The following is a 62,866-nucleotide window of genomic DNA, read 5'->3' on the forward strand; positions in this document are numbered from 1 at the left end:
CGCTTACCGCTTTCCGGAGACAGAGGCCTTCGGATCCTAGGCCTCACGGCCGAACTTGGAAGTCGCCTGTGGTCCGGCGATCGGACGAGTCGAGCCGGCCGCGTTGTGCTGACCCCGGCTGACCACGCCTGGTTCAACTATGAGAGGCGCCGTCGAGTTGAGAGCCAGAGACGCAGTAGAAAAGAAAAGTAAAACATCTGTCCCGTAAAACGTAGAACGAGCCAGCGACGAAAACCGCTACGTCGCCATCTCCGTGACGAACGGAAGCGTGGAAGCCGGGAACTTAGAAAGGCCGCGGCAGCGGAAGCCACCGGGCGGAAGCTTTACGTTTCGGTTTCGCTTTTCTCCGACGCCGGTATCGGTTGAGGAATCGTGGAGGAATCGTGGGGTTTCAGCTGGTTGCGACGAGAGGAACCACGAAAAGACAGCGAGTTGGCCGAGTACGAGTCACGGCCCACGATACGAACAACGGGCCCTTAGCCGCTGTCGACAGGCGATGCGGTATCCGCGGCTTTGTGTCACGATCGGTTTGTTGCCGTGCATGTTGACTCAAAGCTCGAAGTTATGCAGTTCCGTTCCGGCACCAGCCGCAGCGCGTTTTCCGGTGCATCGCACGTGGAGGCCTTTCGACGCATTCAGTGAACGATAAAGATCGTGCCCGCTGTCTTCGGTGCTGTGGAAGAAGTTGCAGGACGGAAGAAGCATCAAAACCAAGGCGCTTAGGACTCCAGGCCGGGCCGCCGGTTCACTCTGAACGAGAGGCGACGTGTGTACGCACGCTTTGAGGAAGCCTCCGCGTTTTGCCGCGCCAGACGTCGCTGATCGAGACCGGACCAACCGGACCCCGAGTCCGAGACGCTCTTGCGCAGCCAGGAATGGCACCGAGTTAGGAGCTGCTCATTCTGCGCTACCATGCAGTGCTCTACAGTGCTCGGAGCTCTCGGTGTCGTTCGTGCTTGCACCGAAGCCTTTGTGACCCCTTCGGACGCGCAAGTCGTACTTCGCAAAGGTTTGGACGGGCCGCCCTCACCGAGCAGCTCCGCTATATTCCGCTTACTTATGATCTCAATAAAAGCTTGCATTTGTTCTCGGGGAAAAGATTGTGGGACCGCTCACCGCGCCTCCGACGAGGTTGGCCGTTGCCATGTTCTCAGCTGTTCACTCGCTCCCGCAGCGAGCGCCTTCCGATAATCCTCCCCTTCCAAAATGCAATGCGTCCTCCGTTTACATGGGTGGAATGAATGCGCACTCGCCATCTCGATCCACCTCTGTCCAGCGACTTCAATGCGATGCGCTTTCTTTGCGCATTATGCCGTTTACATGACCGTATATTGAATGCGGCAACTGGATTCAGTGCGACTAAGTCGCATTCATGTAAACGCGGCTTATGTTCTATTCGACATGTATGGTGTATGTAACGATACCGGTGGTAAATGATGGACGTTTTTGTTGGAAGATGTCGGTCGTCTTTCTGCATATATGATTTGGTTATACCGGTGGTCCTGCGGTATAAGCGTTTTTGGTGGAAAGATGTCGATCGCCTACGCCATCGGACGCAAAATCATACCAGCCACAACGAATCATATCGGCAGGCAACCTGGCTGCCAGTATAGACAGACATGGAGCCATAGCGGTGCCGGTATCTCCAGTTATGCAGCACGCCAAACCAAACTAGCTGCATCCATAATAACAAGAAATTATGTTGGTGCCATACCAGGACTGTACAAGCACCAGATTTGTTTCTTGTACGTTTTTCCAATAGGGTGAAGTTTCAGCAGGGTGCCTACCTGCAGAGTGCTCCATACTCTCTCTCTCCGTCAATCTGAATGGACTTCCCATCGCTGGAAGTTCGCGAAAGCAGTCTTGGCCGATTCTTGTTTCAGTCAAGGAAAGCGGTGGACAGACCCCTTCTCTTGCTGCTCTCTACGAAGGAGACTCCAAACCTGACGATGTGAATATCTTCATGAAAAGTTCGTAGAAGAGATGGGAACATTGATGACCCAGGGCATCCGTCTGAGCAGCAAGGTGCATGAAGTAAGGCTTCGTTCCTTCGTCTGCGATGCCCCAGCCAGGGCATACCTCAAGAGCGTAAATTACACATGGCATACTTCGGATGTGAAAAATGCGCTCAAAAAGGGAAGCATGATGGCGAGAGAATCATGTTCCCAGATGTCGATGCCCCACTGCGCACCGACGAAGAGTTTAGAGATTGGGTGAATCTTGACCATCATTGTGGCACTTCACCACTTTTGACACTGGGCGTTGGTCTGATCAGCATGTTTCTACTTGACTATATGCATCTAGTCTGTCAAGGTGTCTTGTAGAAACTGCTCGTTCAGTACTGGACATCATCAACACCATTCGTTTCTAAGCTTCCCATCAGATCCCAACTTGAGATCTCGGAACGAGTGCTACCATTCCAGGCACCAAGTTCCTGCAAGTTCAACTGCAAGCCATGCTCGCTGAATGTGCGAGAGCACTGGAAAGTGGCCGGGTTCTGCAGTTTTGTGCTCTACTTTGGACCAGCGCTGCTCCGGAAACATCTGGAGAAGCAGTTCTACACGCACTTCATGAAGCTCAGCATTGCCATGTCTATACTAGCCAGCCCCAAGTTTACACTTGCACAGATCTTGCATCTTGGAGAGTCTCTGTTGAGACGGTTTGTCTCTGAGGCTGGCACCCTGTACGGGAATGAAATCTATGTATACAACATCCACTCCTTGATTCCCCTGGCACAGGATGTCCGGCAGTTTGGCCCCGTGGACACATTTTCAACGTTTCCTTTTGAAAACTTCCTTGGGAAGCTGGAGAAGTTGGTGAGGGGGCCTGCCTTGGCTCTGCAACAAGTGATCAAGCGGAAGTCAGAGCTCGACTCCGCCTCCACGCCGAGTTCTGCAGAACAAAGCCCAGCTAAGCTAAAGCAACACCTTGACGGACCAGCGCCTCTAAACTTCCTGGGAAGCCAGTACTTTGAACACACTTTGGAGGGCACACGGCTTTCTGTCATGCCGTCCGACAATTGTGTCCAGCTGAAGGATGGAAATGTGGTCCTCATCAGGAACTTTTTACAAGAAAATGGGGGGCACCGCATCTGTGGCCAGTTTTTCAGAGCGCTTGATAGCCTGTGCATCCGTGTAGTGCCCTCCTGTGAGCTTGGAATCTTCAAGGCGTCAAGTCTTTCAGCAGAGTACTCGTTGTGGAGCGTGAAAGACATCAAAAGCAAATGTGTCTGCTTGTCACATGGACGGGCTCCTATGCTTTTATTTCTCTCACTTACTTGCATGTGTAACAGTATCCCTCTGGTGTATGTCTTCTGAGCGGCGAATTTTTTTCAGAAATAGCTTAGAAAGTAAATAGTATACTTCTTTCCAGATAATGTATCATGTTGTTAATTTCAAGGAGGATTATGATGCTTTGTCAGTAATCCCATCAAATTGGTGTAAATGTGACCACACAGCTTGACCACCCTATAGAGGCAACAGGCTGAGAAAGGCTGTCAAAGATTGCGAAGAGCCCTCTGCTGGCTGGGCTTTGCACCCATGCAGAGTCATAGGATCATCGTGTAAGTCCAATAATTGACATCAAATATTAGTTCTGCACTTTGCAATTTCTACGCTAATCCCACAAACAGTCATTCGCTTGCGAGGCTTTACCTAATGTATTGTGACATGTCTTATATTGGAGCTTTTATGTATCATATTCTATGTATTTCAAGTGTTTCTACCTTTCACATTGCATCCCAAAAAAGACTGATAAATGCAAGTAGTGCCTATGTTAATCTTCATCCATTTCATGCATTTCCTTTTTACACTCTTGAACATTCCCTCTTCTATTTCTGGCCGAAGCTTTTGTTTTTGGCATATGAATGTGTAATGCAGTGGAGGTAGTTTTATTTCTGGAAGTTTCTTATTATGCACTCACAATTCAGAGAATAATATACAACCAAAAAATCTACTTATCTACAGTTTTGAGTTTTTAGGCCACAAGATCCACATTTTGTCTGAATTTATATCGAAAAGTCATTATGCTTCTGTGCCACTTACGGAGAAAAATCAACTGCTGGTCCACATAGCTGCTTATTGGCTTTGTTATATTCTTAAGTGTCTGTTACATAAATAAGTAATAAAAATACTGCCAGATCAACAGTCTTACAAATTTTACCTGTTCCCTTCCCTTAAAGACCAACACTCGACCTTGGTCCTCTGCAGGGGAGCTAATCGTCTTAGCGACCTCCTCTCCTAATCTGTGAAGGGGAGCCACTTGTTGAAGGGAGAGATGGGATGATATAGAAGAGAGTGGAAAAGTGGAAAGCCCGTAAAGTGTTTTTGGCCTTTAAAGGGACACTAAAGAGGTTTTTCAAGATGCTTGATATTGTTATATTATATATTGTAGAAGACGAAACCGCTTATTAGCCCTGTGACAATAGGAATACATGCAAACTACAGTTCTCACCTCGCCTTCCTCAGGAAGAGTGATGTGCCTGCTCGTCTACTTCCTAGAACGTGTGTAAGTAATACTTGCGGGAGACATTTTCTTGCTCACTCCCATGCTATATCTAACTCCAACGATGATAGATTAAGTAGCTAGCCCAAAAAGTCTTAGAGGCAGTCCGCACCATGATCAATCCATGCGCGCGCTGGTTTTTCACTCAAATCAATCGACGGGGGATGCCGTCGCTCGCAATTGGCTGACAAGCGCCCTTGTCTCCCTACTGGTGCTGCTGCTGGAATCTACACCACCCGTACCAGGAGGATCTTTGCGCTCAAAAAGGAGTATGTCACGGTCTTTGATCCCGTTTTGATAGGAAAATACTAAATAGGCAATGCATAATATTAATTGTTGAATTTTTAGGAAGCTCATGGCCCGTAGAATGAGTTATCACAACAGATAGACAATCTCAGAAATCACTTTAAGCTTCTGAGGTCATCTAATATTGTAATAACTCGCACTACGGGCCGTAAGAATTCTAAAAATCCCCAAATGTCAATTGTGTACAGCCTCTATTCCTACTAAAATGTGATCTAAGATTGTTGAATTTGAAGGAAAACCTAAATGTAGATTCTAATCTTTACAGGAATTACAGGGAATAGATTAAGCTTACACAATTGCCTGTACAAATAGGCAAGGCATGTTGCCACATTAAGAAATGTTTACCATCACTTTTGTTTATAGGTAATTAGCACGCAACTTTTTAAACTGTCGGGCAGTTTCGAGATGCAGCTGCCAAATGGCAAATTGGCCAGGTTGCTGTTTTTGTTACTTTCTTGATTCACTGCGTGCCGTTACAAATGTGTGGACGTGGTACGTAAGTTCATTGAACCTGCTGACTGATTATGTTCCAAACTCTGAAGCCTGATTAATATCCGAATAAACTGTTCGCACCACCTTGCGAGGCTCCCCATTTTCATATTTTTCTAACCACACACCTTGGTGGAAAAAGGATATCCACCTGTATTGATAAATGCCTCCTCGATTCAGAATTATCCAGTACATTTTTCTTATGATCTGTAACTCTGCTCGCTGGGACTAGCCTTTAAGAGACAATTCAGGCTGAAAATACGCCTTTTTGAGAAAGGGTACATTCTGGGACCCAATGTTGTGGGCTTCTCATTTAAAAATACTGCAAATCTGTTTAAAGAACAGCCTGTCTTTGAGGTGTGGGAGCACTGGTTCATGCTCTAGGTGAGAAACTTCCGGTCCACTATTATTGCTAGTCTGATATATTTAATATGCGTCACACATTGGTCATTATGGGATATGAATGTGTGCTGGTACTGTGCTCATTCAGATTGAAATAAGCAGAGGTAGGCGTTTTTTTTTCTATTACTTTAGTCATTACACTGCATGCAAAAATAACAATGAGCTAAAAGAGGATGAATGTATTTTGTGTTCGCATATTGACACTAATGTAGCCCATATTTGTGTGAACATAATGACATTAATGGCCAATATATTTCTACCTGATGCTGCGAGCGTATGTGTTAAACATAAAATTATCTGGGTTTTTTGTGTAAACTATTGGTCAGAATAATACCTTTATTAACTATGAAGTGCTCGCAGGCTCACATGATCTAGGCGTAACTTTGCCATAAACTAAACTATTAAGTTTTCTTCCTTCAGCGACATATGAAGATTCCAAAGAACAAAGAAAAGAAAGTAAAGGGGACAACCGACCTTGCGACAGAAGAAGAAGGGTCGCAGAAAAGAAAGAGAAAACCACCTCGGCACAATTTGTCATCATCCGAGAATGAGCAAGAAAGTCAACCAGTTGCAAAACACAGACATAGCATCCCACAAACGTCATTTTCTACATTCGTTCCCCCTCCTGTGCCTCCAATCCACTCCAAAACACTGGACACGCAAAAACAGGCTATAGCAAAAGCAAATACTCCACGGATGAGAGAAGCGAACCTGGGTCCCGCCAGTGATGGGGGCGAAGCGGCCTCTTGCGTGGTCGGCAGAGGCAAGGAAATCCGTGTGGCTCGGATGGCATTGGCAATACTCTTCGGCACCAACGTCATTCACGAGTACACACATGTTCGAAGACACGAAGCGAGGCCTCAGTCGGGACGTCCGACCTCTACCATCCCTGAGCGGACTGCCTCTCGCTGTGTCCCCACAACCCGCTTCGCTTGCACCGTCGTTCAAGTAATCTCCAAACAACGCGCACATAGCCATTCCTTCGAAAATCTGCCCAAGCTAGCCAAACGTGCCTCAAATTCTCCGTTCCTAACCCTCTCTCTCTCTCTCTCTCTTTTCCCGCACACATAGGCAGCTCGCAGCGCGCCTGAAGTGCCCGGTCGTCTACCAAAAAAGGAGGACAAAGAACAGGACGTGGCCTCATTCCAGCCTAAGCCGACCTTGGCAAACGCACGCTCCCAACAATGCCAGTTCGACCATCTCTAGCCGAGCTTGGCGTGCACGCTCCCAGCAAGACCAGCTTGACCACTACGATTATGAGTTCAACCAGCTTTACCAGCTTGTCTCCCAGCTTGACCACATTGGCTCCATGGAAAACCAGACTTACCAGTTAGGACCAGAATGGCTCCCAGCTGCACCAGATTAAATCTAAAACCAGATTGTAGTTAGACCATGCTGGCTTTTACTTAAACCAGACTGACCAGCTTAAATTTTAGCTTGCCCAGCTTAAACCAGCATGATTTCCAGTTAAACCAGTTGCACTACCACATTGACCAGTCTACCCCGCTTAGCTACCAACTTGACCAGTTTGATTTTCATGCTGGTTTTTCCAATAGGGTGGCACCCAATTTATTAGTTTCGTACTTGCGGCCTGCTCCCATGAGCTCAGATGCTACATATCCTCGGCGCTGACACAGTGCTAACTGACGCACAGACAGTGGTTCTCGGTACGAAACAAAGAATTTTATTAAAACCAGATTGGTTATCTCGCAACACGAAAAATACTAGACACACGGCAAAAACAGGCAATAGCAAAAGAAAATACTACACGAATGAAAGAAACGAACCTGGGTCCCGCCAGTGATGAGGGCGAAGCGGCCTCTTGCGTGGTCGGCAGAGGCAAGGAAATCCGTTTGGCTTGGATAGCAATGGTGATACACTTCGGCACCACCTTCATTCACGGGCACACACTCGATCGAAGACACGAAGCGACGCCTCGGTCGGAACGTCCGACCTCTTCGCGCACTGAACGGACTTCCGATCGCTGTCTCCTCAAAAGCCGCTTCGCTTGCACCGTCGTTCAAGTAGTCTCTGAACAAAGCGCACACAGCCGTCCCTTCGAAAATGTGCGCAAGCTACCAAAACCTGTCTCGAAGCCTCCGTTCCTAGCTCTCTCTCTCTCTTTCTTTTCTCGCACATAAAGGCAGCTCGCACCGCGCCTGAAGCGCCCGGTCGTCTGCCAAATACGAGAGGACAAAGAAGAGGACATGGCCTCGTCCCAGCCCAAGCCGACTTTGGCACGCGCGCTCCCAGCGATGCCAGTTCGACCATCTCTAGCCGACCTTGGCGTGCGCGCTCCCACCAAGACCAGCTTGACAAGCACGATCATGAGTTCGACCAGTTTCACCAGCTGTCTCCCTGCTTGACCAGCTTGTCTCCCAGCTTGAACAGCTTGACTCCCAGCTTGACTCCCAGCTTGACCACATTGGCTCTATGGAAAGCCAGTTTGACCAGTTAGGACCAGACTGGCTCCGAGCTACACCAGATTGAATCTTGTGGGAGCCGAGGGTGAAAGACGAGGCAGAGGGCACGTGACAGGCGGTCGGCGGAGAAGACACGAGCTGGTGCAAGAGATTGCGTGCTGAGCGAGGCTGAAGCTGGACAGGAACGACGGAGCCGGGCTGCCTGGCCTGGCCCATGGCGAACCCCGGAGCGGTCCACCAGCGAGGTCTGGAGCAAGACCGGTAAAAACGGCGAGCCCTGGCCATATGACCTGGGCTATGACGATCCCGGGGTGGTTCCGCAGTGAGACTGGGGCATTAATAGCCCGGGAAAGCCACCCTAGGCAGCGCTGGCATGAAAAAGGCGATCCGCAGGCCTGGACACGGACTTCGACTGTGAGCTCTGATCGACGGGCGACAACAAGGGTCGGCGCTCCTGGACTGCCGGCTCTCGCCGACGGGCAACTGGGAGGTACAGTAAACCCATTCGCTGTCATCTCGTTATGTTATGTCACTCCCTGGGTTACGGGCGGAGCGCATACCGATCGGGCGGCGATTATTAGTAGAGGGACCACCATAAAGAATCCCACAATATAAAACCAGATTCTAGTTAGACCATGCTGTTTTTTACTTAAACCAGACCGACCACATCAAATTGTAGCTTGCCCAGCTTAAACCACCTTGATTGTAGATTAAACTAGTTTGACTACAACATTGACCAGTTCTACCAGTTTAGTTACCAGCTTGACCAGTTAGATTTTTATGCTGGTTTTTCCAATAGGGGCGCGGAAGCCTTTCTTCGGGGGAAGAAGAGGGGGAGCAGAACAAGCGGCGATGTGCGCAGCAGCGCGAATGGTTCCGCAATCGCCGCGAGGCCGCTATCGCCTAAAGATCAACTTCGTCGAGCGCTTCAGTTTCCCTTGCGAAAGCAGAGCAGATCACTCGCCTGGAAAGCCACCGCCGAGAACAGAAGCTACTGCTACAATGCTCTTCCTTCTTCACTATAATAAAAAGGCTGAAAGCTTTTAATCTAAGTGTGATCTTGTGTGTGTGAGTGTGTAATCTATGTGCGATATGAGTGATCAAAAGGTTTTCCTGTCTTTTTTGTGTTGTGGAGTCAATATGGTGGTTAGTCTTCCTGATGCTATGGCATATTTTTTCGCATATGGAGGCCAATACGTTTTGGGGGTAGCCAGCATCCTGAAGTCCGGTACTTGTGTTTCGACGCTTCGTGTGATTTGATGTTCACATGGCGTTCTCAGGCTGGATGACAGGGCTGTGGTGGCTACTCTCTGGTTTACGATTTTGGAATGCTCAGAGCTAAAGGGGAGGAAGCCTTTACCCGATCAGGCTTGGTACCACCAGCATACATGCGTATCACCGAATTCTAATGCCAATCAAGATACTTAATGATTTTCCTAATGGGAATCTCATATGTGAAGGTAAGCCCCATGCAACCATTATTGGAAACTTCTCAGCATGGTATTGAGGCACTCGCCATTTTGGGTGTCAACTACCCTCGTACACAAAATTAGAAAATCGTTCGCATACCGCAATATTGCCGCAATTCTCAAATTTTTGATGTTTTGTTGAATGGCAAGCCCACACGCACCGAGAAACACTTCACTGAGATAAGGACCCTCTTGGGAACAAAAGAACGGAGTTTGCATGGGTCCCCAAGTGGCTCTTTATCGTAGTGAAGTGTTTCTCCATGCTGTCTTCCTTCGTTAAGTCACCAAAAAAAGATAGGCGAACTCCAGATCGCCGTAGCACGGGCGCCAGCTATGCCAATATATATCCCTGGCAGAGAGGCTGAGCAAACATAAGCCTGTTTCACATGCAGCGATTTGTGTCCAAAATCGGTGCGGTGCCTGTCAATCTGCTACTAAAATCAAAGTTGCACAGTCACAGCAGCTTTGTGACTGGGTTTTATTAAAGACCCTTGACAGTTCTTTTAGAGGTAACGACAACCAATAAAAATGACAAAGCGCATTTCGCTGGAAACAAATGGCGGCATTGAGTTCAAACCTCTGCTGTACGCCGCCATTAAGTTCCTATAACGTTCACCGTCATGCAGTCGGCGCTTCAAAGATTGTCAATACCTGTAGGAATCTCTTATCTAGGGACTTTAGGTTCCATCAGGTTCGACTGCATTCGCAGCGTCGGTGCGATCGCTGGAAATTTTACGGGCTGCATTCAACAAGATCGCAAAGCGTCAGCTGTTATCGGATGTTTTTCTGAACGATTATCTCCAAACCACAAGCAAATTGCTGTGTCGCCTACCGCACAGACGTTTTTTGGCACAGTCACTGCATGTCAAAACAGCCCTTTCTCCGAAACTCACTCAAAGCCCCAATATAACCGAGCAAAGGTAACGAGAAAAAATGACCATCCAAAAAATTTCATAAACTACTGAAGGCACATTTTCATGGCTCGATCGCTGACGTGAACAAAAAGAAAGAATGAAGAAAACAAGAAAAAGATGCAGACGATAAAAATAACCTATCAAAACACTCCCTCGGCGACAACAATCGTTGCCGCAAAACGATATAAAAAGAACAAGATGAACAGTCGGCAATCATTTCTTTTCCCTATGGCAGGTCACCACTGTGAAGGTGGCGGTGAGGGGGGGGGGGGAGAGAGGGGTGAAAGGGGATAGATAAGAGTATTGTCGCGTCGCGTGTCCAGCCGTCTACCCCAGCCGTGCGGTCCGTTATCTTGCACGTTCTCCCCCACCACGTTCATCGTGGAGGAATCACGTGGGGGTCGGTGTCACCAGCTGTAAGTCCGCCCGTTGGCTGAAACCAGGCAGCACCAGCTCTGGTGGTTAGAAATGTTTCACTTTAACCAGATCGTTTGCCTTATTGCGCTATTTTCTTGTGGTTAGTTTCCTCGTTTTTCTTCATCCTTAGGGGTTTTTGTCCTTTTTTGTTTTGGGTTTTATGAGGTTTTTCGTGGAAGGAAAATGGGGTCTCCATGTTTGACCGAGCCGCAGCGGTTTCCTGCACTGAGATGGGTTAGGTCGACGCCATCGCGGAAAGCGAGATACGACGTCCACTTTATTTTTCCTACGGGATAGAAATACTTCACCTCACAATTTTCCTTCACCCCCGAGTGCGGAGCGAGATGGCGGCCCGCCGGCGACCGAAGATGCCCGAGATGCGCGGCGGCCTTGGCGTGGGACGCGCACTTCCTACTTGAATGCGCGGACATCAAGGACGAACGTGAGCGTTTGTTTCGTTGCTACATCATTCTTGGATGGAGCCCAAACACCCTTGAGAACCTAACAAGACCGCAAGGTAAGGCGGCACAAAATGTCCAACAGCGCTTGCGGGTTTCCTCGTCGCGACAGGGCTGGCCGGCAAAATTTCAGCCGCAACGGACGCGCGCAGACAAAGAATGTGCTAGCAGACGAGTTGCGGCGGGCAAAGGCCACCCCACTAGGAAGCCCTAGAGCACTGCACGGGCCGGAATTTCCAGGCCCGGCCCGATCCGGCCCAGTAGAGATACGGCCCGGGCCCGCCCCGGACCCAACAGAATTTTAAATTTTTATGCCCGGCCCGACCCGGCCCGGTAGGGACACGGCCCGGGCCCGGCCCGAGCCCGATGAGATTTTAAAATATGAGCCCGAGGCCGGCCCGCGCCGGAAAACTGGGACCGACAATTTTTTTACACGATAAATACGCCGCCCTCGAGGATGTATTTTCAAGAATATGGGCAAATTATTCACATCAATTGCGACAACCTTTGAACTCAAGGCACACCGAGAATTCGATAGACAAAAGGAAATGTTTTATCTATGAATTTCTTGAACAGATATTGCACTTTTCGTAGTTCCATTCAATTCGTTTTACGGAGAACTTTCCTTCCTAGATGTTTTTGTGGAGAAACAATGAATAGTTCATTGACTCTTTCTTCGGGCAGGTCCGCCTTGCTTGCATGACGTAGCCCGCCGCGCTAAGGTTCCTTTCACTACTAGCACACGGGGATGCACAGGATGCGTTTGGATAGAAGTGAGAGTTTCGAGAATTCCCTTTCGTTCGCTCTTCAGATACCGCAAAGCTCAAACACTCCTGAGCACAAGTAGTTCCTTTTGCCGTGCAGAAACTCCTCCAATTCAACGGTGGCTACTTTGTCATCCTCCTCGTCACACCAGTCTTGGAACAAACCCAGGCACCTTCTTTTCGAGGCGGGATCTCGAACGTCATCATCAGTTTCATCCTTATCTTGGGTCATTGCTTCAGAGACATGGGCAAGGAGCTCTCTGGCGTGCGCGTAGACTTCAAGGCGCTCGCTCTCAGGCAACATGCGGAGATGGCGGAACTGAGGCCAGAAAAATGTGGCGGTCTTTTGGAGGAGAGAAATTTTCAGCTTCGTGTCTAGAAAATGACGAGCACGGGCCTTGTTCTTCTCGATTTCCACTGCCTCTAGTGCAGCCACCGGAGCATGTTCCCGATGGTTCTTCAACGCGGAAGCGTAAAGCACAGCCAGAGGAAGTGTTGGACGGTTTTCGTCCTCAAGCACGTCGCTAGCATCTTTGAAGGGTTGCAGAAACTCGATTAACTCGTCGAGTGTTGTCTTGTTCTCGCTTTCCATCACTGGATTATTCCTTGACTCCAGTAAAGCTTTTATCTCCTCGGATTGAGATCAGACGGACTTTAGCATTGATACCTTTCGCGCACGCGGTTGCCACTTTCTCCTTTACGTCCACGGGCACGGAAGGTTCAGGGCATTAAAGGTGATAAAAAGAAATAAATACTTGCGATGTTCGATGAAACCTTGCACTTGTGACGACCGAGATGAGACATCCCGGTCTTTGAACGAACGACACTGAAGATGTCCTTTGGGCACCGACGTTCTGGAGTTCACTGCTGTGAGAAATTGTTTCCATACAGAGCTCTTAAAGTTTGTCTCCTCAACACGTTTGTAAAGCGCAAGTGATGCCAGGCCCGCCGATTGTCGATATTGGCGTACCACCTTCCATTGCTGCCACATGGACAGAAAATGGCGGTATAGAAAATAAATGATAGTACAATAAAAGTTTCTCTGGAATGATGGACTCGTCAAGCGTCTATTTCTTATTGGACGGTTGGTAACACGGGCAGGACAGAGGTCGACTCTATTGGTCATTTCAAACCCGGATAATTCTAGACGAAAAGAAGAGACAATCACAACGTCGCTAGTGCATCGTTTATAAGGCTGCGTAAACAAAAAAAGCTTTCAGCCTTATAGATTCCACGCTGGTGAAGAAGGAAGACCAGCGAAGCTGGACTTCCTACTTCACCAGCGTGGAAATCCACGCTGATGAAGAATCCACGTAAATACCGTAAATCAAGCGAACTCAAATAAACTACCCGAGACAGCGGTGACGACCAAGAAACGACGGGAAGGATCAAAAGTACCACACACACATACACACGAAAGCGGCGGCAGCGGTGTGGGAGGCTTAACGTCGTCGACCCATCTCTTGCTCGCGTGCGCTTCCTGCGGCGATGACTGCATTTTTTTTTCGGTTCCCTTCCCTTTTGAAAGTCTGATCGTTCCTTTTTAGACAGTCAGCAGCTCACACGCAGCATAAATTTACCAGAATCGGAGCCCGTACGAGGGAAGAAAACGTCGAAGCGGACCGGTTCAGTCGAAAAGTGTGGGGATCTGCGGGATTGCACGTAGTCCCGCGGTTACGGGGATAATCATAAATATAAAATTGGTACTTTCAACCTTGGTAGCGCGTTTTATTTTATGTTTATATTATATCTATAATAAATTGTACAATACTGCGCTTTTAAAACATATATTAATGTCGAATAAACGCTCACGAACATCCCACGCCGCTCGACAAGAAACGTTGTTTTTTTTTTCACCTCGATGCTAGCAAATGTTTCTCACGTAGTTGCGCTATGGACTTCCTTCTCCGACATTGCGACGTAACCACTCGGAGCGCCACGGCCTTCTCTTCTAGAAGGTGTTGCGTTGCCCCCAGCTACCGACGCGTCTGGTTCTCCCCCTCGCGTCGGTTGCCCTTCGTTGCCGACGCGGCCTCGCGCTCTCCTCCCCCGGACAGGTGTTGTTTACTCCTTGCGCCGCGCTCTGACTCGTAATTTCATCGGCGCTGCATTAATCTCGTGCAGCGTGCTTGCCCCGGAGCCTTCGAGGCACATCCAGGATCACCAGACGCCCACCGCGGACAAAATAGCTACCCAACCACCAAGGTATTCTCCCTCCTATTTACGTTTCTAAATATAATATGATAAGTCTTCTTTTAATTTTTTGTTTCGGAGAATAGCCTTATTTACGATTTTAATCCAATGATACATGAAACACATTGCTCAACATTTTATGAGGGTTTGTTATCCTGAAAGATGTAAAGCTTCACTTCTGATTAGAATAACTGCAAACAGATCTCTCAGTTGCGATGCCACTGAATTATATCAGTTCCAGCAACTATTTGCGAGACGAAACCACGCTCGTCACGCATCTTGGCTTGTTGCATTTAATTGAAATTCAAGTTCAATTCAACGGGCTTTATTTTTACATCGTTGCAAAAATGGTAACCGTGCTGGACACATTTTTGCTGTGCACAGTGAGAGTGTGCGTGGGATGCGCGGTGACCCAGCGCAGTTCGCATATTTCGTGCAAAATGTCCTTCGTGTCTGTCTCATGCTGTGATGTTTTTCTGGTGCGATAAGAACATTACACTCCCTGTTTGTGTCCGACCATTGCAAGTACCGCGTGCTGAACAACTCCCGGAGGAAATGTATTGGCGGCCATGGTCTAAACTAGTTATGACTCGTTCTGAACCGGTTCGTGCTTGTTGGAATCGTTAACCGAACCGGAACAATATACAAAGTGGTTAAACCCGAACACGAAGAGAACCGGATTAATAACACGTTTGGCATCCTGCACAATTCATTACTTGGAGAATCATGCTGACCTTCTTAATAATTCAAGCGCGCATGTGCTTGAATTTTGTTGTTATTGCGTCGTCCGCCTAAAATCGCCTTTCTAAGACCTTCTCGTAGTTGTAAACAACTTATATCTCAGGCACATGCGCCGAAAAGTCCGGGAAAGGGAACAAACAGTTCCCGTCGAAAAAACTTAATAAAATTCCTTATGCAGTTACTTGTATATAGTATGCTATATATAATACCCATCGCCGCACCTGCCATCTAGGACGCATATGGAAGCCGTCCTGCACTTGCGCAGAACAATTCTGACTCTTCCCTCTACATTCCACGAAGTGCGCACTTGCATTTTTTTTTTTAACTTCCTCCTGGCGAAGTTATAAAGGAATGCCAACGGAAATGTATCTACAACGATATGCAAACACAAAAGAAGTTAAAACTCTATTTCCCGGGGGTGGTTATCATTTGAGCCCGTTCTCGTTTCGACCTTCTCCTTTGGCCCTTCTCAAAACAACCATTCTCAAAAAGATCTTCTCGCTTTGACCCGTCGTATTTGGCCCTTTCCCATTTCGTCTTTCGCATTCCAATGCTCCTCATTTGTGCCCGTTCTCGTTTCGCCCTTTTCACCTGGCCCTTTTCGAAACAGACATTCTCAAAAATATCTCGCTTTGACCCGTCGCACTTGACTCTTTCTATACCAAACTCGTTTTTTAGGGTAATATTAATGCATTGATATGCATTGTGTGTCTGTGTGTGTGTGTGTGTGTTTGTGTGTGTGTGTGTGTGTGTGCCATACTACCGGCACACTCTCTCTGCTAAGGATCGTAGCAGTGCGCCGAGGTCGTCGTGAAAAGCTACTAGCTGACAATAAAACAGACCAACTATTTATCGCAGCCAGATCATATTCCGAAATGTCACGTTGTTTGAGGTCTCTCGATTTGGGACAAGGCCACCACTTCTATAATGCAGTGGTTCTCAAAAGGGGGTCTGCGAAGACATCCTAGGGGTCCGCGAAGCCCTGTCTCATCAGTCAGGCACGGCAATATTAGTTGTCTTTCTTCACGTTGAGAAGAAACGTTCCAATTTTCGGGAGAGTCCTCTCGTGTGTATGTCAATGAGATAAGTCTACTTCACACTAGCAATTAGTTTATTCATTTATTGAATCATTATCATGATAACTTATACCTTTCTATGCCCCTCACCCCGAACGGGGTCCTCCATCATCTCCGTCTTTCTACAAGGCGTCTGCGAAACATCAATGGTTGAGAATCACTGCTAAAATGTATGTGATTTCTGTTCAAACAAAGTTTCCAAATTATATGTGCCTCGCTTTTTTTTCCTCGTTTGCTTACAGGAAGGGAAGCAGGCGTCAATGTAGGATTCTCAGTGCGTACCTCTACACATAACATATATCTGATGGTATGTCGGGGGCCCAAGCAAGTTAAGGCTCATCAACTAAGCCGCGAAGGCATAACGACGTTAGAAGCATGCCGAACTAGTGCCATTCGGTCGTAGTGCGAACGGGCGAAATGAGAATGGGTCCAGTTGCGAAAAACTTGATTCGGATTAAATGAAAAGGTTCAAATGAGAAGGACCAAATGAGAATGGGTCGAAATGTGCAAGGTTCAAATGCGAATGGGACGTTTTGAGATACACCCATTTCCCGGGTGCGTTCTACCGTGACTGTTATTTACTTATCTATTCATTTCTTTTTCGTTAGCATCAAAAACTTGCCCGTAGCTTGTCTATTTTTCCTCTGGCCCGATTAGGTCGCAGCAGCGCAAATACAAATTCGTGTTTTGTAAATGGTACCAGATATTTTTGTGTACGCTTATTACGTGTTCTAGCCACAAGCCCAGGACAGTTCCAGGAGCGGGAAATGAGTAAAACAGCTCATCGCCGATTGGATACCTGCTTCGAGGAAGCAGCTCGGAAGCATTCCAAGAGAACGGCCGTCTTGTACGACGATGGCGACGGATCGTGGAGTCTTACTTACCTCCAAGTGTCTCAGCTGGCCTCGGAAGTTGCCGCCGAGATTGTTCTCAACGGAGCGCCTCCGGAAACTGTGCCCTGCCTCTGTCGCAAATCCCTCTACACCGTTCCGGCAATACTTGGGTAGGTCCAAATCTCTGCCTCGTAAGATGAAATGAAACGCAGTTTCAGTTACGTTCCTGGACGCATATTTAGAAAGGCTCGTGATTTAAAGGGCTGTGTAAAGAAGACGTGTTTCCTTACTTTTGCTTACCGCTTGAACCCTCGGACAGAGGCTTATAATGTGCTCATCACGTGGTTCCGGATAGACACTTGGACGCTCTGCTGGCTGTCGTCAAAGCCTATGCTATGCGGAGGGCAAGTTCGTGTGCCTCTTGTGCAGGGGTCGCGGTGACGTCAGAACGCCGAGCTCTGATTGGCTCGAGTGGAAAGATAGGGAATCGCCGCGACCCACTATCTGATCGTCGTCTGCTCCTTTGCAACGTCGTCTGCTATTCAACAGCTGTCTTACCTTTACGAGCGAGCTCGACCTGGCCTTTCAGAGAGGGCAGACGAAATACCTCCAGCAGTACGATGTGTTTTTGTCTAACGACTAGCAGACACGTATCAAGGAGCGAGCGAAGAATGGTACCTCGCGTTTGATGAGTTGTCCGAAGATAATGAGCTAAAGGCAGATTTCAGCCGATGTAGTGGCTGGAAATAAACAAATGCGGCTGTGCGATCGCTACTGTGAGCACATCATAGCCCGAAAGTGCTCGATCACTGCTTGCTGTCATATCTTTCACGCGCGACTAAAAGACTATTGTCAATTACCGTATTTGGGTATGTATGTTTGGCATAAACCTAAGTGGTAAAACTCTGAAAAGTGGTGCGAATTCGTGGAAGAGAATCCCAGCAAGATCGATCGAGCTACCCGAGCGGCGTCGAGCGTATCGCGGAAGTTATATCGTAGACTCGTTGACACCAAGAAGTAATTATTGTTTTTATTTTTGGCGAAATTTTATGGAAACTTATATTTCTATGCTCTGTTATTTATACAGACGAACACTTCCTCCGGGGCGATCCGATAGACTTCGATTCGCAACTTTTTAGTGATGTTGGTACCGCGGTGTGAGAATCGCTCTCCCTAGCTCCTGGATGATTGGCCTTAGAATAAACGGGCTTGCCTGCACCTTCCTGGCGTGGAAAAAACTACGCAAGGCTAAAGTACTGTTCGTATATAGCAAAACTAGAATTACGCGTCGCAGACCCGGCCCCGTACCGCTGTTCAACAACGATCATCAAGAAGACAGCCATTTTGATAGGCACCAATGCACCCCCTATAGGTCGTAAAAGAGGCGAATTAGCCCTTTGTATTTGCTCATGCGACTTTTTTTTGAGCTTACTGTCTTAACAGACAGGGATAAAAACACGCTACTTCCTTCAGTGTAGCGCGCGTGGTGCCCCGGACATCTAAGGGCATCAAAGACCCGTTATTGCTCTGTTTCGTGCGGCTAGGAGCCGCTTGTCCCTCTACACTGTTAGCAAAAATAACACGCCCAGACGTTTAAACCGTTGTCCCATAGGGGACACGTCGAAACGTGTTCGTTTTACGCGGAGCCATCTGCGTTATTCGTTTACACATGAGGTGCCGTGTAAACTTAAAACGCTACACCGTGTCTGCCTTCCGCAAAACACGTTTCGAGCGTGTTCCTTGTGAAACATGGTGGCCAGCGGCCGAGAACAGGCGAGAGACGAGCCCAGCGAGCCGCGCGCCTTTCAGCCGAATCGAAAGCACACAAGACGCGTTAGTTCTCGTTCGATGTATTTTATACACAGTAAAGTCTCCAAGCGGCGGACGTAGCTACGTGCAAAGGTACGTACGTGCGCCGTCGGCGGTCGGCGGCGTCGGTAGCTTCAACAAAGCCGCTAGACAAAGAAAAAAAAAACGAATGCCGAAATCACATGGATAAATAAGTTAAGCAAACTATTTAGAATCGGGCGGTAACTTGCGCCACCTATCAAAATTTCTAGCAGCCTATATTTAAAAAAAGAAGAGCCTGTTAACACACTGCGAACGACCACGACTAGACAGCAACCCTACATACAACGCAGGCAACACCAGTAACACGTACTACACACCACTGACATGAACACAAACACAACAACCGACACTACGCCCGACACTTCCTACTCGATATTCATTTCTCCCCGCGGCGCTTATACACGAACTCATCTCTGTTACGTCACGGCGCGGTGGTGGCGCGTCGGACGCACTTCCGGTCCGGGGCTGTGGGCGGAAGTGCCCATCTGAGACGTGTATTCCTGCGTTGTTTTGAACGGAACCGGACAAAAACCTGCCTCCTCGTCAAAATGCTGCGACTGGAGCTGTACCAAAAGTGTCGAGAAAGATTTTAAGGTCAGTTTTCATGCGCTCGGTTCGCCCGAGAACGCATATGGGCCGTGAAAAGGGAAAACCAGACGCCGTCGGGACCACGATTGCTTAAGCGGGAAGCATTTTGGGTTAATTTGCGGATACTTCTGGTCATCAAATTTATTTGTTTTGTTCCAAAATGAGCCCCGGAAAATCGTCAAATTGTACGGACCACCTGCGGACTACGTTCAGTGCGTCTTCAAGTTCAAGCGGCCGCCTGATCGTTCGAACTGTCGTCTGCTCTTTCAAACGTTTCTGCTCTGCTTGTCGTCTGCTCTTTTAGGGGACACCGGCCCGTAGACGAAACGTGGGCCTGGTACTTGCGATAAGAAGTAAGTGCAGGCCTCAAAAGACTTAAGATTGAAGGTTGGTAAGCAGGCGGGACGTAAACAGTAGATACAAGGAGATGTTGATCATTGTTACCAGTGGCCATCACCGACTTGTTATGCCTGATTGATTCACTTGGTTAGATTCTTCTTGCGATTTTCAGTATCGGCGCCGACATCTCAGCTACGGTTCACGATTTTGCATTCCGAGCGACGTCGCTACTGAAAATTGCGAGCGAAATTTCATCATGTGAATCAGGCTTTGGCGTACATTCTGCGGCGTCCACGCGCAATGAATCGCCGTATGTCAGATGATTCACACGAAGTTTTGCGGTGTAACGAGCCTCGTTAATTTCGCTGACGCCGCTCAAGTAGTCAGACATCGTTAGGAAAACGTAGAATCAACAATTTCAACGCCAAAAAGAGCGCGGGGACTCACACCGACGCCGACAACATCGCATTTCAATGGTTTGTTTATGGGCGACTGCGAGCTTCTTGCCCACACCCCCATCGCGCATGCGCGGCGCCGGTGGCGTCCGCTTGGGGCGGTTCGGGCGCTCCGGTTTGTTTGTAAACATGAGTTGGTGTATAAGCTTGACATGTGCGGGTGAGCTCTTTGGTCGCTGACCATTACAGATTTATAGAAGACACAGAACACGGCGCAATGGGCAGCCGTGTGTTAGATCTGTTTGCATCTAAAAAGTATGGAGGCAAGATCTATAATGTTAGTTTGTTGCGACAAATAACGATATATTAACAATAAATCTTAAACCGGTCATGAAAAAGTTCAAAGTTTTGTTGTTATTTTTTTTGCTTGACCAGTGTTATGAGCAGTACGACTAGCTTGAATCAGATAGGAAAACAAATTATTGGGATTTTGTCATTACGTATACAATAATAAATGAAAATGATCCTTGCGCAAAGCATTTTTTATATATTTTTGTGAAGGACATCCGCCCAACACTTCACTTCCGCTAGTTGCAGTAAGGGAGCAGACGCCTTCACTTTTGGGACGTTTTGATGCAGTTTGTTGTCGTATGTCGTGTCGGTGTCGAGTGGAGCGGTGGGGCTTGGGAGTTTGTGACCGGTGTCATTCGTTAACACTGGTGTGGGGCGCTGATGCGTCTTGTTTTTATACTGCCACCACCCCGGACTTTGAAGATACGCGGGCCCGTAGCACTGCATTATGCTGTATCGCAAGCTCCTTCTCTGTTGACGTCGCTTTCCTGGTACCACTCGCGGATACTGCAAGCGTTTAAACAGTGTACACCGTCTCGCCTACATCCCCGGTGACGTACTCGACCTGTTGAAACTTATTGCTTTTGTCATTTGGGAGTACGCAAGGCAGTTATCTCGTTGGTCTGGTTTCGGTTATAAAAACAAGGCAAAACGCTCGTAGTTCCCGCCCTCAGTACACGTTGGACATCTTCCACACTTTGACACCGGATAACTGAATGAACGAGGATTTACATTCACTTCAGAGGTTACCCTCGCCGCTTCCTCACTGTTGAGCAGCAGGATCAGCTGGCGACAAGCCGCGGATGAAAGGCTTGTGCATCAACAGCCCAAGCGCACTCGGTGCCGATGCGGGCGAGGCGGGTTTCTGTCAACCGGGAGGCCAGCACAAACCCTGACCGTTCCAGCTCTTCGTCATGACACGGTGTTGCAGAGGGCAGGGTAAAATACAACTACACGGATCACCGAAGCAAACGCACTGCTATCGTAAATCTTGGCTTGTGATTGCGCCTTTGTAGATCATCTTATTCGTTTTGCTGGAGAGACGCAGACGACGGGCATAACAATATCGCTTGCATTTTCCGCATACCTCACAAAAGCATTTACCCCGTCACCTTGCAAAAAGCGCGAAACACGGAGTCCGCACCGTCCTAAGCTTCCCGTTTTTTACCTGCTTTAGAGCAGTTTGTACCTGCTAGTAGATATGCCTACTAAAACTGAAACAGGGCAGTGCCGGAGAGAAAGAGACAAAGTTGGGAAAGCTTGCTCGTTCTCCAATTTCTCAACTCTCAAGTGATTGTACCATAATAAGTGCACCAACGCCTCTTCCCAAAATAAAGGAAAAAGCACAACGTTCACTACGTAAAACATGGTCTCAGTACATGCATCTGTGGGCAACAAAGTCGTGGCCCTAATTTATTCACGGCGCATGAAGGGCGCAACAAACTCGTTGCAAGACCGAATCATCTACTCGAGCGGTGTGCGTCGCTGTGCAAACGCAGTCCAACACGAAGCATAAAAACGGCAGATTAAGGACAACAATCCGGATTCCATAATTCAATTAAAACGATGTAATTTTGTTGAAAACGCCCACTGCTTCTTACTCACGGTATGTGTCGGAATAATTTCACAGTTTGAAACGGAACGAAGGAAAATTTAGTTTTAAAAACGCTCGCTGCGTCCTCCCGAACCAGCTTGATCGGATCAGCTGACGACGACGGGACTGAACTTGTTGCACCTCCACCCCGCAACAACCAATTTGCGCTCCGTGTTAGTCTGGGTTTCTACCTCCAAGCACCGCACCACACACGACGAACGTTTCAGATCTTTTTCGCATCGCCGTGTTGCACCAAACAGAACAAGATCGCCGAAGTCAACGCTGCGCTGTCGTGAATCTTGGCTTGTGGTTGCGCACTCGTGGACCCTGTGGCTCCCTTCGCTTTCAAAGCACACACGACGATTACGATTGACACTTTCCGTCTTCTGGGAAGATCACAGGGGCACTTCTCCGGTCACGTCTTCGCAACATGTGCTTGCAAACCTATGAGCTTCTAGCGTCCCGACGAACCAAAACAATACCGGAGTCAAGCTAAACGTGCGTTGTTGCCAAATTTTTACCCACCAAACAAAAGTAACGAAAGCAAACCGGCTCTAGCTTCCAGCGTACATCGGCGTTGCGCCGTGGCAAGATTTTCTCTGTCAGCTCTAACTTAAAGATGACCTACAGATGCAGCAACTGGTATGCATTTTTAATACGGTGGCCACCACGGAGCGCAGTCAATTCTGAGGAGGCTGCGTAAGAAGCTGCGGCACCTTCGCTTGCAGTTGAAGGGTTGAAGCCAAAACGAAACCAACTGCGATATCACGTGTTCAGATCGAGGGAACGCTTTTTATATCCGTTTTAACTGTTTAGAAAGAGTAATTAGGCCCATAACTTTATTTCTGCTATGTAAGAAACTATTATCAAGGACCCTAAATTAAATACAAACATAGGCGACATGAGAGAAGCCGCATTGCCATCGACCAAATCAATGGCAGGAATGGCAGCGAGCGCGGTAAGCGAGGGGTTCGCCACGTCCCGCGACATGGCGTAATTGTTTTTGGTGCATATCTGTCTCCGAGACATGTTTCTTTCCGCGGCATTTGTCTCGACGGTCCTTTCTAGGTGTGTCCCCAAGCATTCCGGTGCTTCGATAGCCGGCAGTGCTGCGGTCGTCGTCAGGGGTGATGCGTGTTTTCGAGGTCGGCTACACGGCTATGCGTGTATGACCGAACCTAAACACGTTTTTTACAACCTCGCATGATTTTGGAACGAATTATCCGTTACTCAACGTGTAAATTTATGGTAATTTGTGTAACTAGCGTGTTTTTCACCTCAAATATTCGCTAAATACACGGTACTTGCTAACAGTGTAAGAAGGGTACAAGGTGCAGAGAACCAAAAGGTGCGGAACGTTCTTTGCTCTTTTTTCTTTAACCAGCAACCACGCGAAGGATTTACGGCTACAGCCACAGCTGCTACAGCACGTCCGCCATTGCCGACGCTGAAATGTGTACATCCGCGACCCCCCCCCCCCCCCCCGCCCCCCCCCCCCCCCCCCCCCCCCCGAGGAGGCAGAGCCTAGTATAACCTCCTCTCCCACCTTCACACCTCCTTTGCCATGCGCAGAAGGAGGAAATGCACCCACTTGCAAGGCGCACTGTTCTCTAACTCAGTCTTCCGAAAACAAGAAAAGGGAAGAGACGACAATGATGAGGCGAGGAGGAAATCCGTCCTGTTTGGCGTGGTTGATGTCCAAACTAAACACGGACGCGCGCTCCACAACTTTCACGGTTAATCTTTTTTTTTTTTAACCGTACATTATTTGTATGATGGCGGTTTTCGCTATATTTTGTTTGGACAGCCTTTACGCAGATGATCTAATTTGGGCACTTTGACTGTCGCGTTTTCAAGACTGTCACATGGCCTGGTTTACGAGGGCAGAGAGAGGAGGGGGAGGAGGCTTAGATAAGCCTGCCTGTCATTCACGCATTAGCCCTTAGCCAACTCCCAGATCTGCTTACTCATATGGGGTAAGCAAATCTGCGAGTCAGCTAAAAGCTAACCCGTGGATCACTGAGGCGTGTTTACCTAAGCCTCGCCATCTCGTCCCTTCATTGCTGGCTCTCATAAACCAGGTCATGTGACATTCACGAAACACCTCCCATCAGAGCGCCCTAATCGGCCAGCTGACTTGCAACTGTTTTCTGAATATGCCTCGGGAGAGCTGAAAATAATGAACGGAATTTTCACCCCGAATTAATAATTGACTCTTCGCTCAGGTGGTATATTTTTTTATCTACGAGTTTTAAATATGGCGTCATTACGAGGAAACTGTTTCTTCTAGGATTATCTTAGGCGCCTATATGGTTAGACGCCTATAAAGTGCGGCTCATTTTTTTTAAATATTTATTTTAAATATTTTAAGGGCCACGAGGGCATTACAGAAAAGAGTAGGTTGCAAGTATAAGTAACACAACTAAACTAACAAATTTTAAGAATAAAATTATTAGCTGTTAGTTAAGTACTAAAATACTACAATGTCAAGGCATTTTTAAAGGCGACGCCACCAGATAAAATTATTACGGGCTCTAGAAGGTGGTTACATGAAAGAATGGTTCGGGGTATGAATCAACTCTTAAAAATTGTACCTTTACACGATGATATCTTATTTTTTAAGAAGGGCTCAGGGGCTCATGGGCAATTCGAGCACAGGTGCAATAAAGCTTCCGTGCCATTTGTTATAGGTACAAAAAAAAAATATTGTCGCAAATGGGTGCCGATTTATTAACGTAAAACGAAAAATAAAGATTCAATCGCAAAACTTGTGCAAAAAAAAAAAGAAACGGGTATCGAGAAAGCAGCAGGGAGCGGCGAGGCGTCGGCGTGGCAGCAGGGAAGCGCCAGGGTGCCAGTCTTTCTCTCTCACTGGACAAGGTGAGGCTGGGCCTCTTATCTATTATATTGGGGGTAGGAGCATACGCGAAGCTTCTAGAAGTATGGAGAAGCCTTCCTTCTCGGCCATGAACGCGGCAATATAAGGTTTCCACCAACACAGACAGCATTTACACCTGATTGAAATGTAGTAATTCCAATTCATATTTCTCGTTCTTAAAGCTTGAAATGCTTGTAACGGTCGTCGAACGAATGCCAAACACTTGTCCGTCCATACAGTTTCTCCCAAATTTAGGGGCAGAAGGATGTCACGTGCCCAAAACACAAATTCACCTCGCTCTCTTAACTTAGCAAAAAAATGAACGTCATGACCTATGAAAAAACATAGTTTGCCTTCAAAAGTTTGCGGGATACTTAGAATCACATGACATTTACCCTAATCTAGCTTCTCTGCTGGATTGAGCAGAAATATTTATGTCCCGTGCTCATAAACAACACATCCAATGAAGAAAGCGAAAATGCGCAGGCGAGCTGACGAATTAACTGCACAAGGAAAAGGCCCTAAATTGGGGGCTGACGCGTCTCAGCTCGGAGCGTGGAGCGAAAGCTTGCGCTGGGAACCTCCTGGGTTGGATCCCCGCCGCCCCCGCCCGTTTCAATCTGAATGAGTTTCGTACCAGCACGCGTTCGTGTGATCACTATACTGCGTGATGCACGTTAAAAATCCCAGGTTAGCGGTTGTACCGCACTGGCTAAATTTCTCATCTACAGCTAAGAGACCGATTACCCGTTGAGGCGCATCTCCATCAAGCCTGTATAAACATAAAGAGCAAACCAGTTTCTGCGCGCGTTCAGTTCACCGCTGTTGACTCCACTTCACTCCGTTCTTCCGATGAAGTGTGATGGAACGCTGCTCCGCATCACCCCATGATTCCCCTCGGGAAGATGGTGTAATTTTTTTTCATGGATTGAGCATGACGCCGCTTAAACTTTTCTCCCATCCATTCCCTTCTGCCCTAACGCTTCCTTTACCCGGCCTCCCTCTTTCTGCGTACATCTCTTTCTCACCTCTCTCCCTATTCTTATTCCCCTCTACTCCCCACCTACTTCCCTTCCCGCTTTCTCCCCATCTTTCTCTTCCTTTCCTTCCTCTGTCCTCCTCTCTCCCTTTCCTTCCTCTGCCCTGCTCATTCACTCTCCTCATCTCTTTCACTTCCCTCCACACCTTTTTTCCACCATGCCCACCTCTCTCCCCTTCTCCATCCCTCACCCGATATCTTTCTATTCTCTCCCAGCTTACTTCTCCCTCTCTCAACACTCCACTCTTCTCTCTACCACCTACCTCCCCTTCCTTCATTTCTCCCTCCTCTCCTCCCTCATTCTCCTCATCACTTTCTCCTCCCTCCCCACCAATCTTCCTTCCCTCTATTCTCACTTGCCACGCCTTCCCTCCCTGTATACCCTCGTCCATCCCCAGCCGCCCAACACTTCTAGAGGCCGTAGCGCTCTTCTCGTGACGTTGGAAAGAAAGGCCATCCGAGGCGAGCTTCGTAGGCAACGCGCCTGGATCGACCTGCGTAACAACGCGCTTTTAGTCACATATGCATGTCTTATCAGCTAAAATGAAGGCTGCACAAAGCAACGGGGCTAGAAAATATTGTTTTATACGGGCGAAATATTACACCGGTATGAAAAAAAAGTTGGGTTGTGTGTGTGTTTATACAGCCTAGAACTTGGTCTGCCTCACAGGGGCGACGAGTCTCCCAGCTGTAGATGTTAAATTTAGCCAGTGCGGTACAGCCGCTAGCCTGGGGTCTTTAACATGCATCACGCAGTAGTGATACACGACCGCACGCCGGTACGATGCTCATCCAGATCGAAACGGGCAGGGGTGGGGCTCGAACCCAGGATCCCTGGGTTCTGCAGCGCGAGCTTTCGCTCCACGTGCTCCGAGCTGGTGTGCGCTAGACCACTCGGCCACCGATCCCCCTACACCGGTATGAAATGGCACGAGTTGTGCGTATAAGACGTCTACAGAAATATGAAAAACGTTTACATCTTGTAACACCGAATTAGAGTGCAGCTCTTGAAGAGGAGGAGGGAGGGTACTGAGGGGAGGGTATATCTCTCCTCCTCACCTCCTCTTCCTCCTCCTTGTCCTCCTGCTCCCCTCCTCCTCCTCCCTTCGCCCTCCTCCTTCACCTCCTCCTCCTCCCCTCCCTTCCCTCCTCATACTCCTCCTCCCCCTCTTCGTCTTGTCCTCCACTCTCTCCTCCTCTCCTCCTCCTCCTCCTCCAGCCCCTCCTCCTCCCCGCGCGGTGCATTATGGGACATTTCCCATGATGCACCGCACGGGGAGGAGGAGAGGGAGGGGGTCCCCGCGCGGTGCATCATGGGAAATGTCCCATAATGCACCGCGCGCGACCCTCGTGACGTCACAAGGGTCTCGCGCGGTGCATTATGGGACATTTCCCAAAGTGCACCGCGCGGTTACGCCGACGGCGACGCCGACGCCGACGCTGCTCAAGCCGGAAACGGACGCCTAAGAGCTGCGCTCTAAAATGTGATTGATTTAAGTCGAAAACATTGAGCCACGCAATTATTGCTGTAGAAATGCATATTTTACACAGAATTGCTTCGACAGAATTGCGAGACACACAGTGATTGGACACAGCAAATTGGATATTAGTAAATATCAGGTACGCGTAGCCTAACGTGGACACCACTGGACAAGTGTCCCAATTATGTAAGCTATGCTAACGCACGCAGTCAATGAATTCTTGCATTATACCCCGGCCACATGGCAAAATTATTGTAATTTAGATCGAATGACATTATGGGGTCGGCAAATCGGTTCGCGACCCTCGAATTATAGTCACTCAGCGTTTCGAGCTGATTCAATACCATACTACCATTTAATGAAAATATATTAACTTTCCCGTGTGGCAAGGGAACTAAACGTACTATTTACAGTGAACTAATCCACTTCCCTTTATGGGCTCGAGCTGCTATAGAAAAAAATATCATTCATTTTTTATTCAATAATACTATTACCCTAATACAGCTAGAACTATAGTATAAACGCATTAGAGGCAATACTATAGCATTAGCATAAATAAACACACAAGCACAAGCAACGCATTTTCAATGATCGCACATAAACTTGTTATTCACCTTCCAGAGAAAACTTGAATATTACCAGTCATTATTTACCAATAGCGACGCAATTGCACATGGGTAACGACGAAAAACAAGATTCCATTCTATCACGTGACCAGAGCAACCGATTGCAGCACTCTACTTGCGTCCTACATGAATAACAAAGCCCGTAAATAAGTTATTTCTCACCTGTCGATCGTATTCCTACGTCCCGCAATATCCGCCACGAAAATACTTGAACAGGAACTCAATGAACTCTCGCTCCCTGTCAAGGGAGAGAGCCCTATCGATAATTGACGAGTGTGATATTTGACTAGTGGCCGCACATGTCACTCACACCGTAGCAGGACCGCGAATCCAAGTGAATGCCGTAGCATCAAGAGAACACAAAAGAACCACACACGAGAGCAGCGGCATAAGTGTGGGAGGAAAGTAATGATCTTGTGGATTGTGTTTTTGGCACGGCCGGCGGAGATAAGAAATTTTTTACCACCGCCGGCCGTAGCCGTTCTCCTGTGTCTGAGGCCGCCGCTGCCGTTCGCTGCAGTCCCGGTGTGTGTCTCCTGGTTGGCCGCATCGAAAACAACGGGGCGTGGCCCGCCGCCCACCCGTCGGCTTCGTGCTGTGTCCCGCTCTTTCTTGCCTCTCCCAAGCTCCGCGTTACCGGTTCAGAGGACAAGAACTCATCTTGACCAATGGAGGGGCTGTAGCGTTGTGAATGTATGCCCTCATAACCACTGCACGTCCGTGATTCGTATGCAGGAGGATCTAGGGCTCGGGGGCAGACGCCCGATTGGAATCGTCTTGTTCTCTCTCGACTTTGTGTACACGTGCGTTTCCAGACCACGCAAACGATGGTTCCAGAGTCATGTTCTGCGGTGGAGGGGGCGGTATCTTAGTTTTGCAAAAATGTCGGCCTGGATGGTAATCGCCTCCCGTGCCGTCTCGTCTAAATTCTTAAAGGTGCGTCCCCTGAGATGTGGATGGATACGCGGGTGGCTTTGGCGGATGGCGCGTTGTATTTTCTCCGCCTCTGGTGCCGCGGCGTCGGCGATAATGTACAGTCCCTGGAGAACCCTTACAAACTCAATGAGTGACTCTTCCGGGTTCTGTGTGCGCGCGCGCAGCTCGTCTTTAATCCCCATGCTGTAATCCCGAGGGAGGATCTCAGTCCTAAATCGCGCCTCAAAATCCGACATACTTGTGAATGTAGTTTGTCTCTGCCTCCACAATGGTGCACTGTCTGTCAGTGCAACCGGCAAAAGGCGGTTGAGGATGGTTTCCTCGACAATTCCCGACGCAGCTTGGTACTTCCGCAGTTCCGAGACGAACATCGCGACTGACTTTCTATATGCGTACCCCGAAAAAACCGGAACGCTAAGCGAGAGCCTTAGGTAGTCCCTCGGGGTCGTGCTTCCAGCTGGAGTGGGGCTTGAGCGCATCATTTACTCTCGTTGTATCTGAAAAAGCATGGTGATGGCCACTCTTAGTTCTGCTAGACCACCGTCTGATGATGCCTCGGCCAGGACTGAGACTGCAGGCTTAACGTCTGGTTTTATGTCGCTGGCGGCGTTATCCGCGAGTGCACCGAGCGTCAAAAGGTCGTCCTCACTCACGTTTTTGTCGGCGTCCACTCTAGACGGCATCGTGTTGTAGTGGAGGCTTCCGCTGGTCAATGAACTTAGGCTTGCGAAGAAACGGCCCCTCAAATGTGGGCAAACACAGGAACGCGAAATTGTCTATGTAAAAAGGAAGAACGAACCCAGTTCACGGCCATTCTCCCAGACGAGCAGCATATCACGTCTGGACGCCAGTGTGGCATTTCCCTTGCTGCAACCCGTCTCGGAGTATGACGCAGCACACCGGTTCAACAACACGTAAATGTTTAATGACCGTTATCACCTGCGCCGCGATCCCAACCGCCCCCGCGCATACGCTGCGACGGCCCTCTATCAGCGGCGGAGCGCCGCTCGCGTGGCCAGTTGCCCTCGGCCCCCTCGTGGTCAAGATGATTACTCATGATTGTCGGAGGGGTGACATGTGCCAAAAGCTTGGAGTCCCCAGTTTGCCCATAAGGTGTGGGATGAAAGTAACCAAAGGCTTAACGTTTTAGCGTCGTCGACACATCTATTGCTCGTTGGCGCTCCCTGTGGTGGTGACAGGGTTTTTTCGGTTCTCTTCTCTTAAATGTATCGGAGTTCCTTTTCACCCATTCCGCAGCTCAGACACAACGTAAGTTTACCAGAATTGGGGCACGTAGGAAGGAAGAAATTATCGTCACCGGAGACAGTTCATTGTAAATGTGTGGGGAGCTGCGAGACGGGACTGTGGTACCACAGTTATGGGATAATCATCTATTTCGATATGGTGCTTTCAACCTTGGTAACGCGTTGTGTATTACGTTTATATTATATATAGAATAAGTTATACAAGCTGCGCATTCAAAACACTAACTGCTCACGAACGAACCACTTGACATGAGTGAGCAGACGACGCGGCAAAGAGAACCAGAGTGGGCGCCTTTTCTCGACGTGGCCTCCCGCCACTGTGACGTCACAGCTCAGAGCGTTACGGCCTTCATGGAGATGTTGACCCACCGCCCTTTCCTGCCGTCGCCTCCTTCTCTCTCCCAATGACTCCCTCCGCCTTCCCTCTTTCTACCCCGCTTCCCACCGGTCCCTGCCTTAATCTTTCCATCCCTCTCTCCTTCCTCCTCACTTACCTCTCCTCCCTCCCTCATCCTCTCTTTTTCGTCGGCGCCCTCTTACAGTGCGACCACCACGAGCAGGCCCGTCCGCTTAGCCCCATCAAGGGCAATTCCACCTTCATTGCACCTCCAAGGCACACTGACTTTTTGCTGTATGAACACAAACCTATGTGTTGCGTTTTTAATGCGGTAACGTTAGATGGCTCGTTTTTACGAATACCCGGCGGCGCCTTTCGTTTGTCAGCGCCGGGGAAAGACGGAAAAGGAGGGGGAGAGTGTGAAGCGTGCGACGCTCCCATTGGTTCGATGAGCTGAAGTCAGCACGCGTCAACCTCTCCCTCTCTCCCCGGCGCGACACACTGACAGACACCACCTGGATTTTGTCAAAACGAGCCCAATCGCTTTCGGCAAAGTCTCCAGCACAGCTGGAGCGGAACTAGACAGGAAGATGAGCCGCGCAATATTTCTTAGATAACGAAGCGGCAGCGCTGAATGAGATGGTGAAATCACAGGACCCTTATGGGCATGACATGCACGTCATATCTCCTAATTCTGTAACCACATTTCTTGTTTCTGGTTCTCTTCGATTAGAATTTTAAAGGCCTCCTGCTCCTTTACCTTTCTTGATGTGGAGCACTCCGGAGAAAGCCTTCAATGCCTGCAGGAGTGCATACCCGTGTCTCTTCTGCTCGCCGACGAAGTCCTCTACAGCCAGGTATTCGACCGTCTTGCTCAAGGCTGGCTCACACACATGCGACTGCGTACGACCGAGTTCCTTACAACATCTTGAGATACCTCATGGAAAGAGATCACACTAGCTCCATTTCTTGGGTGGCCGCGGAACTCTTGCAATGTTTGGTAAATTTCTTATTTCAACGGATATTATTCTTTTTTGATTTGCTTGAAACACTTTTCGCAAGATTACATCGAACTATTTCCAATAGATAATTCCTACATTTGATCCCGCAAACATTTTGTTCACTCGCCGTAGGAGATTGCGAAAAGTGAGTGTTAAGCAAATGCAGTGCGCAAACCAGCCTTAAGAGTGGAGGACAAGCTCCTCTTACAACGCCCTTCGCGCTTTCCGCATTACAGGAGCGAACGCTAAAGAGGAGGCGGGTCCATCTTCTCCTCCTCTCCAGCCTTCGCTCTCTTAAATAGGAAAGAGTGGAGGGCTTTGTCGGAGGAGGTTGTCCTAACTGCACTCGTAACTTGTCACAGATTAAAGGTATACAGTACTGTCTGGTTAATATGGACACCTCAGTTCCCTCAGAAAGTGTCCATAGCACGAGGTGCACGTAATAACAAAGCAAAAATGTAAGTATTTTCTCACTTCGTTCTAGAAAATAGTGTTCTAGAAACGGGGGCCCCGGTGCTATGAATGTCCCGAGCAGCCTGGGGAGTGTCACTGGGCATGCGCAATGCGACGCCCCAAACGGTATGGGGGCCCAAGGGCTAGGGCCCCCAAATCAAAAAATTCCTAATGTGGTCTATATAGCGAGGTGTCCATATTAATGGGGACTGTACTAATTATACATGATCGTAATTGAATTAGCAAACATTTTATACGACTTATTTGATTGATACATTTTTGTTTCCAAAAGTCCTTTTTTTATTCCAATGCCGGGCAACATCGTTTAAAAGTCGAACATCATCTTTTGCCAAATGTTCGAAAGGTAGCCGAATCAGTCGAGCCTTGAGGTATGCCGTCGAACCTCGGGTTAGAACCTCGGGTTCAACCGAAGTTCGCAGCATCCCTGTTGAGACATAATAACTCACAGTTTCCAACTTTCAGAGCCCGTTGTCAAAGAGCGGCTCATGGAAAGTCCTAGGAAAGGTTCTCAACCAGACCCATGTCCTCGCAAAGTGTCTCGGCACCGTGACTGACACTAAGGCTTCAGAAAAATCGGCGGATCCGGAGATGGCTTGCACAATGTGGACTTCGGGATCAACTGGAGACCCAAAGACGGTGCAGGTGCCCCACTCTTGCATCGTACCAAACGTGCTTGACTTCAGGTACCCTCCCATCTCAATACTTTCTTTATAGAGTGTTGTTTTTACTGATTGATTGAGTAAGCGATTAAGATGAAGAAGCATTAAGAGTGTAGAAATGATTACCACAAACGCCGGCGACTTTTTTTTAGATTCCCAAAGAAAACACATTCTCAAAATACTCAGGTTTTGATATTCCCGACATGCTATGCATTATCTCTAAATTCAAAGTAGCTAAAGAAAAAAAAGGCAAATGAAGGTAATGAAAAAACTAATATTGAAATCTTCCCAGGCTCTCTATCGGAGCCACGCCGCGCGATGCCTAACTTGCAAGTCGAGCAGGCGGCCTCACAAAAGCAGTATTTCGCGCGTTTTGTTCATTCATTCACACATTCATTCATTGTTTATTTCTTTATTTGTTCCTGCGGATTTGGTTCGCAGAGGGGGCTTAAGGCAAAAAGAGGTAAGCTGACAAGGCCTTAGCCCCCTCTTGGCGTACAACACGTGACATAAGAACAAAATGCACACAAGACAAACACTTTCAGTATGAGTTATAAAAGTCTATACAGAAAGCACAAATAAGCACGAAAAATGTCATACTAGTGTACGAGTCATACTAGCGTACAATAACTTTTTCTTTAATATTGTTCTGCAATTAAAAAAAATTAAAGTGCAAACAATTATACGTAAGTGTTCAACAGAAATATGAATTGAAATTAAAACACAAAGAAGTATAGAAGAAAATAGCATCTAAACAATAAAAAAAAATCTCTACACCTAAGTGAAAAGCACACATAGAAGTATGAGCAAGTTTACGATATAATCTGAGAGGCACAAAAGTTACTCAGAAACCTTCAGCTGTTTATAAATTCAAATAGCATACGGCACTCGATGCAATAAACATTTCCAGTAGAGTGAAAATCACAAAACAAGATTAACAGAAAACAAAATCACTGGCAGCAAGATACTTTAAAATATATCGTTTAAACTGGGGTATAGACACTTGATAATCAGTTTCGAATTCTTTGCAACTTAGGAAGGTTGTGATTTGAAAAGTGAAACTTTGTCGCTCATAGTTTCTTCTTATACTAGGTAATTTGCGTTTCGGACACTGTTATACACTGCCGATTCTTCATCATCTGGTGTCAGGTAGGATTTATTTTTATGGATTATTTGCAGCAGTTGCAAATAATATATCAGATTGAGCTTCAGCATACTATGTTTAAGAAAAAGTAGATCAGTGCTCAAGTTTCTATCATTTCAGATCTAGTTTTCGTTCAGTTTGGTTAATAACTTATTTCAATTTAAAGTGGTTCTCGTGTGGTTGTCGCCGTTAAAGTGTTTGGATCCATGGGGAACGCCATGCAGTATTTTCTATCTTGGAGGATGTTCCTTTATTGACAGTGACAAATGGATAACGATCAGGCAAATAACGCTTTATTAGTGTTAGCGTTACTCCACAAATGCCATATTTCTCAAGCTTCCTCAATCTTATTTCGAGCTGCACTGTATAAAAAGCCTTGTTTACGTCAAGAACGATTCCCAGTGTATCATTTATTTTCAATGTTCGAAATTATTTTATCTTTGATGCCAAGAAGAGCTTGCTCTGTAGAACTATGTTTTTGAAATTCATAGTCGCCTAAGATTATGACATTTTTTTTTAATAAATGAACCTTCAAGCCTATTATTTATGATGGTCCCAAATATTTTTTTTAAATATATACAAAACCGAAACATGCCTTTTGATTGCTCGTTAAAGCAAGTAAAAAAAAATAACGAGAAAAATATTGCTTCGTTCGTGAATTCTAGCTATCACAAAACGCCTGGACTTGTGTGTAACCTTTTTTTCATAATTTATCTGTACTCGCTACTAACACGTTTGAACAAGCTCGAGTGAAGGTGACCTTTGCTAAAATTGAGATCGGTAAGATATCTTGCACTCAGACCGATGTCTGCTCATAACGGAAAATTTGTTTCCCGCCAAACTTGTTTCGAAATTATGCTAAAGAAAACTCCCTTGTGCGTTAAATAGAACGTTGTAGATTACGTTCCCGCATTTCTTAACTCGACCATGACGTCAATTGGTATTCGGTTTTAAGGGGTGGAGAAAAACTATTAAACCAAACTTGGTGGCTCGAGTTCTCACCGTTCTGACGACGTCTACTCAGCTCTGTTAATGCACAGTAACATAGCTAATACATCATAAAAAACGCTGTGTTCGCCAAACAACACGATTATAGAATTAGTATCTGTGCACAGGACTCAGGCATGTTTGAAGCATGTGCGCTCCAAACATGTCTAAAGAACGTGTTGTTATGACCGGCGGTCTTACGAACTTTTTTCCTCGCGATCTTTCATGTTTCTGTTTTAAAAACCAAATGCTGTCTCTGCAGGAAGATTTTCAACATCACGCCGGAGGACGTCATTTGCGGGACGTGTCCTCTGAGCTTCGATCCCATTGTGATACAAATCTTCTTGGCGTTGACATCGGGAGCGACCCTACTCCTCCCGTCCGATGTTATCGGGGAGACACCTTCAGAGATTGTTAAACTTGTGAAGGCCCACAAAGTTAGCTTCCTGCAGGTAAATATGCCTTTTCTGATGATTGCTGCGTAGAGGTGCGCAGCAGTCATCTGCTACGCACCTCTACGCATGGAATCCATAGTCTCCGAGCAAAAACAAAGGACAGGCACAACTAAACACGAGACAAGCGCTCTTACTTTCACTAAGCTGAGAAGAAAAATGTCGTAAAAAGAAGACTCGTATGGAACATTGACGAAAATGGTAAGTCTTAACACATCCGTGTTCATCATCATTTAGTTTTTTAGCCTAGAGAAGCTTAGTTTGTGAACACTTTCCAATTTATTAAAAATATTAAAGTAAAACTAAAGCCGTTATCTCTAAATGAAGAGATGCAGTGTACAATGCTACTGCAAAGTTAAGATTGAACTACTTGCAGTTGTTGAAAAAATATTGGATCACGAAAACGGGATTGGTTCGCAAAATCTTGACGTCACGGACACGCTTAGACGCGATTGACTTTGCTTTGCTGGCGGAAGATTGCCATTCACATTAAGGGGCATTTTCCACTCCGTCATTGAGTCGTTACCGACTCTAGGTGGCGATGCTTGTATCCACAACTGATGACGTTTGGGAGGGAAGGCCCAGCCTTGTCTTCTGGCTAGTGTTGGGTGAACACACCAGTGTGGGGTGCCCTCGAGGCACAATAGATGTAATGCTTGAATCGAGCATAAAGCGGCAAGGCAGCGTTCGGTTATGCGCGAGTCCCGGTCAGGCTGTCAGCATCAGCGTGGTAACGTCTGAAAGAAGCAAAAATGCGTAAATTATAAAAAATGCAGCTTGCTCTTTTAGTCTTATTTAAGCAGTAAGGATGTTTTTCTTCTAGCTTTCTTTCTCGGCGCAATATTTATGTCAACCAATATGACCAATAAAATCCTGCGTGTTTAGCGTGCGCGAGCAACGTGACAAAGCGTAACTATGCACAGTTAAAACGCGACCAAACTCACTTTTCTATTTTGCTCACCAGAGATACTACCCAAACTTGAAAGCAGAACGGCAGTATCGCGATACAAATGTATCGCAATAGCCTCTTGCACATACTTTTGAGTATCTGCATCTCTGCATCGAGAAACATTTGAGAAATGTATTTTTATCTCAACGGTGAAGTACTTTTACGAGGTATGAATTTTCTCGCGATACTTAGCCAGGCGTAATTATTTCGATGCATTTCTTGTCAAAAATTTACTGGTGCAAAGGGTTCTAGAATTTCAAACTTTGTCATATGAAACCGCCACATAACATCACCTTAAAGAGTGTGTTTGTGTGGGAGTGGGGGGGGGGGGCAGAGATTGCCTTGCACATTGCACAGAGGAATCAACAAACTTGAAGAAAAAAAATTCATTCGAAGAAAGATCAGTTGGCTCAGTCGTTTTTCGCAGGTATCTCATTTCCTGTAGATTCCGTGTGCCCGCTTTCTTGTTCAATATCTTTTTCTCGCCCTCCCCCATCCCCCTTTCCAGGGTTACTCGGAAGAACTTAAGACCAAAGTTTACGACACACCCTAGCATTTCAAAGTTACCGGACAAAATAAAAATATGAATATTCCAAATAGGAAAGGAGGCAAAGCAGGGCTCATTTGGAGCAAAACACGTCCATGTCTTCTACGACTCCGGAGAAAATGATTCCTCGTCTTATTAGCAAAATCAGAACACAAAGTTGTGAGGGCGGAAGTTTTTCGCTACCTTGTCGAACACCAGAAATTGAGACTAGATGCTCCAGCATTTCCCTTCCATCAAGGTGGTATTTACACATTTCGGCGCCGGTAGAGAGACTTTTTTTCCCGCTAGTTTGTTATTGCGACGAAATCGTCGGTGCCGTGGTGATATGCTCTTTGAATTATGCTACTCATGCTGTAGTGTAAGCAGTTCACTTTCAAAGTTAGCGAATCCGTTTTCTGATCAAAAAGACATTTGTATCGCTCGACGATTTGAGTGTTCATATTTCGCTTCATATGTCATACTTGCTATACAAATGAGGGTTGTTTGAAATGCATTTCATCATTATATCTATTCGCGCAGCTTGGCCTCGTTAAGGGAAAAATATATTCAGTATGTATCTGTATCTGTATTCCGGAACACTTTTTTCGTACTTTTCTGAACGCATCTCATGCATATCTTGTTGCGTAAAAAAAATCTACCTCAGTAGTTGTATTTTGGCCTTAAAATACGCATATCTCAGTATTTCTTATTCCCAGATTCATTTTCGGAGTACTTTTGCCAGGCCCTGCTTAAGAGCTTCACGCTTATACAACTAAACTTTTATTAAACTTGCCATTTCCGCGTAGGCAACTCCTAGCTTCTACTTCACCATCAGAGCCAACCTTCTGAAGAAATCCCTGCTGTCCCAGGACACGAGCCTTCGAATCCTTGCTCTGGCAGGCGAAGAGTGTCCTCCAGCTTGCGTGCTCAAACGCTGGAAGGGCAACGGAAATGCGACGCAGATGTTTAACTTGTACGGCATCACCGAGGTGTCGTGTTTTGCCACCTGCCAAAAAATTGATCTCGGAGCAAATGGGTATGTAAGCACTCTTTTCCTGGACGATTCCTCAGCAGCGCTTTAGCAGGTTTATATAGAACGGTCTCGTACGTGACGTACAATTAGGGATGCAAAATCTCTGAAAAATTTGAAGGTAGAAAAAAATTAACGAAAAAAATTAGGATTTATTTCTCTTAGATATTGGAAACCCTAAAAAATTCGTTTCACCAGGAGTAATTCAGGAAACCTTTGAAGGATACCGACATAGATCAGCAACGGCAATGATTTTTGTGAAGTGTTAGACTGTAGTACTATTACCTTATATTACGTTTTGAAAGTTGACGAGAGCTTTGTAAATTTAGCAGATTTTTCACTACGCATCGGGCGATAGAAATAAACTCTTCATCATATTAAATGCCGCATTGGGTTTACTGCAATAGTTAACTAGCAGCCACCATTCGTCCATTATAATGTTATATTATGCAAAAGTATGTACATGTGGTGGTGCAGAAGCGGAGGCACAGTTGCGTGTTGAGGCCCAGTCACACAGTTGCGCTCAACTCCGACCTTCTAAAACAAAGCCGGTGTGCAAGTATCTTGTGGCGGCTTCGCATTGGCTGCGCTGCTTTGGAGCCGGTGGTAAGCCGTCAGGAATGGCTCAAAAAACGCTTTTGAGACTATCCAGTTGTAAGCTGTCGAAAGCGTGTGAACAGCCCGTGCATTTTGGTAACTAAGTACTTGTAAGTGGATTACCCAAAAAATATGCGAACGGTGACACGAAAGAAATGTGCTTCTTCACATGCGTGCACACACACACGAACAAACCTCAGGCAGCACTAAACTATCACTCTTCTGCTTTAAAGCTTTCGAAACTCATTTTGAGATATTTTAACATTAATAGCCATACTGCAGCAGATTTTATACCGCACAACAGAACAATGCTCATATGGTGTGTGCTTTTAGGGGCAACGCAAACAGCTTGACGACGGATAGAGGCAGCAGGCAACGATAAGCGCTCGCCTTTTTGCCTAGTCTCTTCCTTGCTCCGTTATACACTGACAAATCAAATGTGGTTAGGTGCGTTTAATCCTCCATCTAAACGGCCGACAGTGCCATGTCATAAAGTGATTTTTTTTTTTAATTTGACGTTGCCATTAATGTTAATTTTACCGTATGTTGCAGATGTTTCCTTTGCTTGTCGATAATTCACTTCGTAAGTGTGGCGTCACCGCTCCAAAGAAACCGTTTTTAGGGGTGTTGTTATGGGCGAATACATGGGACTAGATTTCACAACGAAAGAATGATCCTCAAAAATCGGGCATGAAATTTAAATAACTAAATACAATAGATATAGAAAGCCTAGGTTTCACACTTACCACGACAGAAGTTTGCTAAGAATAGGCTGTTCCTAAAATGTTTGCGACAGCAACTTCCGGTCTTCGAGACTTTACGAGGTGCGTGTAGCAGACGACGAACGCATGACGATGGTACAAGGAATGTCTGAAGTTTTCTGTCTCCAACAGTTGAAATCGCATGCACAATGATCCGATTTTGATTTAGTAATTGTATGGAACATAGGAGGCTAAAGAAAACTCAGCAGGTTTATAAAAACGATTTGTAAGTGAGTGCGATGCGATACTGACTAGGACAAATCATCACATGCACGCAGATCTGCTAAAACTACGGCAGGAAAAAGCATATGCTTAGAGCATGACATCAAAGCAGCGTCGGGCCCTCTTTTTTATTTTGCAGTTGACAAGCGTTGTAATGAAGGAGCAGTTGTTTCGACTCTAACATGAGCGTTCGAGATCCTGAACTTGGTTTTTTTCTGGCTCGCATTATGGGTGCGTGTTGTGTACCTTTTTATAGGCATCGCACTGATAAAAGATCCTACTGATTCATCAGTTTTAAGTAAGACCCCCAATAGCGAAGAAGCTGGATAATAACGTCGAGCAAGTTAGATTTCCGCGCGCATGTGTGAGAAGGGACGCTTCTCCTTGCATCTAAAATATCGTGTTTCCTCCTACCCCGAGTGTAAAAGATAAGAAGGCCAGAATGGACCTCGTCTAGTCAGTCGCCAAAATTTCAGGTCGAATTTTCGAGATACCGAGTGCACTGCATAACAAGTGGTCAGCTCGACTCCTTATTCTCGAAAGGCTTTAGGTCTCCCCACTAATTGTTCGAATCAGAGTTCGACGTTCCGGCGTCCTTGCACGCGGCCCAATCCTCCTCTCCCTCAGCTTCTCGACGCGAAGACTTGCAGCTCTCACGCTTTCAGCAGCGCTTCTCGCGAGCGAAATTGAATATTTTTAGGTCGCTTCGTATAAGACTTGTGTGTGCGCAGCAAAGATGAGGACGGAGTGGAGACAGGACGCAAACGAGGAGCAGATTGCGCGTTCGTACGCTCCCTCGCGTACGGAAAGGCGCCATCAAAAAAAACATGAACATGGCAGCTAAAAGGAATGCATTCTTAGCGTTTAAAGATAAACATTTCGACGGAACTCCGCCTGGTTAGGTAAGTAATAAGACAGGGTGCTTTGTAGACTCTAACCAATATCTTCGATGTGCCCGACGTTTCAAAGCCAGCTCGGCTGCTTGATCACGGGCCCAAAGGTAGCAATCTCTCATTGTTTTCTTCTTCTCTCTCTTAGCATTGTTTCGTTCTTCGGTTTTTGTGTGTGGTGCATCTTAGCCCGTGGATATAGCTGCTTGGCATCGTTCCGGTGGATCGGTTCGGACTGTGGTTAGTACTTTGTATGTGCCAAGATTCTAATAAGAGACGCTTTCTCCAGTTTCTTTCTCTATCGAGGATGGAACTGCCGTCAAAGCCGATTACGTGACCAGTCTTCTGAGCATGTTCCGCCAGCGCGTTGTCTTGGATATCTCTTAGATGCGGAGCATCTCTTGCTCGGGTCTATGTCCCGCGGCGTCGCAGTCCGCACTCACACTACGCATGCCCAACTCTCCTTCTTCGCTCTCTCCAACAGCTGCGCGTTACTCTCTCCGCTTTCTCTCTCTACCAGCTGCGTGCACTTCGCGTGCGTTCGCTTCTACTCACACCGTGCGCGCATACGCAACTCTCCCCCTCTATAGGAGGAGAGTTGCGCATGCGCGCGCGGTGTGAGTAGAAGCGAACGCACGCTTGAACGCTTGAAGGAGAGGAGACTATAGTCTCCTCTCCTTCAAGTGTGAATATAAGCAGCGGCAGCGCGCTGCGCGCGTTCAGTTCACCGCTGTTGACTCCACTCCACTCCATTCCGATGAAGTGTGATGGAAGCAACCGTCCCGTCAGTTAGTGGGTTGGCGCAAGCAAGCGTCAGCACCACCCCGCAAACTAACAGCAACGCTACGTCCACTGAAGACAAAGCTGCGCAGAGAAGGGCACGCGACGCTGAGCGCAAACGCTTGAAGCGAGCGGCAGACCCTGAACTACGGCAACGAGAAGCGGCATCCATTCGTCAACGTCGAGCGGCGGATGCTGAACTACGACAATGTCTAGCAGCGGTGGTTCGAGAACGTCGAGCAGCAGAACCTGAGGTTCGGGACCGTGAAGTTCAACTTAAACGTACGAAGCGAGCGGCGGAACCCGACCTTCGAGAACGGGAAGCCGCGTTGGTTCGTGAACGTCGAGCAGCAGAACCTGAGGTTCGGGACCGTGAAGTTCAACAACGATACTAACACCGTTAATAACACCGTTAATAACGATCCGCGATGCTCCGCATCACCCCATAGTTCCCCTCGGGAAGATGGTGTAATTTTTTTCTTTACGTCATACTTATGTCTGCGCAGACGTTCGGGAAATTTCATCGGGAAAGCTCAGAAGGCTGGCCACGTCATCAGCTTTGAACAGCAGTTCCATCCTCGATAGAGAAAGAAATTGGAGAAAACGTCTCTTATTGGAATCTTGGCACATACAAAGTACTAACCACAATCTGAACCGATCCACCGGAACGCTGCTAAGCAGCTATATCCACAGGCTAAGATGCGCCACACACAAATCAGAAGAAAGCAATGCTAAGAGAGAGAAGACAAAAGCAACGACAGATTGCTACCTTTGGGCCCACATACAGTCACCCGTGATCAAGGTGCCGAGCCGGCTTCGAAACGTCGGGCACATTGAAGATATTGGTTAGTGTCTACAAAGTACCCTGCTTAGCGTTTCGATACAACATTAGAACGCATTTTTTGTTTATTTTATTTTCATTTCCTTTTACGCTCATGAACAGACGCTGACAGACTCTAGTATTCGAACAGAACATGGCTCGTGCATAATCGGACGCTACAACGCCACCATTATAAAGGCGTCTTGCAGACGTCGAAGCCAAGATTACATGGTCACGCCATTTGGACGCGCTCGCACCCACTGTCCGAGTGCAACAAGCCTACTGAGAGAGTGCTCGCTCTATTCACAGCGCTGTCCCCCTCGGCAATCCGTTAGCTGGAACCGTACTCGAACTGCGGAAGCATTCAGGGGAAGTCATTGAAGAAGGGGTAGGCACGCTTTTCCTCGGTAAGTGTGCCACCATCGTACAAGTTGAAATATAATTCCCAAACGCTAAAAACCGCTTTTTTTTTTCTTTTTTTTAAGGGCAACGACAGTCAACATGCATAGCTGTGTTCGGGGGCAACTTTTCCTGGCAGTGAATTAAATGCTAGGAGCCATTCGTGCCCTCTCCCTTTTTTAACGCTGATTGAAACTGTGAGCACCAATCCTCACCTTGGGAACGTCAATAAACGTTGTCTCCGAGTATAGGCTCATTTTTGAGTGAAAGAACGTGGCGTCTTCGAGTTTATTCTTCTGCTATAATACGATCTATATATATGCCGAAATTGTTTTTTTACAGTACTTGCATCGTCATGCCGGTCGGTGCAATTAAGAATGTAGGGACTTGTTGAAATCAGGCGTTTAAAGAGAAAAAAAACACAAAAGAACAAAAACAATGGGTTCAATAAACGATATTTTAACTTTGCCAGGTGAAAAACTCAGCTTGAATTATTTACATTCAGAAAAAAACTTGAAGCTAGTGGAGGTTAATATGAACAATTTTCCATCGAATATCGTTCGTAGTGTGAGTCATTCATTATAATGAGAAATACAAATAATATTTTCCCAGTTCGTCCACGAAAATATTGTAATAACGGAGTACGATATTTACGTGGTCCGTATTAAAGTGGCATGACTGTATTACGTTTGGTTTACACCGTCTTGTCTTTCAAACAATGAAGTTGAGCATTGATATAACTTTAGGCCCATTTACTGTTAACTGCCTTCGGCAATAAATTCAACTCCGAAAATTATTCCAGCGATCGTACGTTCGCTTCCTCATAGATATTATTTATCGTATTCAACTTGAACCCTTCACTATTCACTAGGGATAGTTCAAACAAAGCACAAAAGGCGGTCCAAGTTTGTACTAAGACGATTAAAGGAACCTCTTAGATAATACTGCCGACAGATGTTTCTCGGAGATACTTGGTTTCTAAATGTTTCTGGCAAAACATCGGTTCCAGTCTTCCCGCAGGTCATTCTAAGTTTCGCACGAGGTAGGCCAATGGGCCTTTCCCAGGGTTATCTGTGGCCATGTGTACTGTTCTTTTTTTTCTTTTTTGCGGTCGTTTATGCGCGTGCGTGGTAGTGTAAAACGCGTTGCCCGCCATTTTGAATGGCGGTTACGGGACGGTATCAGCAGTCAATAACAGCATGGAGCCGAGGACACCCAAGTGTTTTAACTGCAACACGCCGCAATTATGTTCCGTCTTCTTTTGCAACGGTGTCACAGACGTAATAGCTATTACGGGCTGCAATAGCATAAAAAATACCAGGACGACAGAGCTGCTGTTGCTGTCGATAATGTTTCAGCAACTTTCCCAAGTCTTCATTTAAACAAACGTCCCGTTATAGGTTTTTAGAAGGCCACCAATCACGCTTTTTGATTAGCCGGTAGATGGCGCTGACCATTTGCGAGGAGGCTGACTACCTCAGGAACCTGAAAAACCGTCAATCAAAACGTTTTAAATAAGTAAAGCAGCTTACTTAAAAAAATGAGATGAATGGTGACTAAAATTAAGGGGCGGATAACGTTTAAAAATGATTAAACTCACTTAGACATCATTTAATCTGGAGCTTGAAAATACTATTTGGCTGGGTGGCGCAAGTCACCGCCCGATAGAAAGGGTGCATTCATCCAGTCATCTATCTAAAGGAGCAGTTCGTTCAGTTATTTGGGACTCGATATTCCAGGTGGAACCGACCGCCGGTGTCTCGTGGGCAACGAGACGTGGCAAGACGTCGACCCGGTACTCCTTCGAGACTCTGGCGATCGAGTGAAAAAATGCGGGAACGTCTTCACGTTCCTTAATAGGAACGACTCCAGTTTCCAGTACAATGGCCGAAAGGTGCGCGGTGATCCCGCGACAGCCATCCTGCTCCGCTCGCCTTCCGTCGAAACCTGTCGAACCCACTTCTCGAAGGGAGAAAGGATGCTGTACATCTTTGTCACGCTGTCGCCCGGTTGCGTTGCCGAAGACGCCCTGCCCTCCCTGACCAAGAGCATCGAGACGGAGTGCCTCTGCCCGTTCGAAATCGTGGTGTTCAGCTCGTTGCCGCTGACGAGACACGGTGAGCTCTTTGCGCTGTCCGCAGTGGCGTAAAAAGGGGACCTCCCTCCGTGGCCCATGGAAAGTTTCTACTTTCTTTCTTCGAACTTTTTAGCAGCTTTCATGCTGCTACTACATCACACAAGAGACACTCTGCAGACTCTGTCTGATACTTTCCTCGTATGGTGGTTTCGTCACAATGGGGATATAAAAAAAACTGTCTTGTTCGAAGCATAATGTATAAAGCAAAGAAGCTCCGAACCATTCTGTCATCAGTGAACACCGTGTTTTTTACAGGATGTATGAGCACTGTGATCGTGGCTTTATCATTATTGTTTCTCTCTAATAGAGAGGAAGAGAAAAGAAACAAAGCAGACGGATATCTTGTCTATGGTACCTGGAACGCGCCTTGGACCGATGAGTTTAGCTTTTTATACCTCCCGCCCATAGGTCCGGAAGTGGTCCCTGAGAGGCAACAAATGACGTCACGGAAGCCGGCCCGTTGCACTGTCAGCGGTCGCGATCCTGGCGGTTGGTCGTAGAATTGTTGGCGAGAAGCAAGATCGAACGCGAACGTAGCTGTCGTCGCGGCGTCCCGACTTCTGGCTCCCGAAGCTTCCCTGGTCTGTCAGGCTGGAGGGCGACTTGCACCGTAGCAGGCGTCTGTCGCATCCACCACCGCTGTTGGGACGCCGCGAGGATCGCGGCCCTCGACAACATGCACTTTCATGACGTCATCGGGCATAAATCGAGGGACCACTTTTTCTTTTTTTTTATACGCGGTATACACACCAGCCGAAGACGCGCGTTCCAGGCACCATATCCCATAACTAAGCATCTCCTCTTCGCCAACGATTCAAGGACACTGCTATTCTGTGTACTGCATTAAGTAAACATATTCAAACAGAAGACGTAGTACACTAGCGAAATTAAGATTTCAACAACAACAAAAAACACGAGTTTACGCAAAGATGGTTGGGGGTAAAATGGGAGTAGTAAAAGCTAGAAATACAAAGAATATATTCCGGTTATTCTTGTATAGCAACAACCTCTGCGTCCTCTGTAGAATATTTCGAATCGCATTTGAATGCCCTATCTTGTTCTTGTGTTATGCGTTCAGTGTTCAGATACATTTGCTTGAATACGTAGACACTTTAAAATTCATATTATTCGTGAATTGAAAAAAAAGAATTATGACACAAATATATGAGACGTTTAGAACTCTTAAAATAGGAAATAGTTTGCATGTTTGCAGTAATTCCAACCGACATGCCTGAAACTTTATCACTGTAATTTCCTGTAATTTGCACTACACCAATACATTTCTTTTTGAAAGTAAGGGTTTCGCGTGGCACTACGTGCTGCCCCTCAACGTCACGCCTTGAGTAACGTCATGATTAACCGGCGCCTGGTCGTATTCGGCCATTTTTGTCAAAAACAAACAAATCCGACGTTGGTGCTTGGACACTGTAATGCCGGTCTACCTTTGAGGTATGGCGACACTGGTTTACGCTGTTGATAGGAAATACAGCCACGGCAGTACGACTGCTCGTCTTTAATGTGCATCATGCATTAGTGATGCAAATCTAGATCATAATATTTTGTCAAGCCCGTGTATCACGCTCATCGGGCGTACTATAGGTTTGCTGAAAGGTCTGTTTGACATGGTTAAACAAAACGATGGCTGTTGTCATACCCTTCTTATCAGCGGTAGCTCGCGCCACCTAGCCTGAGAGCATTCGTACCCCTTCCAACGGGTGTTTGGTGTTTACATTCCTGGTGCGAGTAGTGTCTTAACTATAGTCCTACTCGCTTCATAAAGCCGAGATTTGAACTCGCGCGGCATTTTTAAGCGATGACGTGTTGTGGCATTGAAACCGCTTTTTGTTCGTTTATCTACAGGTAAACTCGACCTTAAGGCGCTGCTCAAAACAACTTCAGAGAAGATGAATCATGCTGCTGCATATAATCGGCTTCTGTCTACCCTGTGGAAGGTAATAAATAGTTCCATATAAGTAAATAAACAAATATATAAATAAATGTATGTTTAAAAAACCGTGAAACCTAGACTACTCTGTTTGTGCAGTTTAGTAATGCGGCCACGGTACATAAAGTAGGGGAATAAATGTCACGATAAGTCGGCTGATTATTTTGTTTATTAACGTTTTATTCAGATAAAATAAATAATATTCTGCCAAGTATGTTCTTGCTGGAACATCATGAAAACCGCTAAAGTGTAAATTGTAAAGAGACTGTGGGAGGCGATGCGTTAAAGTTAGCACACGTGCAATAGGTAAAGAAAAGTCATACGGGTACGTTTCCCCACCAGCAACCTTGAGCATGTTGCACGATGGTAACGTTTTTGCGCCACCGTTCTTCCCACGCGCTCGAGATGTTCCTAAATTGGACTGATATAGCGCTCTTTGATCATGCTTTGCAAGTTTATAACTAGGGCTTTATATTTATTCTTACTGATAAGAATATATTTAGAAAAATATGAGTAATATAACACACTTATCTGAACGATTAGTTCCCCATAACATGTCCGCCTCACCATATAACTAGCCAGCATAAACCGTATTATCGTAGTTTTCATAACTTTATTTTAAACAATCTGTGAATCCCCAGAATATACCCTCTGTCAAAAAGCAGGTATAATAAAGCCCATCTTGCGTATTGAGTCGAGTGTTTCGCTTGCAGGGTAGTTTTTTTTTTTTTGACAAAAACGTGTATATTTTAGGTTCCGTGAATAGTTACTTTTCCGCCAACTACATTTTCACTGGAACTTCAGTCGGTATTTTATTTTTATGGATTTAACAGTACTCAAAATACGCTTTCCACATTTCTAAGGTGTGGACCGGAGGCCAGATTCACGAATAGGGTCTTAGCTTAAGACAACTAAGCTAAGAAGTTCGTAAGTTAAGAACTTCTTAAGAAAGGAAGAAATCGGTATTCACGAACGCGTTCTGATGTGACAGGAGGAATTAGCGATGTCATCGTACGGAAAAACTAGAACTTCCGGTGTCCCGCAAGCTCCCGATCCCCACGAGAGCGGACTGTTGCTATGGCGACGGCGTCTTCGGCAACACAAACAACCAATCGTCGAGACCGGCATGGTTCGAAGCACGTGGATATTTGATCAAAAACGCTGGTGGTAGTAGTAGTAGAAAACATGTACCAACACGGACACCTGTCAATCAAAGCCCCCAAGGGGGCGGGGCAAGCCCCGACCAATCAAAGAGCCGCAGGGTGGGGCCTCTTCCCTCTCTCCCATCCCAGGACCAATGACAGGGCATGGGCGTTGGCCAGTGAACAATCGGAGCTCGCCCGGGTCCCGCCCCCCGAGGTACGCGTGTGACCTCAAACCTGAGACCCCAAACCGCAAACCTCAAACCTCAAACCACAAGCGTGGTTGATCAGGTGTTGACAGCTGTGGTCATCATCTGGTAACAACCACCTCAGACCTCAAACCACAAGCGTGGTTGACCAGGTGTTGACAGCTGCGGTCATCATCTGATAACAACCACGTAATGTCACAGGGTCCGAGCTTCATTCGACAGAGGCGTTACACGACTTGAATTGCGGCGATCAGGGCGTCTCATGTGTGATGTCACAGGGTTCGAGCTGCGTCCGACAGAGGGCGCTCACGTGATGTCGCACAGGGTTTGTTCTCCATCCGAACGAGGGCGCTGCGCTCCGGTCACAGGACGGTCACGTGTTTTGAATTTGAATCGCTGGGCGATAAATGCCCCTTTTATTCGATAAAAAAGGCTCCGCGGCCGGCTGGGAATCGAACTCGCTACTTCGTGCACAGCTGGCCGACACTCTACCCCTTGAGCTATGAGCACATTTTTTTTTTCTTTTTGCAAACGCAACAAGTTTATTTACATGTTATTTACAGACATCCTTGCAGTAGGTTCCGCAAACATTATACAAGGCCAAATTGAAAAATAATTCAGAAAACGACAGGAGGATAGCTCGTATAGAAACGTTATACAAACTTTAGAGACGAATGAGAAAACAGATACTCTGAAATCAAAAAAAAAAATAATAATACACTATTGCCGTGGCGCTAAATAGCTGTCACACAAACCTGAAGTGCTTAGACCAGACTGGGCGGATACGATTGAGAGGAGACGCAAACGATGTAGTAACAGACCGCGTCAGCGGTTATGCAATCTGTACGAAAAAAATCAATAAATCGAACAATATAGACGCCCATTCCAAGGGGGAAGAGCCACGGCCCACTTTAGCGCACCGCGCACCTCAGCCAACGCCAAAGCATACTGCTTCCGAGACCGCTTAAGTCGGCTTAGTTATTCGTGTGTGTGTGTGTGTGCAATCCAGATCACGTGATGTCCGGCGCGCCACTTGGCTTTTGTAATGCGGTTAAAAAACCGGATGCGTCATTGCCGCAGGTCATGTGACCATGGTCGTATGACGTTGCTCGTCTTCCTATCACGTGATTTCGCGCTCGCGCGATTCAAACGATGCTCGCGGACTCGTCACCTCGGGAATGGTTTCGTAATCTGGGTGAAAAAAAAAACCCTCCACGGAATTTGAACGCGTCATTGCTCCAGGTCATGTGACGAAGCCTATCTACAGTTCCGTCATGCAGGAACAAGTCTAGACAGGGTTTGATATATCTCGAGAGCTCGGAATGTTATTTTCTCTTTTTTCATATGCAAATGAAATACATTGTTTTGCCGCTCCGCTCGTTCGCTTTTGTTTATTCAGCTGTCGCACTAGGGCTGGGAACGTCGGTTATGCGCCGGAGACCCCACAGGATATGAATGCGTCAATGCCGCAATTCATGTGACGAAGGTCGTGTGACGTAATATTATTTGCATCGCTGGGCACTAACGTTGCTCGTCTTCCTATCATGTGATTTCGCGCGCGCTCGATTCAAACGATGCTCGCAAACTCGTAGCCTTGTGGCGCCCCCTTCGCTGTTGCATTTGGGATATTCGACCCGCTGAATTTCGGCGTCATGTGACGGTCCCAAATAGCAGCAGCTGGGTCCCGCTAAATTGGGGTTCATGTGAATGTAAAATTTTGAAGCTCGCGGACCGTGATTTATGTTGATCCTGCGTAAAGCTTTAAAGTTGCCCTGTTAAAATTTGGGGCAAGCTCGTAAAACTTTGCAAAGACCCAGCGAATTTCGGGAATAGGCGCCATCTAATGTTCAAATTGTGAAGTGGTCCTCTTCAAAATTGGGTGCCATCTGGTGGTAAAAGCTTCGACCCGCTATAAACTTTGGACGTCATGTGACGGTCTAATTAGCATCAGCTGGGTGTCACTAAATTCGGGGTGAGGGGACGGTAAAACTTTGAAGCTGGCGGACCGTGTTAAATCTTGGTTCAAAGTAAAGCTTCGAAGTGGACCTGCGTAATTTTGGGGCAAAGTCTTGAAGCTCACAGACTGCGCTGGACCCAGTGATTTGTTTTTGAATAGACACCATCTAGGGTTAGAACTTTGAAGTACTCATCGCTGAAATCGCTGACATCTGGTGGTAAAAGGTTCGACCCGCTAAATTTGGGCGTCATTTGAAGATTTTCTTAGCACCAGCTGAATATCGATAAATTTTGGCTGGGGTGACGCTAAAACATTGAAGTTCACAGGCCGTGCTACATCTTGGCTCAGCGTAAAGCATTCAAGTGGCCCTGCTAAATATTGGGTCTCAGCGTAAACTTTTGATAGCTCACAGACCGTGCTGGATCCCAGTGAATCTTGGGATAGGCGTCATTTAGTGTTAGGACTTTGAAGTGCTCATCGCTAAAATTGCTCACATCTAGTGTTAAAAGCTACGACCCGCTAAATTCGGGCGTGACATCACGGGTCCTTAGAACACCTGGTCAGCTGTATCCACTTAATTTTGAGGGGTGACGGCAAAACTTCGAAGCTCACGAACCGTGCTAAGCTGAGAAACAGCGTAAAGTTTTGAAGTGGCACCGCCATATTTGGGGGGCTGGCCCCAGCGCGTAAAACTGTGAAGTGGCCCTGATGAAATTTCGGGCCCAGCGCGTAAAACTTTGCACAGTCCCAGCCAATTGTGGTGTATCCGACACCTAGCGTTAAAACTTTGAACTGGTCGAAGAGTATTTTAAACTTCAATAAGATGAAGATAGCATTTCCTCTTCTCGATTTTGCGCGAACACAGTTTAAATCTGGGATTTAGGCGTATGAGTTGTCACCTCAGTCCATAGATGGTGCGCGTTTTTGTTGCTAAGCGTCTATGTTGTTAGGGCATGAGTGATGTCTGGCGGCGTGGGTGTGACCTTGCGACATCTTTTGCTGAAAAGTTAAATTGCTCGTGTTGCTAAGGCGTGCTCATCCGTATTTTCGCGCGCGCGCAATTCAAGTCCGGGCTTTGTGCGTGTGAGTTGCCGATTCCGTTTGTAGATGGCGCGCACCTGAGTCCCTTGGCTGGCGTGACCTTTTACCTTTATCACGCGAAATGACTCCCTAATTTTAGCGCCAGATTGGTAGATGGCGTCAACTCTATCGCGCGCGCGACATCTCTCGCTAATTTAGCGTCATCTGTCTGCTGAACGGAGCAGTGTGGGAAATGGAACGGAGCGTGGCCGCATCCATACGCTAAAAATGAGACAGATATGGTGTTTCAATTTTTTTTTATTCCCATACGCTCTAAAGACAGTTACACGTCTAAACACAGATACGGCGCTTAATTTTTTTCACTCTACGGAAAAAAGACGTGATTGGAAACACTTTACACAAAAATGCACAGCACAAGCAGTTTCAAGACACATCCGAGGCAAAAAAGTTGTGAAATGATATCTCACGAGCAACGCGCGATACAATCCTCGCATTGCAGATAACTCCTTGACTATATCGCTCACAAATATTTTACAATAAAATGGACCACGAAACAAACAAAACATGAATCCTCTACATCTCGAAGACGAAGCAATGAAACACCTCTTACCTATTTCTTGTGAGAAACGAGGCGAATTCGCAAGTTTCCACCCGTCCTTCTTTTTTTTTTTTTTTTAGCAGACCAGCTTCTTTGGTTTGTGGGAATAACAAACATTGCGAGACTTCTTTTTTTTTTTCAAATGCAACGGGGTATTTTCTTTGCTAGACAGTTAGACAGGGTTTCTCGCCTCGCAAACCCGATCAGACACCTGTTATAACCAAAGCGTAGACAATTTGCCCCTTTAAAAAAAAAAAAAAAAAGTCTCGCAAATCCGTTTATCAGGGTAATGATGCCGCTGTATATTTTTCTCGAGTCAGGTCACAGGTGCACAACTTCCTGCTAGACGGTCACGTATCGCGATCCGCTCCGTGAAAAAGAAAAACGAGCGAGCGGACGGGATTCCTCCAAGGTCGGATTCTGCTAGACGGAACCGCGTCATATGCAAGTTAAACCGAAAGTGTTTTCGAGCTAAAGAGCCGTACCATTTTGGTTTTCTTAGTTGTGGTAGACTCCGAAGAAAAAGTCAGACCTATCTCATATTTTTCTTTCAACAGTAGGTACGTTATGTATGCACCTCCAGTGTCGAGATAGTCACAGAAACTAGTGTGGATCTTGCAGCCCAACCCATTCCTAATAGGATGTAGTCAAAGTTTGAGGGTTTGGAGCCTGAAACCAACAAAGCTGTTTTGCTACAAAAAAAAAAAAAAAAAGACGGGTGGAAATCTGCGAATTCGCCTCGTTTCTCACAAGAAATAGGTAAGAGGTGTTTCATTGCTTCGTCTACGAGATGTAGAGGATCCATTTTTTTTTTGTTTCGTGGTCCCTTTTATTGTAATATATTTGTGAGCGATATCGTCAAGGAGTTATCTGCGATGCGAAGATTGTATCGCGCGTTGCTCGTGAAATGTCATTCCACAACTTTTTTGCCTCGGATGTGTCTTGAAACTGCTTGTGCTGTACATTTTTGTGTAAAGCGTTTCCAATCACGTCTTTTTTGCGTAGAGTGGAAAAAATAAGCGCCGTATCTGTATTTAGAAGTGTGGGTGTCTTTAGAGCGTATGGGAATAAAAAAAAAATGAAACACCATATCTGTCTTATTTTTAGCGTATGGATGCGGCCACGATCCGTTCCATTTCCCACACTGCTGCGTTAAGCAGACAGATGACGCTAAATTAGCGAGAGATGTCGCACGCACGATAGAGTTGACGCCATCTACCAAGCTGGCGCTAAAATTAGGGAGACATTTCGCGTGATAATGGTAATAGTTCACGCCAGCCAACGGATTCAGGTGCGCGCCATCTACAAACGGAATCGGCAACTCACACGCACAAAGCCCGGACTTGAATTGCGCGCGCGCGAAAATACGGATGAGCACGCCTTAGCAACACGAGCAATTCAACTTTTCAGCAAAAAATGTCGCAAGGTCACACCCACGCCGCCAGATCTCACTCATGCCCTGACAACAAAGACGCTTAGCAACAAAAACGCGCACCATCTATGAACGGAGGTGACAACGCATACGCCTAAATCCCAGATTTAAACTGTGTTCGCGCAAAATCGAGAAGAGGAAATGCTATCTTCATCTCATTGAAGTTTAAAATAATCTTCGACCAGTTCAAAGTTTTAACGCTAGGTGTCGGATACACCACAATTGGCTGGGACTGTGCAAAGTTTTACGCGCTGGGCCCGAAATTTCATCAGGGCCACTTCACAGTTTTACGCGCTGGGGCCAGCCCCCCAAATATGGCGGTGCCACTTCAAAACTTTACGCTGTTTCTCAGCTTAGCACGGTTCGTGAGCTTCGAATTTTTGCCGTCACCCCTCAAAATTAAGTGGATACAGCTGACCAGGCGTTCTAAGGACCCGTGATGTCACGCCCGAATTTAGCGGGTCGTAGCTTTTAACACTAGATGTGAGCAATTTTAGCGATGAGCACTTCAAAGTCCTAACACTAAATGACGCCTATCCCAAGATTCACTGGGATCCAGCACGGTCTGTGAGCTCTCAAAAGTTTACGCTGAGACCCAATATTTAGCAGGGCCACTTGAATGCTTTACACTGGACCAAGATGTAGCACGGCCTGTGAACTTCAATGTTTTACCGTCACCCCAGCCAAAATTTATCGATATCCAGCTGGTGCTAAGAAAATCTTCAGATGACGCCCAAATTTAGCGGGTCGAAGCTTTTACCACCAGATGTCAGCGATTTCAGCGATGAGCACTTCAAAGTTCTAACGCTAGATGGTGTCTATTCAAAAACAAATCACTGGGTCCAGCGCAGTCTGTGAGCTTCAAGACTTTGCCCCAAAATTACGCAGGTCCACTTCGAAGCTTTACGCTGAACCAAGATTTAACACGGTCCGCCAGCTTCAAAGTTTTACAATCCCCTCACCCCCAATTTAGTTACACCCAGCTGATGCTAATTAGACCGTCACATGACGTCCAAAGTTTATAGCGGGTCGAAGCTTTTACCACCAGATGGCACCCAATTTTGAAGAGGACCACTTCACAATTTGAACACTAGATGGCGCCTATTCCCAATATTCGATGGGTCTTTGCAAAGTTTTACGAGCTTGCCCCAAATTTTAACAGGGCCACTTTAAAGCTTTACGCAGGATCAACATCAATCTCGGTCCGCGAGCTTCAAAATTTTACATTCCCATCAACCTCAATTTAGCGGGACCCAGCTGCTGCTATTTGGGACCGTCACATGACGCCGAAATTCAGCGGGTCAAATATCCCAAATGCAACAACGAAGGGGGCGCCACGAGGCTACGAGTTCGCGAGCATCGTTTGAATCGCGCGCGCGCGAAATCACGTGATAGGAAGACGAGCAACGTTAGCGCCCAGCGATGCAAATAATATTACGTCACACGACCTTCGTCACATGAATTGCGGCATTGACGCATTCATATCCTGTGGGATCTCCGGCTCATAAGCGACGTTCCCAGCCCTAGTGCGACAGCTGAATAAACAAAAGCAAACGAGCGGCGCGTCAAAATAATGTATATCATTTGCATATGAAAAAAGGAAATAACATTCCGAGCTCTCGAGATATTTCAAAACCTGTCTAGACTTGATCCTGCATGACGGAATTGTAGATAGGCTTCGTCACATGACCTGGAGCAAGACGCGTTCAAATTAGGAGAAGGTGTTTTTTTTTTTTTTTACCCAGATTACGAAAGTCATTCCCGAGGTGACGAGTCCGCCAGCATCGTTTGAATCGCGCGCGCGCGAAACCACGTGATAGGAAGACGAGCAACATCACACGACCATGGTCACATGACCTGCGGCAATGACGCATCCGGTTTTTTAACCGCATTAAGAAAGCCAAGTGGCGCCCGGGACATCACGTGATCTGAATGGCACACACACACACACACGAACAACTAAGACGACTTAAGCGGTCTCGGAAGCAATGTGTTCATACCTTAGGGGGTAGTGTGTCGGCCTGCTGTGGACGAAGTAGCGAGTTCGATTCCCAGCCGGCCGCGGAGCCCCCTTTATCGAATAAAGGGGGCATTTACCGCCCAGCGATTCAAAATCAAAACACGTGACCGTGATGAAACCGGAACGCAGCGCCCTCTTTCGGATGCAGCACAAACACTGTGCGGCTAAAGTCCCTCGATGTTTTTTGCGTTTTACAAGTACCGTCATTCTTTGCCGCGCCGACATCCGTTTCTATTGGAGGAGAGCGATGTCACGTGATTTCCGGAATTGTCGCCACTTCCGTCCGCCATTTGCTTCCAAGCTGCTCGGCTGCTCCGTCCGCTCGCGTGTTTCGTGATACTCGCCGACGACTATAGCTCGACGACCTGGTGTTTCTCGACCGTTATGAGGCAAGTCAAGTAGTGAGCGTATGTGTTAGGTGACGGGGTGTTGCGCATTTGGGTGCAGCCAGAGTTCTGGTATGGAAAAAAGTTGTTCGCCGTTCCGCTTCGGAAAGCCGATCTGAAGAGGCAGAAGGCGTGGCTCCAGATGATTGGGAGGAAAAACTTTGTCCCTACCAGAAGCAGCAAACTTTGTGAGATGAGCATTTCTGAGCTAGTTACCTCTTCCACACATGTTCACATAGGTACACATGCAATGTTTTTCTTGACGCGCCTGACTGCCGAACTCGGTCTCAGCTGAAATGCGGCATCGGTGCTCTGCCGTTTTAGCCTGTTGTTTTTCACTCGAAAACCCGGTTGTTCACCGGCAAAATTTTTCGCGTAAGCTGAGTTTTTAAGGGACACGATATGAATGGATGAAGCCGCCGATTGGCCGCTTCAGCTGTGAGTGTCTCGCAGTGAACCTCTAGGAAACACGAAAAGCTACTACCGAGGACAATATGAGCCCAAAAAGCCTTTCATGCTTCTTTGGCTTACCATCTGTTTTTGAGAGAGCTGTGGTCCGAACTAGGATAGAAAGCGAAGTTGAGGAATAATGGAGCTTGTGGGAGTAGAACACTTATCTTTTGAGATATATATATAATCGCACGACAGGAGCTGAAATAAACAGAAATGTCTGCACAATGCATGTGCTTCGTGTTGTGTTGTCCCTCCTTCCCCCCAGTCTCGGGGGTTTTGTCTAAAAAAAATATCTAAGTGGATGTTACAGCGGAAGCTAGGCAGGAAAAAGTAGACAGAGACATTAAACACGTTATTAACGAATTCCTTGAACGCGATCTAATAAAATTGGTCTTGGATTCACCGTTCAATGTGGCAAAATAAAAGTTGTACGCAACATTTCTTCACTGCTCGCTGAAGGTATGCTATCCAGCTATCAAAAACAGCGAAAGTTGCCAGCTAGAATCCTTCACAGAGTTATTTGAGACCAAACACGGCTCCGCACTAGAGGTTCGAGGACGAGATTGCCCGTTATAGTATGTGGGGATAACACGTGCGATGGTGTAACTTCACCCCAAATATTATTTGGGACTGGTGAGTTAAGTGCTGTAAATTCATCCGCACGGATCTCGCACCGTCCAAACTCGTCAAGGTCATTGCTTTGCACGACGTTTGTTTTCCATCCAAACACTGCTACTAGTACTTATAACAAAATGCGTGTTGAAGTCATGTATAGATACACCCCAAAATAATGAGTTCCAGACGCGTTTGCGTCTGCACCGTGCACACGTTTGCGTAGCATTACCAACGCTCGCCACGAGGGAGAATGGTTGCAAACAAAATAGAGTTCTCACAATAGCTTAATTATGCGGCTCTATCGACGACGGAATGAAATTTTCACAAGGCATTTCTTTTTATTACAAATATAAATAGTTTATTGTAGCGCAGGCGCGCGCATATCTATAGCATCGCCGAGAGCATTGCTCGTGAAAGCTCTCGCTGCGGTATGATAGGGATTGCGGCAAAATATTGATATATATATATATATGTGCTTTTGCGGAAATAACAGCTTACCTTCGATTCACGTAAGTAACCCGATGATATCCAAATTAATTTCACGCGCTGGAAATTACCAAAACAAGGAAGACTACGCTACTGGTAACCACATAACAACACAGCGGAACCGCCCTCCCGTCTGACGTTAGAAAGCGAATGGCGGCGCTAGAGAGAGAGAGGAGAAAATTTTGGGGGAAAGAGGAATCGTAGATGGAAAGGAGGAAAGTTGTCGCTACCTGTAAAAACGAAAAAATATCCAGGGACGTTATGTGCGGCATCATGTGAGCGCCCTCTGTCGGACGCAGCTCGAACCCTGTGACATCACACGTGAGACGCCCTGAGCGCCGCAATTCAAGTCCTATAGCGCCCTCTGTCGAATGAAGCTCAGACCCTGTGACATCCCGTGGTTTTTATCAGATGATGACCGCTGCTGTCAACAGCTGGTCAACCACGATTGTGGTTTGAGGTCTGAGGTTTGAGGTCTGAGGTGGTTTTTATCAGATGATGACCGCAGCTGTCAACACCTGGTCAACCACGCTTGTGGTTTGAGGCCTGAGGTTAGAGGTTTGCTGTTGAGGTCTGAGGTTTGAGGTCACAGGCGTACCTCGGGGTACGCGTGTGACTTCAAACCAGTGACCCGGGCGAGCTCCGATTGGTCACTGGTCACCCATGCCCTTTCATTGGTCCCTGGGATGGGAGAGAGGGAAGAGGCCCCGCCCTGCGGCTCTGTGATGGGTCGCGGCTGGCCCCGCCCCCTTGGGGGCTTTGATTGGCAGGTGGTCGAGTTTGTACATGTTTTCTATACTGACCTTTCCGCCAATGCTTGTCTGGGGTTCGTGTCCGAATGTCGACGCTACCACGATATGAACTGGGCCGAATGCCGAGGCCGGTATAGCCACCTTCGTCCAAGGCTACGAACTCGATCGCTACAAAGTCACCACTACTGCCATCGTTCTTAAAAGACGACCCGCGCCTGTCGCTTGCAAAGATGCGTAGATATAGACGAATAGTTGCGGCGCTTTTCGCGGCCTCGGAGATGCAGGAGCGAGCCGACATTAAAGAAGATAAGTTTGAACTACGAGTGCGTCAGCAAAAGTCACGTAAATACCTGTTCACACTCGGAGCGTACGCGTGCGTTTGATCCTAGTACTGGATTCGCGCTGTTGGGATGGGAGAGAGGGACCGATATTTTCCGATTGCAGCCCGTTACTGACGTGACAGTCGGCGAGGGAAGGTTGGACATGCATCGCGTCGACAGTGTTGACGCACCGCCGTGTCGGAATAAAAATGACATAATAATAACAAAGCATACATACGATATATGTTGCGAAGGTAATCCATACGGCGTTTATTCGAGCTCCATATCACTCAAAACAAGGAGATAGAATCGATGAGAGTCACTTTTCGCCGATAGCATTCGTCATCGCTGCCTCCGAAAACAGGGGGATGACACGGTAAAAAAATTGACATCTTAATCTATAATTGAGGTCAGCGATCAAACTATTCATACGGGAAGGGTCCACAAGGACCATCGCCGGACAGTGGCCAATGCTTGGCCTAAATCCGTGCTTTACGTTTCTTACTTTTTTTTTTACGTCGCGACTCGGTGTTTATCCGATAAATCGGGATTAACGAAAATTTGACCAATGGGTTTCTTTCCGAGGATTTCGAATTTATACGAAAACATAAAATCCTATTTTGTAACCCTCGCAAAATTATTTGCAGAAATTCACCACCAGGACAACGGAGAGCATGGATCCGCAGGAAAACTTTTTTCAGCACGGAGGTAGTACCTTGAGGGCTTCCACCATCTGTCAAGAGATGGAGTTCGCGACAAAGCACCCCCTGCCACTTTTGGGCGGCAAGGTTTTGCATGAAACGTTCGGGGCGGTCACCGCTTACCTGAACGAAATCATCGAAGGAACCGGTCCACGAAATTTCGGTTTGAAAGGTTAAGTTGCTTAATTAAAGCGACACTAAAGTAAATTTTGAGATTTTGTTTTTACGACAATAATTCAATCGACGTCCGCCCTGCGTCTCTGAATATATAATTGTGATCACGCGTCACATTTTATGCAATTAGAAATACAATCATAAATTAATGACACACCCCTCTTTCTAGATATCTCAGAAAAGGGGGCGCGTCGCCTCGCATTTTATTAGGGTAAAGTATAGCGCACGGTTGTAATGTAGGATTTTCAAGGGTGCTTAGGGTAAGCTGATTGGGGTTGCGCCATAAATAGACGATCTAAAAAAAAACACTTTAGTGCTCCTTTAATTAGAGTGACTAAACCTGTTTATGTTGCTTGGGTTGCATGAGCTGCTTAGGTTGCATAATGTGCTTAGGACGCAAAAGAAGCTTAGGTAGCATAGGCTGTTTAAGTTACTCAAAGGGAAATTCCGGTCGGAATCTAAACCAAAATAAATGACTAGTATCGCTTTAGTTTCTCTAATTATGATCCCAGCCGAAGTATTACGTCAAAGTGAAGCCGCGTACTCCACTAAAATCATTTTTAGAGATGCACCCAGCTGCTCTTTAGTGGGTGGCAAGCGGGTTAGCTTTTGTCAAGGAACACTGGGCGGCGCACCCACGTGACGTCACGTCGCTGTGAAGCTGCGGGTGATTCCGCACGTTGTATCGCGTGCCGCAGCACCACGGTAATGTCACGAAGCAGCCGTACGGCTGATGATCAGTGTTGAACCTCTCTAGCAGATATATAGTTTCGGTTTTGGCGTAGACGTCCGAAACAAAACTTCGATCGCGATATTTAGAAAACTAAGCAAAATATCGAGAGAAAAATATACTTCCTTATCAGGGAGACTGCAGGGGCTGAAAAAATATCGAGAAAATAATATACTTCCTTATCAGGGAGACTGCAGGGGCTGAAAACAGTCGTAATCTCCAATTCGAAAATTTGGACAGGAGTTGCCCTTTAAGCTGCTTAGGTTCCAAAGAATGCTGAAGTTACTTAAGCTTCTTAAGTAGATTATGCTGCGAAAATTGCTTAAATTGCTATGGTGTTCTATGAGTCCGGTGCAGACGCAATGATAAAATGCAATCCATAGGCAAAAAATTTCGAAATCGACGGTCTCTGGAATTTTCTACAGAAGGGCGTCTAACAGCTGTTATTTCAATTGTCGGTATGTTTGAAGCATGATTTCCTTCTATGTGTTTCGGAAAAGAAAAGGTCGTCGCAAAAACGTGCTGTGCGAAAGTGTAAAGCGCTATATTTAGTGAACTTACGAAATTTAATCGGTATATAATTATACACCAATTCAGTATTCCTGCTAGCGCTATAGACTTAGCGGGGAAACGCTTCCCGTCAAATTTAGCTTCACGTTCGACGTTAAGGAGCTCTTAAATAAACGACCAGCGCAGCTCGAGCCACGCTGCACCATCTGTCTCCAAACGTTATTCGTAGGAAATAGATAATTTTTTTTTTTCTTTTAATACATGCTGGATTGTTACTGTTTTCAGAAATTTTAATTTTGTAATCTCCTTCTTGGAGGTTTTGTGCAAGGCACAAAGAGTCCCGGTCTCGAGGACGTGGCTCTAGAATGGGCTTTCTAAGAGCTTAGGCAACATATACAATTCGTGAAGCTACCCGCTAGTGTCTGTGCACTTCACAGATTTGATAATTGTTGTAATTGCTATATTTCATACGTAGCATCTGCTTTTAATAAACGCAGCAGGAATGGTGGTTTAGGGATCGCGAATTGCCAGAGTAACTAAATGAGCTTCTGACTTGATGCATACACATGCTCATCGCCTGGTTTACTTGCAGTGAAGTTGTATAATTTCTAATCAAAGCTTCACGAGCTATAACTGAAGAAGCCATCTGTATTTTCATCAATAAAGCTTTTATTAAAACTTCTACAATTTGAGTTTTTATTATTCATTTCGGTATATAAATATGTTTCACATTTGAATTTTGCATCCTGAGCATTTCTATTCTAGGTCATTTTAAGAATCGGTTGATAAAGAAACGCGTTTCGTAGACTCTCATTCAACTTTCAAACGTCCTCAATAAATTACAGTGTAGTATGTCTCAAACTTGCAGCGCTACGCGAATAGACGATCTGTCGGACGCACGACGTTCTTTAGCCGGAGGTCGCCAAAGCTGCTACTGTTGTATAGTGAGATGACACTGACCTCACGAGCTTCCATTATGACCGAATCAGAGGCATGAATCAGCAAAGACGACGAAGTGTCTTGAAGCATGAGTGGAAAGAAAAATAGAAAGAAAAAATAGCTGTAAAAAAAATAATTTTTGTCTGAGACTGTGACCCTTGTCGAAGCACAGTATAGTTCAGTGAAAAGCTTTGACAGGTTCGAATGACCTACACGAAAAACTATTATATGCCTATATTCTCTCACCGACCTTAAGTGGACCCTAAACTAAAAATAAGCATTATATTTAAAACTTTTAAATTTTATTTAAAACCCGAGACTGTGGTGAGGTATACATTGAAGTAAGAAAAAAGGCACAGGAAAAGAATTTTTGGGTTTTAAACATCATGATTTACTATCAGCAGCTGACCTACATACTCCGTCTTTTTTTAGTATATAATATTATGAAATACAATACTGTTTAGCCTTTCTCCCAAAAATTTTCCTATTTAGTACGTTTACGTTGGTGTGAGCGCTTTTACTCACTTACGTTTCACGTATACAAAGCATTTTTTAGGTCACAGCACACTAAATATTGAAGGGGCACGCAAATGGAAACTGAGTTCCTTTTTTATTATACAACTGCTGACTATGTTGTGGAAACACCACAGAGACACAAATTTTTGTTAAATAAACAGAACAATTTTATTTGACTAGTCAAACGATTACCGAATTGCACCTGGTGGATGTTCTCAAAGCTTCCCGGAATGACGTCACGTCAATCGTATGGATCAATGGCGCTGAACCGTTTTAAACGGGCGGCGGCTTGCGCCATCTAGCCAAAGCTTCTAATTTCAAAAACTAATCGGCAAGTAAAAAATTAACATTTTAGATATATTTGTGAATTCGAAATTAATAAATCGCGGTCAAGAATTCTTTCCACTGTTAAGCGGAAGCATTAATTTAACCATTTCAACATTATACACAATCGAAAGTTTCAATCCGTATGACGTTCGTGCCTCTTCGCAACATGGTGCGCGCACTTTCCGTCCTACGGATTGATAAGAAAAGAAAACAAAACTTTATTATTTGCTTAACTTCTGTCACCAGTTCAATAATAGTCCGATAACGAGCACAGGGACCTCAAATCACTTTTTGTCGAGGTCTTCTTTCCTCGTGGAACATACTTTCTGGGATTCATTTACTGCCCGCCCACGTCCCAAGAGTATCGACTACTCGACGTAACCCTGGAGTCCGCCATAGCATACTCTTTTTTGCGGCAACTTTAACACTCCCATCGATTGGTGTTTCTATGGGGACCCTGTCCCCCGTGACCATTCCGATAACATCCTACTCGAGAATGCGACCCCTGCTAGCCTGCTCCAAGCTTGCCAACAGCCAATGTGACGAGGCACCGAGCTTTCTTCACATCGTATTCGCTTCGACATGCCTTGAAACTGTTGAAGTATCTGAAGGCCTCCACGACGGTAACCATCCTGCTATGGAGCTTCACTACGCAATCCCTTTGCCGCGCAAAGGCAATTTCGTGCGAAGGCTATGGAGGTTCCGGCAAATTGACTTTGATCACATGACTCAGCTTTCTTCCCTGGCGCCATGGTGTATGACCACCACAGGTTCCGACTGGTCACCCAACTACGACCTGAGTTGTGACTTTTTATTCGTCATATAAAAAGCGTGTGTTCCTAGCTCCGTCGGATCATTGAAACGGAAGCACTCGCCATGGATCACGGCTGGCATCATACAAGCGGCGCGGATTAAGCGATCATTCTTTCATCGGTCACGCCGATAGCAATGCCTTGCTATCTTACAACTTGCACAGAACCATCAGCGGTCACCGAAGGCTGCTATAAATGGAGAGTTTTAGTAGATTGTTCCTATGACTCCGATAAAGATACCCGATATTCCGCCGCCACCTTTCCGCACACATCGTGTCGCTATCGGGTATAGTTATTGGGAGTAT

The 62,866-nt window shown here is 46.6% G+C and overlaps 1 protein-coding gene across 1 annotated transcript; it reads left to right on the plus strand.

Moving 5' to 3' along the window:
- The first annotated feature begins 2,099 nt into the window (after positions 1-2,099).
- Positions 2,100-58,730, plus strand: LOC115332093 (beta-alanine-activating enzyme). The gene is made up of 9 exons (XM_042287824.1): positions 2,100-2,213; positions 2,424-2,816; positions 32,606-32,826; positions 35,196-35,385; positions 37,667-37,896; positions 42,270-42,367; positions 44,099-44,476; positions 46,357-46,448; positions 58,500-58,730. The coding sequence occupies exons 1-9, from the start codon at positions 2,100-2,102 to the stop codon at positions 58,728-58,730; spliced, it is 1,947 nt and encodes a 648-aa protein (XP_042143758.1).
- Positions 58,731-62,866: the final 4,136 nt, after the last annotated feature.

This window comes from Ixodes scapularis, unplaced genomic scaffold, assembly GCF_016920785.2.
Source record: "Ixodes scapularis isolate PalLabHiFi unplaced genomic scaffold, ASM1692078v2 ptg000490l_1___fragment_3__unscaffolded, whole genome shotgun sequence".
Lineage (NCBI taxonomy): Eukaryota > Metazoa > Arthropoda > Arachnida > Ixodida > Ixodidae > Ixodes > Ixodes scapularis.

Bases quoted from the DNA above. Each gene is read 5' to 3' on its own strand.
- LOC115332093 (XM_042287824.1), top strand. From the start codon at position 2,100: ATGGCATACTTCGGATGTGAAAAATGCGCTCAAAAAGGGAAGCATGAT. The intron at 32,827-35,195 runs GTACCCTCCCAT...CTGTCTCTGCAG, and splicing joins CCAAACGTGCTTGACTTCAG to GAAGATTTTCAACATCACGC. The intron at 35,386-37,666 runs GTAAATATGCCT...ATTTCCGCGTAG, and splicing joins ACAAAGTTAGCTTCCTGCAG to GCAACTCCTAGCTTCTACTT.